At 40.9% G+C, this 72,089-nt stretch overlaps 1 protein-coding gene across 1 annotated transcript; it reads left to right on the forward strand.

Annotated features, from left to right (window-relative positions):
• Window positions 1-14,837: 14,837 nt before the first annotated feature.
• Window positions 14,838-51,307, forward strand: KL (klotho). Its single transcript, XM_030882527.2, has 5 exons — window positions 14,838-15,650; window positions 42,207-42,717; window positions 43,472-43,740; window positions 49,341-50,442; window positions 50,970-51,307. Exons 1-5 carry the CDS (start codon window positions 14,838-14,840, stop codon window positions 51,305-51,307), a joined length of 3,033 nt encoding a protein of 1,010 aa, XP_030738387.1.
• Window positions 51,308-72,089: the final 20,782 nt, after the last annotated feature.

A 72,089-nucleotide genomic window follows, 5' to 3' on the forward strand; every position in this document is an offset into this window, starting at 1 on the left:
ACCTCCTCCAAATCTCTGTTGAAATGCTACCTCCTCAACGAAGCTCAGCCTGACCACCTTGTTTACAACTGCAACCAGTCCCACCAGCTTGGCAGTGCCATTTTCCTTCCTAACTACTTATTTCCCTATAGCATGTATCTCCTCCTAATATACTATGTACTAAACAATTTACTTAATATGCTTTTTGTTTATTTTCTATCTCCTTTCACTAGAATGTACGTCACACGAGAATAGGGATTTTGTTTATTTTGTTCGCTGCTCTATACCAAATGCATAGTACAATGCTTGGCATGTAGTAGGTGTTTTTGTTTCCCATAGCTGCTGTAACAAATTGCCCCAAATTTGGTGGCTTAAAACAACACAAATCAATTATCTTACAGCTCTAATAGTAAAATGTTGGCAAAGTTGTATTCCCTCTGGAGGTTCTAGGGAAAAATATGTTTCGTCGCTTTTTCCACTTCTAAAGGCTGCTGACATTCCTTGACTTATGGCCCTGCTTCAGGACAACCCCTGCTTCCATCCTCACATCGTCTCTGTTTCTGCTCTCTTCCTCCATATTTCCCTTATAAGGACACTTGCGATTACACTGGACTCACCTGGTGTATTAGCTTGGGCTGCCTCATAACCAAATACCTAGACTGGGTAGCTTAAACAACAGAAATGTGTCTTTTATAAGTGTACTAATCCCATCATGAAGGTCTCACCCTCAAGATCTTATCTAAATCTGTTTACCTCCCAAAGGCTCCGTCTCCAAATACTATCGCGTTAGGGGTTAGAGCTTCAGCATATGAATTTTGGGGACACAATTCCGTTCATAGCATGCAGATAATTCAAGATAATCTGTCTCTCTCAAGATCCTTACTCACATCTGCAAAGTCCCTTTTGGATTATAAGTTCCTTCGCCATATTCATAGGAATATGGAATTAGAAGGTACACATCTTTGGGTGCCGTATAACTGCCTATCATTTAGGTGATCAGTAAATATTTGTTGAATGAGTGAATAAACCCTTTGGAATATTAAATAAATTTCAGGTTTTGGTGTGGTTGCTGTACATTTAATTCTAGTTCAGGCCAGACTGACCTCACCTCTGGCATTCTAGTGGTTAATTGTTCCCAGAGGATCTTGGTGGTAGAAGCTCCCCACCCCCAATCTGGTGAGACAGCTCCAGGTCAGCTCCCCTGAACTCTTGCTTCAGCTCTCTTCCCATGGAGCTTCAGTGAGCTCGTCATATAGTGTGAGCTGGTAACATCTCCCACTCCGTTCCTATTTCTGCTTTTCAGGCCTCTCAGGTCTCAAAATACCTTGTAGCCTGTACCACAGTATTGCCCTCTCAGCACTTATCATTAATCTCCTCTAACACCATCCTCAGGTCATGCTTCCTGCAAGGGTGCTGGTAGCCTCTCCCTTCCTCCCACCATGGGGAGCAGGGCTGGGTACCGGTACTTCAGTGACCATAATTTGGAGTTTTTTAGGAATGGATGATTACAAGCTCAATCATACTATAGTTGCTACAGCACCTAAGGGGAGATACAAACATCCATTCGTTTATTCATTCCACCAGTGTTTACTGAGCACTTTGCAAGGCATGAGGGCACCAAGCCCTTGAGAAGTTCACTAGATAAAACGTCACAGGAGCACAGATCAGAGAGACAGACACATGTGCTTCCTCCAAAGCACAAAGAATGCTGCTGCTCTAAGCCAGAGGCTGTGTGGCTCCTGAGGACAGAACTAAGACCCTCTGGTAGAAGGTGCAAAAAGGCAGATTCCATGGAAGGGATCACGTTTGATTTGTCGTGTCTTCCAGGTAGCAATTTCCCTGATACAGAGAATGTTTAGGCAGAAGACTGAGAGGATTAGAGGAGACTCCTACACTGGTGGGAGTTTAAGTCATATGACCCCAAACTTCCTTCAAGTCCAAGATTCTATTTTTTGATTAAGGTAGAGTCTCAGGCTGGGATAAAGTCATATGATTAGGTATATTGGTCACTGTCAGCTGCAAATGACAGAACCCACTCTGGCTGGTTTAAACAGAAAAGGGATTTTTTTTAATTAAAGGATATTAGTCACTCACACAGTGGTTGGGATGCTTTTCAAAACATCGTGGAGGGTGTGCTTCCAGGAACCGGAAACCACTCCCACTCTTGTTGCCGCCAAGCCCTGGGAGCCGGCATCTCTAGGAGGGACTAGATGCCCACTGGGAATGATTGCTGAGACCTGGCTTCCCTCTGCTTCCTTCCTTCCTTCCTTCACTGCCCCTTCTCTGTGATTAGCATGCACTCCTCAAGACTGTTCCTTCTTTTTTGATGTTGCCTTTATCAGAATACATGTTCCATGTTTGGAATTCCCCTTTATATTATATCACATCTTTTTTTCTGGGAGGTAAATGAAGTTGAAAAAGAAAACAATTAGGGAGAAGAAAAGACTCAGGGAGATCAGGCGTCATTTCCATTCACATAGCATCAGTTTTGTTGGCCACTGCACCCACGGGCACTACAAAACTCAGTTAATCCTAATGCGATTATTTAGCTGACGTGTTTCCTTTTTTCTCTCTTCCTTTCCTTTTGCTTTCTCCTCTGGGGTAAGGGATGGAGAGATAGTATTTATAAAGTAAAGACAAAAGGAAGAAAATTCCCTCCTGATTCCATGCCTCAGAGCATAAATATCTTCAACCAGGAGATGTTTTAAAAAATCTAAATTTGTAGCACAATTTATGTAACTTCCCCTGTTGACGGACATGGGGAATTTCCCTATTGCCTGATGTTACAAACATCACTACACTGGGCATGTGTGCACGTATATCTTTATGCATTTGTTGCTACTATTGCTATAAGATAGAGTCCTTGAAGTGGAATTTCTGGATCATATGCCATGGTATGTGTTTTTTTTTTATAGATGATGACAAATTACCCTCCTCCGAAGTTGTAAGATTTACATTCTCATCAGTAGTATATAAATGCACACTTTCCTGTACTCTAACACTAAATGTTAATTTTCCCCCCATTTTTAGATAAAAGATGGTCTCTCTTAAAAATTTTCTTTTGCTCTCAGTTTAGTAGTTCTTGTTTGCTTATGTTTATTGGACATTTTAATTTTTTTCCTTTGTGACTTGCCTGTTCATTTCTGTTGGTGATTTTCACACTGAATGGATTCTCTTTTTTTTAAAAAAAATATTTACAGGAACTCTTTATACATTATAGCTATTAACTCTTTGTGATTATTTTCTTCTAGATTGATTCTGACAAGACACTAATTCTAAATAGTGGCTTTACTCATATAGTTAAATTTGTTGGCCTTTTCCTTTATGTTTTCTGGGTTTTGCTTCATGCTTGGAAAGGCTTTCTTCATCACAAGATTATAAAAATTTTATATATTTCTCCTAAATATTTTTCAGTATTTTAATATATATTTTTTTCATTTTGCTATTTAATCCACTGGGACAGTTTTGTTAATATGGTATGAATTTGGAATCTAACTTTATTTTTTCCCCAAATGAGTGGCCAGTTTCCTCAGGCTTTAAAAAAAATCATTCTTTCCTTAAGTTTCAGCTTTTGTTATATTACTACATATATAGATATATAGAGACATACAGATCTCTCTCTCTCTCTCTCTCCCCCTCTCTCTCTCTCTCTCTCTCTCTCTCTGTATATATATATATCTCCAGAGCTATTTTGTACATTCTAATATGTTTTACTGCTTCTTCACTATTCGTATTCCAGCAATATATTGCTTTGATTATATTAGTATAAACTCTTCCCTTATTCTTCTTTTCACAATTTTCTTGACACAGTTGACATTTATCACAAATGCTGCTGAATATTTTTCTTGTTTATACTGTATCCTATTTTTCTCCTTGTGTGCATCGCCAATTTAAGCATGTTGACTTTGAGATGGAGGCTTGAAATTTTCCAGTTGAAATGCTGGGCAGGCCCTGGAGGTGTGAAGTGAAAGGGCAGGGATGAAGTCACAGTAGAGAGACCCAAATCTGTGAATCACTCTCACAATTGAAGCCAGGAATTAGCTGAGCTCTCAGAAGAAGGGTGTCAGGAGGAAGATGAATGGAGGGCCAAGGACTAGGCGTTAGAGATGGTAAACAAGCGGAAGAGGAGCCAAGCTAGAATCACAGAGTTCATACTGTAGAAGGCAAGCTATAAAGATCAAAATGCTTGGGCCACATTGGAGGCCCCTGCTGAAAAAATAAGACCTTCAGGCTTTCCGTTTAGAGAGAGATGGACAAAATAGTGCAGGTACAACATCAATACCGTTGGGATGAGGATTTGTAGGCAGCTCTGCTGTCACTTGGTCAACAGCTCAGATCCTATAACCAAATTTTATTAGTCAGTCTCAGAGAGTGATGCATTTTGGGTCATTTTTCTGTGCTGGTGATGCATTCAACTAATTAATTCACCTTCTGCTTCAACCAATGCCCCTGATGACTTAGAAAGCCAATTTCAGCCTGTGGCCAGGGGCAGGGTGGCAATCTGTGAGAGTGGGCCAGATGGATGCTAACTGGGCCATCCAAAGCTCTGAACTGCTGACCTTAGTCCCAGTCAACAAAAGAGACTGGCCATATTCAAAGAAGCAGTGAGCTTGGTTTTGTACTATAGGAAGAGTATAGCCCTTGTGTTATCTCAGTGAGAAATAGGTCACAAAATTGTATATTTTAAACACAAGCATATAGACAACCTGAAATACTGCATCAGGTGTTTGAGATAAATGTGGTTTATAAAAATAGTTACTTTTGAAATGCATGCTGTGTAGCTTCAATCCTGCTGCTCAGTGATGTTTCAGTCGTCTTCTGTTGACTATTCAGGAAATTCACCGTAGTAGTTCTTTTCCTATTTTTCATACTCACCCAGCTTGTTCACTCTCAGCAGTTGACTTACAGTTCTATTCTACTAGAAGATATAAAGCATTAGTTTTTAGTTTCGTGTCATTCCCTTGACCCCTCCCATCCCCACCCCATCAGCCTCTCACCTCAAAATTTATTTTTCTATACCTTCATCTCTGCCTCCGAATCTCTCTGTAGCTCTACCCACCTCTCTTTCTCTCTCATCTCAAAAATATATAATCCTTCTTCACTTTGGACCAAAATTCATTGACATGTATGTCCTTTAATTTGCGTACAAGTAAAAAAGTCAAATAATGTTGAAAGGTTTTATTAGAAAATCATCAATCCCCTGGTTTTGCCCCTTTCAAATCTTAGGTGTTTTTTCTTGGCATTTCCCCTCCACATTTTAAAATAATATGCATGTATCACTTTCACCTGAATTATTCATACAATTACCCAGTATGTTATAATCATAATTCTCTATAAGATTTATATTAAACATAAATATGTAATGTTCATTCACGGCTGAGCCAAGTAGTCCAAGTAGTGTACCATAATAACATTTCTTTTATCATACAATTCTTTTTTATTCCTGGAGAAGCAATTTCCTTATTTTTTTCTTTCAGTCTAGTACTGATGCTTGCTTTGTCTCTTCAGCCTGCACTTCTTTTCCCTTTAGGATGTCTTTTAATTTTTTGTTGAAAGCTGGACATAATCTATCAGGTCAAAAGAACTGAGGTAAATAGGTCTTTATTATGATGTTTTATGTTTACTTGGCTAGGAGTTAAGCTGTGTTTACTACTTATTGCAGCTGTGGTATCAGAGGCTAAAATTTTCTCTAGTGTCCTTGGTTTTGTCTCTTCTATTGTCTTTGGGTTTCCCTAGAGACCTCTTCTTAAATAGGGTCTGAGGCTTGCAGTTCTGTTAGCTGTAATCCCCCATTATTATACAGGAGCCCTAGTGATGTGGTGGTGAGGTGTGGGAGAAGGGAATCATTGTGTGGCCCTGTGCTTGAGTCTCAGTCTATTAGTGAACCTGAGTTGGGTATTTCTCTTTCTCTATGTCAAAATCTAGAAGGATTTGGGTGTTTCCTGTCCTCCAGGTTGGTAGTCTATGGTAAAACTATAGGTTGATACAAATGAACTTATTTACAAAACAGAAATAGACTCACAGACATAAAAAATAAACTTATGGCTACCAAAGGTAGAAGGGGGGCAGGGATAAATTGGGAATTTAGGATTAACAGATACATACTACTATATATAAAATAGATAAATGACAAGGACCTACTGTACAGCACAGGGAGCTATGTTCAATATCTTGTAATAACCTATATTGGAAAAGAATCTAGGGAGTTTCCTGGTGGTCTAGTGGTTAGGATTCCGGGCTTTCATTGTGGTGGCCTGCATTCAATCCCTGGTTGGGGAACTAAGATCCCACAAGCCTTGTGGCCAAAAAAAAAAAAAAAAAAAGGAATCTGAAAAAGAATATATACAGCATATGTACATAATACATATGTATGTACATTATGAAACATTGTAAATCAACTATACTTCAATAAAAAAATAAATGAATAAATAAAATAATTTAAAAAAACCCCACAGGTTGATTAGGATCTGATACAACAGTTTCCCTTGAGGCCAGGCCTTTTCAAGGAGAACAGAGAGCTATGGGTGCATTTTAGAATGGTTACTTCTCCCCTTCTCCTGCCAGGAGCATGAGGGGATTTTTCTCCATTTTAGAGTGAGAATCTGGTAGGGCTCATGCAGGTAAAATTGACAGAAGTGAGGGGCCCTTAAAGTTGGGCCCCTCAGAGTTTTTAACTCTCAAGCTTGTCCACACTGAATCTCCAGCAATGTGTCAACTACAGTTTAAAGTTTTCCTACTGGTATTGGCTCCAGCTGTGGGCTTCTGCTCCTGGTACGCTGTGCTCCTCTGTAGTGCCTGTCTGTCTTTCCAGTTTTCAAGGCAGCAGTTTGCCCTGTGACCTCACTTCTTTGATGCATCTAAGAAGAGCCATTGATTTTCAGTTTGTTCAGTTTTTTTCTTGTTGCGAGGATGGAAGTGATGACTTCCAAGCCCTTTACATGTCGTCCAGAAAACTCAAACCCTTTACCTCAGGTCTCTGGCTAAGTCTCTTATTCACTCCTAAAATCCTGTAAAATCTCTCTCAACAAAGTTTATCAGATACCTTCCTGTTCCTTTTGTGTGTGTTTTGTTTGTTTCCTGGAGACATCCCTCCTGAAGCCCTCTGTTCTCCTGCTCCTGTCTGGAATGCTTTGCTCTAAATTGGCTGCATCCTGAGGCTTCCTTTTGCTACAATCCTACAAATTCCCTTTGTATTTTTCCTGCCTTCTATCCTCTGTTTCATGCAATCCATGTTTTCTCTTTTTTTGTTTACTTCCTTATTTTAGTGGAGCATTTATTTTTATAGTTTCAGATGCATGGAAAGCACTTTTTAAAAGATATTTAATGTCTGAATTGTCTATTCTGCTGTCACACATGATTATTAGTTTGGTGGGGTACATAATTCCAGGTTGAATATAATTTTCCCTCAGAATACTGAAGGCATGGCTCCAATGTTCTCTAATTTTCAGTATTTCTTTTGAGTAGTCCAAGGCTATGTTGATTCTTGGGGGGTTTTTTGGTTTTTTTTTGTTTTTCCCTTCTAGAGACTGTAAGATCTTATGGGATTCTAAAGTTCTACAATGATGTGCCTTACTTCGGGTCTTTGATCATTATTGTGCTACTTAGACCTATTTAACTAGAAACTCATGTCCTTCAATTCTGAGACATTTTCTGTTTTCTCCATTCTCTCTCTTGAGCTCCTATAAGTCGGATGTTTGACCTCCTAAATTTTCCTTAACTTTTCTTTCCTATTTTCCAATGCTTTATTTCTTTGTGCTAGTTTCTAAGAGATTTTCTTATTTTCCAGTACGTTTGCCAATTAAAAATTTTTATTTGTCACCACATTTTTCATTTTCAAGAGTTGTTTTTTGGCTCTGTATTGTTCCTGTTTTTATCCTTACCTTCTTCTTATATCATAGATGCAATATTTTCTCTTAATTGAAAATAATAATGATGGTTTTTGTACTCTTCCATGAAGAGGTTCCCTTCATCTATCTGGTGATTCTTGGCTGTGTTCCTTTATATTTAAGACTGAGTCACTAGGAAACTGTCTGGAATCTTTGTGTGCATAGGCGGGGCTTGTGATAGATGGAGTGTTACTACCAGGTGCTCTGAGGGAGTCCTGGAACTGGCCTGGGAAAGAGAGTTGGGGGTCCCCCTGCTAGCTATGCAGAATTTTATTTACTCTTTTACTTTTTAGTCCCATGCCTCACCCATGCTCTTCTCCAGGTATGCTGTTCCCAAGGCTGTAGCCTCTTTGGAGTTATTTCTCCAGAGACAATAAGTTCCCTGTGGAGCTAGGGGATGAGTGGAGCCAGATTGTGCTTAGGATGGAAAACTGGGATCTAACTGCTCCATTTTTCAGGCCTCCAGCTGCCTCTCTCCTTTCAGAGTATCTCAGCTCTTGAGCCTTTCTGGAGCGATGTTAGGTAAGCCATCTTACTTCTCATGCATCTCCTCCCTCAGTTAACTCACCCACCAGTCCTTCATCTTCATTTCCTTTATGTACGCTAACCTCTCTCTGTTTCACTGAAATAGATATGTCTCTCCTTGTTGTACTGGGGGAAGTTGTGAGAAAAAAAAGGGAGTAGAAGCATCTTGAGTCCAGCAGCTCAATGCCCTAAGTCCCTGATGGCCATGCTCCCTGCTGCTAGATATGAGCCTTGTGTCAGGACATGTTTAGTTGGTGTACAGGTCAGTTCCAGGCTAAGGAACCAGTGGTATTACATAGGAGGGTAAGGGGTGGAGTGGGAAATGCCGGATCTGAGCCCTCAGGCTCCCTGCTCCAGGAATGTCAGAAGCACACACAATGCAATCTAGTGTCTCCACGGTCTACTTTAGCTCCAGAGAGCTCCTCAGAGCTGCAGCTTCCTGGGAACACATTTGCTGTTGTCTTGAAGACTACAACAGTGTCCTACTGTAGAGCACAGGGAACTGTATTCACTATCCTGTAACTGAGTCACATTGATGTACAGCAGAAATTAACACATTGTAAATCAACTATACTTCAATAAAATTTTAAAAATACATATTTGTTGGAAAAAAAGACTTCACAGAGCTTTTGTTGCCGTTTTTAGTTTTTTTGCCCACCACCCCTTGCCTTTGCTCCTTCTCCACCATTCCAGCATTCCAGTTGCACGCGCTTGTTTATCTGCTCTTCTTACTATCTCCATGTTTAATATTTTGGGACCTTAAAAGCCCATGATCAGCTGCCTTAGATCACAGCTGGTGCTGTACGCTTACCTCATCTTTCTCCTGAAATTTCCAATTTTCCTTCTCCCTCACCTTTCCTCCTCTGCGTACAAATACGTGCAGAGTTCCTCATCTTGAAAATACTTTCTATGAACTCTGTGAACCCCTCAAGTGACCATCCTTTCTCATTCCCTTCCTCTGGCCAACTTGTCAGAAGAGTATGTACTTTGGGCCTTTATTTTTTCACCTCGCACAGACTCTCATTTAATGCCTTACATTGTAATCTGACTTAAGCCCCATTACAACTTAAAACATCTGTCTCCAAAGTCACCACATGATCTAATTTCTAGATCAGTTGTATTTTCTTACCAAGTTTGATCATCTTTCCTTTTTGAAATGCTCATCTCCTTAGCCTGAAAAACACATTACCCTAGGACTTTTGGCCCTCCCTGTGGGTTCTTTTTTTTTTTCCTTCTCTTTTTAGTCCACCCTATTCACTCCCCACAGATGGAGATGAGGCTCAGCCTCTTGGTTTTTAGTTGTTTCTTTTCGAATGCCCTCATCTTATCCACTATCCTGGCATCAAAATTTCTCATCCAAATCTCCAGTCTGTAACTGCCTTCTGAGCTTCAAAGCTATAACTCCAATTATTTGCTTAATAACCTCGCTTACAAATTTGACTGACACTTCAAATTTAACATAGCACTGAATTCATCTTTTATCAAAAATTAATTACACCTCCTGATGTACTCAGGAATAAGAATGGTGGTGTTGTTTTCACTTTCAACTCAGCTCAAAACATTTAAACCATCATTTACTTTTCCCTCTCACTCACCGCCCCCATATGCAATCAGTCTTCTTTTGTATTGCCTCCCATCTTTTGCTTTTTCTTCTTTGCAATTTTTTTTTACTATGCTAGGCAGAAGCCTTCCTTAACTCATTATCCACTTTACTACAGTTGCTTTCAAAGTGATCTTCTAGGTTCTAGTATCTTCCCCTCAATTTACTGACAGAACAATTGACTGATGAACATTGCCCCTTTTTTAAAATAAGTTGAGGCATCTTTCTCTTTGCCCTTGTAGCTCCACTACTCAAAAACTTTCTGTGGCTCCTGAGTTGGGCTGACCACAAAGGCCTTTACAGTTTTGAAGTCAGCTCTTGGATTGTAAATCAATTTTATTTTTGTTTTGCCAGCAAATAAGCAGAACAAGGATACGAGCAGGTGGGAATGCTGCCTTGTTGCCTTCCTAGTTCTTCATGAAGGTACACCTGATATTTAGTGGCTCTGAAAACCTCTGTGGAATGAGGAACTTGCCAGGTCAGAGAAGCTCAGAGCCCTAGTGTCACTGCCTTTTCAATCTTTTGGGGCTTGTCAGAGGTGTACCAGGGAAAAGTGGGTATGTTGGCAGTTAAACTATTCCACAGTGACATAGCTTTGTGTGCTATTTCCTGTTGTAGCATCAGACCTATCTGAGGTTTTAGTAGAGTGGGCTTGGGCCATTGCCCACCAAAGTACATATATATGCAGGATGTCAAATATGGTATTGTCATGACCACTTTTTCCTGTACTCAGGGCAGACATTACTAATCAATCACAGCCTCTTTTGTAAGCCAGGATGTGGCTCCAGAATCCTCAACAAGGTGCTTCAGCCATCTCTTACTAATGGTTTCATTCATTCATTCCACAAATATGTGTGTAGCAACTACAATGTACAGGCATTATTCTAGGTGTTCCAGATATTGCAAAGAAAAAGCCAGGTGTCTGTTCTCATGAGGCTTACATTCTAGTTGAGGATAAAGGAAATAAGCAAACAGACAAGATAATCTGAGATAGTCATAAGCTCTATGAGAAAAATAAAACAGGACCCTGTAATTGAGAATGACTGGGGGTAACTATTTTGGATGGAGAGGTCAAAGAAGGCTGCTCTCAGAATGTGGCTTTTGGTCTAAGACCTGACTGAGGAGAAGCAGGTGGTTCTGTAAAGAGCATTCCAGAGAGGAGGAACAGCCTTGAGGTTGGGAGCCATTTTGGCTAGTTCCAAGGACAACCAGGAGGTGAGTGTGGCTGAAACAGAGTAAAGAGTGGGAGAGTGATATGAGAGGAAGGCAAGTGTTGTTGGTCTGTTTTTTTAACTGCTGCATTCTCAGTGCCTAAAATAGTGCTTGACACAAAACAAATGTTTGTTTAATGAGTAAATGAAGGGAGAAGCTCCAATGTGATATAATGACAAAACCTATTAAAGACTCCTTATGGTCTGATCCCTACCTACTTTTTCAGTCCACAATTTCCTTGCACAAATAGACTTTTTTTTTTTTTTTTTTACCACAAATACACTGTGAACACTTTTTTCTTCCACATTTTGTTTCCCCATATCCTTGCCTCCCAGGCTCCTTGCAAGTTTTACTCTTTAAACCCCAGATATTGTCATGTCTTTTCTGTGAGACTTTTCCAGTCAACTCAAAATAGGGTAACTTTTGGGGCTTCCCTGGTGGCGCAGTGGTTGAGAGTCCGCCTGCCGATGCAGGGGACGCGGGCTCGTGCCCTGGTCCAGGAGGATCCTGCATACTGCAGAGCGGCTGGGCCCGTGAGCCATGGCCGCTGAGCCTGTGCGTCCGGAGCCTGTGCTCTGCAACGGGAGAGGCCACAACAGTGAGCGGCCCACGTGCTGCAAAAAAAAAAAAAAAAAAAAATAGGGTAACTTCTTCTTCTGAATTCCTCTAATACCTGTCATAGGTGTCATTTGTTAACACTGAATGTAATAAATTAAACAACTTTATTATCAACTTTCTTCATCCTGTTTCTCCCAACCACTACTGTTTTTGAGGAAAGAGGCTGTCGCCTGTGTTTTGAAGTCTTGAGCTCCTCCTGGTTGCTTTGCCCATGGTGGTTGCTGAGAGAGATTGTGTCGATGATATCAGTATCTCCTCAGAGAAGCTAGTGTCTGTGACTGGTGAGTTGAGAGCATGTGGCGTTGATGTTCTGTTTGGGCCCACGTGAATCAGTGAACCCCCTTCTGCTCCCTTCGCAGGGGAGGGCTCCACTGGTCCCAGGAGCACCTGGGAGAAGGGACTGGATGAAGGATGATGGTCACCTTGATGACTACCTTTAGGTTGTTGAAAATCATCACCACGACAAAAGTCAGTAAGATCTCCACTAATCGGTCCTCTGTCAAAAAAAATCTCCTTTCCTTTGATGCATCAATAACTTCACCTTTATATTCAAAGCACAGCAAGTAATTAATCTCTTATATGTGGGAGAACAAAGCATTGAATGAAATCCACATTTTAGATGTTGGAAGGGGCCTGTGAAAGAACCAAAATAAAACTGAACTAATGCAAAGCAGCAGTAGCAATTATTCACACTTCAGGAATCCAGAATTTAATAACCATGAACAGAACCTTGATAGATAAACAGCAAGTTCTGGAAGTAAAGTTTAATTACCATGTAATTTTTACCATTGGGTTACATTATCACCTGGGGACATCCCTGCAAATGCTGAAAGCTATGATGTCCAACTGGAGATACATGTGCTTTATGTCCCCTTCAGAGAGAGAAGAACTTCAAATATGAAGTATTCAGTCACCTTGGTCCTTTTTAATCATTGCTCTAAAAGTCCCTCTCTCTATCTCTCTCACTCTCTTTTTTTTAAAACTGTTGGTTAAATAAAAGTAGCAATAAATACAATCTGCCCTGAGCAAATAGACCATACATCAATAAGTGAACACTTAGCATAAGCCATTTTCCATGAGACCCATGAAGCATTTCTAATTGAAACTTAACAAGCTACAAGAAGCAGACACTCTAATCTGAAGCTCTAGAAGGGAAATGTGATCCTGCATGCAGACATAGAAGCTTTTTAATTTAGCTGGAAGAGAGTGTGACTGTGTGGTTGCGTGGTATAATTTTTTTAATACCTGGAGTGTCATTGTTTGTTATTTCACATTTATTGAAAAATGTAGATGCCACATGTAACAGAATAGCAATGTCTTGTTCCAGCCTGATGGCTTAATCTTACTAACCACATAATATATGCTAGCTGGAGGTGGGACTATTTAATAAAACACTGGAATAAATTTGTTGTGCTTACATTTTAAGGAAATTAATAAAAGTAACCTCATCTGCAAAATTTAAAACTTTATTGATTTTAAGTCTGTATGAAAGAGCAGTGCAGGGATGATCACTAGATGAGAATGGATGTATGGATCCTCTATGAGGATCTTAGTCATTGATCACAGGAGCAGGTGTGCCAGGATTGAGGCACATTGTACTGGAGAGAAAGGCAAAGATATTAGCAGGATCTTACATTTGTCTGGGTTTCCATGTTTGAGTCCTCTGTGTGCACATTTTTTCATTTGAGTGTAACAAGCCTCTAAGGTGGCAGGGCGGACACGGCCATCTCCATTTTATACAATAGAATGGATAAGGATCCTAAGACTTGGAGAGACTTTCCCACCCAAGATCACAAAGGTGGAGCCCAGACCATCCACTCCCCAGTTAGTCACAGATCAGATATACACACACTTAAATGGACACAGTGTCTCCACAATTTCTATCAAAAGGGCTCTTTGGTAACCGGAAAGACGTCATGACTATTTTGTCGTAGAGGGTGCTTGGGCCAAACCCCTCCTTCCTTTTCCGTTCACTGATCAGGGACCCAGAGTCCTCCCACTCCAGCCCAGCTGCGTGCAAGGTCTGCACAGATAAATTACTTGCCAAGCCAGAGCTGAAAGCTAAAACATGTGATTATTCAAAAAACAGATGCAAAGGATAATAGAGGTTAATGACAGCTAGTCAAAGTACAAACCTTGGTGTTTCTCTGTCTCTTTTGGAAGAACAATCGCAACTGTCATTCATCAAGTAATTCTGCACTATTGAATTAAAGAACAAGTACTGGTTTTGAAATGGTTAAAAGATAACAGTAAGAGGGAGAGGAAAGCAAAGTTCCAACTCATCCCATACATCTCCTTTGGCTTCCTCGAAGGCGTCCTGGACTGGGGCCTGCGGGAGCCGCCATTCAGGTTGCGCGCGTCCGGGGACTCTTCACGGGAGCATCTTCCTTAAACACTTCAAGGGGAAGTCCGCCACAAGTCCCTCTCTCCCAACATTCCAAGTTCCGACCTAGCTCTCCCCACCCTGCCCCCCAGTACAATTTCGGCCAATTCCTAATCGCCTCTAGTAATGTCAGTTACTCTTCTCGGCCTCAGAGTGGGAGAGAAGAGAAAGCAGGTGCTTCCCGGCGGGCGGACCCCGCGAGGGCATGCAAAGTTCCCGCGCCGAACTCGGGAAAGTTGGGTGACCGCCTTCCTTCCTCCACGCTCCCCGGCTCTGCGGCTTCTTCCAGGAGCGCGCGTGGATGCCGAATAAAAGGCGGCGCGGAGGGCACTCATGTCGCAGAAACATACCCAGCTGCCTCTGGGAGCAGAGAACAGGTGCATTTTCTCCGACGTCCGGGAGCGGCGCCCGTTGCACCTTGCCCGCGATCGCGCCCCTCGCGCGGACTCCCGCTCGCCCTTTGCGCCCCCGCCCCCCCCCAATTCGGGGCGGGGAGAGGCGCGGGGCCACGTGTAATTATTGCCGGCGGGGCCCGCCGGGGAAGCGGGGGTGGGCGCGCCGGCGGGGGGCGGGCGGCGCGGCGCTGGCATAAAGGGGCGCTGCGCGGCGCCCCGGCGTCCGGCTCCCGCGCAACATGCCCGCCCACGTCCCACCGCGCCGCCCGCGTCTGCGGACGCCACCGCTGCTGCTGCTGCTGTTGGCCCTGGGCGGCCTCCGCCTGCGCGCCGAGCCCGGCGACGGCGCGCAGACCTGGGCCCGCTTCGCGCGCCCTCCGGCCCCGGGTGCCGCGGGGCTCTTCCACGACACCTTCCCCGACGGCTTCCACTGGGCCGTGGGCAGCGCCGCCTACCAGACGGAGGGCGGCTGGCGGCAGCACGGCAAGGGTGCGTCCATCTGGGACACGTTCACCCACCGCCCTCCGGCGCCTCCAGGCGACGCCCCGGTAGCCGGCCTGCCGTCGGGCGCCCCGTCGCTGTCCCCGCCCGCCACCGGGGACGTGGCCAGCGACGGCTACAACAATGTCTTCCGCGACACGGAGGGGCTGCGGGAGCTCGGGGTCACCCACTACCGCTTCTCCATCTCGTGGGCGCGGGTGTTCCCCAATGGCAGCGCCGGCGCCCCCAACCGGGAGGGGCTGCGCTACTACCGGCGTCTGCTGGAGCGGCTGCGGGAGCTGGGCGTGCAGCCCGTGGTCACCCTGTACCACTGGGACCTGCCCCAGCGCCTGCAGGACGCCTATGGCGGCTGGGCCAACCGCGCCCTAGCGGACCACTTCAGGGATTACGCCGAGCTCTGCTTCCGCCACTTCGGCGGCCAGGTCAAGTACTGGATCACCATCGACAATCCCTACGTGGTGGCCTGGCACGGCTACGCCACCGGGCGCCTGGCCCCCGGCGTCCAGGGCAGCCCGCGGCTCGGGTACCTGGTGGCGCACAACCTCCTTCTGGTGAGTTCGAGGGGCCAGGCGGAGGGCCACGCCGGGGAGAGGGCCACTGGAGACGTGAACCTCCGGTTAGATGAGGCTCCATTTGAGCACATCTGTGAGGTTAGCTGGGATTCACACCCGGGGAGGAGGCGGGGGGGGGGGCCGGGGGGCGCTGAGCATCTTGGACTTCCCTGGAAAGCGTGGAGTTGGGAATGGGAGGGAAGCCCCCGCCGTGGGAGTGCCTGTGATTGCCCTTTTGGGCCCATCGTCAAAAAGAAATTGGAATTAGTTTCTCCTGTGAGAAAAGGGAGCTCCTTTCTCTGAGGTTAGAGGAATTCCTAGAGGTAAGATAGGGAGGAGTACGAGCAGCCACGGGGAGCATGAGAAAAGAAACAAGTTTGTTCGGAAGCCACGCAGATAGCGTTACTCTCTACTAGAATTTGTGGAGATGTCGAGAGTTCAGTGTTAATCCAATAAGATCTGTCTTGCTTGTAGCACAAGTTCACGCTGCAGCAAATTTGAAGGTATTAAAATCGCATCTACTGCAGAGCAGAGTTCAAACTGTCTTTGGATGTTCTTTCTGTGGCAGGATTGAACACTACATCCACCAGCCTTACTTAATCAGCAGGGGTATAATGACCCCTCATAAAATCTTAAACAAAGCTAGCCATAAAAGACAGAAACCACTACAGGGTGGTACAGATTGGGTCCTACAACAACTGTATTCGCACGATGCTCTCTCCAATAGGAAGGATTCCTCAGGGATGAGATTATTAGCCTGACACAATTGATTTTAACACCCTTGTGCAAAAGGCTTAATAAATTTTGACAGCAGGAAGAATGAATGTGCCATGATAAAGTTGTTCCCCAAATAATTCTTTCTCCTTTTTCTCCTTTACTTAGTATTGAAGGTTAGGTCTCATCGATTTGAGGGTTCATTTATAATCTCAGTTATTGGTACACTTTGTACAGAATTTTGTATCATGAGAGAATATTTTATGGATATGAGCAAACATTTTAATAAAACTGTTTAAATGTGTAACTTTTGGCACCACATTTTGGTGACTTGTGGGCCTACTGGAAGACCTATTTTTCTTTAAACATCTTTATTGGAGTAGAATTGCTTTACAGTGGTGTGTTAGTTGCTACTGTATAACAAAGTGAATCAGCTCTATGTATACATATATCCCCATATCCCCTCCCTCTTGCGTCTCCCTCCCACCCTCCCTATACCACCCCTCTAGGTGGTCGCAAAGCACTGAGCTGATCTCCCTGTGCTATGCAGCTGCTTCCCATTAGCTAGCTATTATACATTTGGTAGTGTGTATATGTCCATGCCACTCTCTCACTTCGTCCCAGTTTACCCTTCCCCCTCCCCATGTCCTCAAGTCCATTTCTACGTCTGTGTCTTTATTCCTGTCTTGCCCCTAGGTTCTTCAGAACTTTTTTTTTAAAGATGGAAGACCTATTTTTAAATTTAGAATTAAACCACATATTTTGAACAAAGTCAAGATGAAGACCACTTCTACACACTTTAATTGAAGCCATAGATAATTGAGGCAGAACAGTATTGGGTTATTGAGTTGACTTAACTGCTGGAGCTGCTGGTAATGTTGTAATAATGGCTAATTAGATTGTATCTCAGCTCCACAAAACCTGTTTGGTACCACAGGTCATAAAAGAATGTTGGCTTTGTTTGACAAAAAATTTGTGATTTTAGTGATTCCATATTGATACATATTTTTCATTAAGATACTTTAGAGCAGTGGTAATAAACTTTTTCAGTCTGTCAATCCTTTTAAGGAATCAGAAGACCCTAAATAGCACCTGTTCATGGTTGGTGATAGAAAAACTATGGGAAAAACTGGCCGTCTTTTAAAGAAAACGTAAGGAAATTTCAGTTTGTACCAGAAACAAGAGATATGTGGACCGGCTGAAGGACCTAATAGACCATTCCTGCAAAATTACTACTTTAGATTTAAATCACATGAGTTCTATTTTCAGAATGCATGTAATAAACTCTGTGTAAATACAAAAGTTATCAATTGTTATAGCCACTTACATGATCAGTTCATACATAAGATAAGGAACTGGGGCTGTAGGAGCTTTCTGGTACTCTGGTATTTTATTTTATTTTGATTCTAAGCTACTGATTTTTTTTTTTTTGGAGTACAGTTGCTTTACAATATTGTTAGTTAGTTTCTACTATACAGCAAAGTGAATCAGCTATACATATACATATATCCCCTCTTTTTTGGATTTCCTTCTCATTTAGGTCACTGCAGAGCACTGAGTAGAGTTCCCTGTGTTATACTGTAGGTTCTCTTTAGTTATCTATTTTATACATAGTATCAATAGTGTATATATGTCAATCCCGATCTCCCAACTCATCCTACCACCACCCCCTCCCCCTTGGTATCCATATGTTTGTCCTCTATGTCTGTGTCTCTATTTCTGCTTTGTAAATAAGATCTATACCATTTTTTTCAAATTCCACATATATTACTCTGGTATTCTAAATAGTCAACATGCTTTTGGTTCTTGTGCCCACTCTTGGCCTTTTGATTAACTTCCCAGTTATATTTTTGTATCCTTACACAAAAACTTGCCAAACACTAACCATCTTTCCCAGAAATGCAGTGGACTTTGTGTTCATAAGAAATTAGTAACAGGGGGACAGTTGGTTTTGCTGATGCTACAAACATAATTACAGTTGCTGTAAAATATTAATTTTGCTTTCAAATTTCTTTGGTTTGGAATTTAGTCATTCTTGTATCTTATGAAGAAATAAGTTGTCATGATCAAAAATGGTATCTTTCGTTGTTTCATATTGAGATATTTTCATTCTGATTTCAATACTCTTTCTTGGTGTGTGTGTTAGGGGGAGGGGGGAGGGAAGTTTTGATCTTAGTTGAAAAGATAAATTATATTCCCCAGATTTTGGTAATGGAACGTTTTGGTAATAGAACATTTCAGCTAGGGCTTAGATATTACTGGCAGGGGTCACTGGACCCCTAGCTTATTCATCTGCGTTTGGGGATGTAATACTTGTGAAGGATAAATCTGGCCAACACCCCTCCCCTGCCCCATTCTCTGCTTCCACTAATTTACAGGTGGACTAAGGAGACCCCCTGGGGAGACTGGAAATTTGGACACTGCCCCCCCCACCCTACCCCGGAGGACAGGAGGCAGGCCAGACATACTGCAGGATGAATAATGAGGTGGGGAGGCTTTGCTCAGAATGGAGTCTTCGTGGTTTTTTGCGGGTTTCTGGTGCTGAGGTAAACCTTAATAAAAATAGCCTCTGTGTGTGTATGTGTGAGAGAGAGACAGAGACAGACTGACAGCCAGAACTGAAAGGAGGATTTCTCTGCAGAGCCCTAGGAATCCAGACTGCTTTGCTCAGAGTATAACCCAGGAAGAAGACACACCTCCTCTCTGACTTGAAGAGGGACTGCTCTGCCTTCATGGCTCTTGAAAGATGGTTCTTGATGGCCCCAGAAAAACTAGTGTTAAGGCCTGTGGTTGGGAGTCCAGCTCCAGCGGTGCCTCTGAGTCTTTGTTCTGCCCCTGGGTTTCTGACCGAGTTGAAGATAAACATGGGCCTCCCAGGGAGTCTTGCAAATGTCTGTAAAGGGAACCTGTGGGAAAAGACAACTTGTTTCACTTAAGGAGGTGGGGCTGGGAGATGTTACTTGGGGCATTTCGTATAGTGCAGACCTGACTGGTATTGAACATCAGTGCTCCTGTCTCAGCTGATCTATCCACAGTATCTGTCCAGCCACTATTCTCTTTCTTGCTACACTTCCTCAGCTTGGCTTCCAGAACCCAACTGCCTCTCCCTTCTCCTCTCAGCTCACTGGCGGTTCGTTCCCAGTTCCCTTTGCTTATTCCTCTTCATCCTGCCTCTAAATACTGGAGTGCCTTGTGCTCCCTCCTGGGACCTCTTCTTAGATTCGCTCCAAGCGAACTCTTTGAATACTCTATGTCCTGATGACTCCAAATTTTGAGTCTCCAGCCAGAACTTCTGATCTGAGCTCCAGACTTGGAGCACTTGGAGTGCCTTCTCCACTCTGATGTCAAATAGGCATGTCACATTTAACATCCAAAAACAAATTCCTGTTTTCCCCATCTCCATTATGGCAGCTTTGCTCTTTCAGTTGGTTGGGCCCCAAACCTTAACTTCTTCCTTTCTCTTACATGTTATATTCAATCCATCAACCAATCCTATAGCTCTACCTACCTTCAAAATGTATACAGAATCAAAGCACTTCTTTTATCTATAGCTACAGGTCCAAGCCCCTATCAGATTCTGCCTGCATCACTGGAATAGCCTCCTAGCTGATGTCCTTGCTTCTGCACTTGCCCCTTGCAGTTTGCCATGATGGATATTCTCAAGGATATCATTATGTATGAACAAGACAAAGTCCCTCATTTATTAAAATCCCACTTCTTCTTCGAGAACCAGCTCACATGCTCCCTTTGGCTCCACACTCGAATGCCATCTCTTTCTCCTATGGAATCCCACAATGCTTCACTCTGATGCCTCCTACCATACTTCTCCTTTTATTTAATCATTTGCTTCCTTTCACTAGCCAGGTAATTCCTTAAGTGAGGAAACCAGGTTCACTTCATCTATCCTAAAATGCCATCTTGCCCTTGGTAGGTGCTCAGTAAGTGGCTTCTGGCTGTTTAACAGCCTGACTCTGCCTTCATAAACTGATGCTCCTAGGATCTGCTCTCTTTGTCAGTCTTTCTAGCCATGTTCTTATGGGACAGGGGGTACTAAATTCTAATCAGATAGTAAGATCAGTAAATATAATGGGGCAGAATCTGATATTTTTCAGTAAAAATATAAGGTTCATCATTAAATGTATGACTCCATTGTAAAAATTTCCAAACAACTGAAAACTATCTATAGTCACTATGCAACACTATAAAAAAGTTTTCAGAATGGGAGGTGGGGAAATTCTCCTGGCTGGCTTTAGGAGCATTTATTGGAAGTGGCTTGAGTTTTCATTCCCCAAGTAATAGTGGAGGCAATTTATCTACTAGATACATGTTTAAATTATACATGCTATGTACTTTTGTGAAGCACTTTACCAATTTTCCTCTCATTAAAATGTTTTTGGTACATTGCTGGAATAATCAACTGGGTTGAACGTTAATGTATTTTATAGACTACTGAATTCAATGGTGTGTTTAATCAGAAATGGTTAAAATATCTCCTGAAGAGCTTGACTCACTCTTCTTTGAATATCTGATTGAACAGTGTTTTTTGAAGGTCACAGTCAAGTCCAAGAAAAAAATTTACAAATAGGAAAAGAACTAATAAAATAATTTCAAAATCATAACAATGTTTTACAATGTCAGTTATTTCGAGTTGAAGAAAAGAGGGAAAATACAGACTACTAAGCATTCAAATAATGCCAATATACATTTCTTAAGTGCAAAATGAATGAATGCACAACTGTATTACCTGAACGTGTAGTTAGTCATGAATTTGGCACACAGAAGTCCTCTGAGTTATCTTAATTTTTCAAACAATATGATTGCTCCAAGCCAGAATTTTAAAATTAATTTGTACAAAAAGTGCTTTTCTTTCAACGAATGTTATCTTTTTAAGGCATAAAGGAAATTTTAGGTGTAGGAAGAGAATAAAGTACAAAATAAAATTGGGAGGACAAGAAATAAAGAGTGGGTAAGTAAGAATACATACTGTTACTGAATCCTTCAAGATCCACATCTTCTCAGGAAACTGCAAAGTGATACTTGTAATCTGTACTTAAACAGACAGAGCATATAAAAGGTAGATTATGCTTATCTTGATACATTCTGGGTACAAAGATAATCTAAAGGATCAGTATAGCTCTTCTCCCTTCCACCTTGGGATAAACTCTTATTTATCCTTCAAAGACTTGACTCAAACACTCCCATTTTGCGATAACAGGCAGGGAGGATCATTTACTCATTTGCGACTCCTTGAGGTCAGAGACTGCATATCATATTTCTTTTTAAATTTTTAGTGCTTATCTCAGTCCTTGGAGCAGAGGAAATATTCGATACAATTTTTATTGAATGAATAAATATAGATGTAAAATAATTTTACTTCAATATGTCCTTTTTTTCTTTCTTCTAAATTGAACACCTACAGTCTGTTTTCTCACCCAGTATCTGGGAAGGAGTTTTAAAAAGTGAGGAAGAACAGGGGAAAAAATTTCTGCCCAGATAAGTATGTAACCTTTGCACATTTACAAGGCAAAAAATATCCCCATTTTCATCCCATGGACAGGGGAGGAGGGGAACAGGGGAAGGGGGAGAATGTGACCTTGTGAGTGCCTGACCTGGAAGCTGCATCATCTCTTCCACTCACCTCCCATTGGCAGGACTCAGTCACGTGGTGTAAGGAGCGTGGGAATTACTGCAGCTGCGTAGCCATGTGCTTAGCGAATCAGGTGGGAACACGTCATTAAGGACAAGCATTCAGCTCTCCGACACCGTCCACCTCTCAAATATATTGTGAAAATTAAAACAAAATCAGGTATGTCGACATGTTCTGAAAAACGTAAAGAGCTCTACAAAGGTGAGATATGAATTTTTATTGTCAATAATAATAAAAGCAAGAGTGCTTGAGAAGTGATTCTCTTGAGCTGTTTAGGTGAAAGGAATTAGACAAACGCTTTAGAAATTGTTGCCTCACTTAACTTCTTCATTCAGTGGGATAGAGTCTTTGCAATTATTTCAACAGCATTTGACTAAAGATTTTCAAATGAGTTTGGAGATAATTTATTTTACATAAAACATATTACCAAGTACCTTTTCTTGATGTTTAAAGGAAATATACTAAAATTTATGACTGATATAATTTGATATATTGACTTAAAGATAAATATTTAGTGAACTTGCATGGCCCCAGTCTGGATAGATTTTTTTTATTAATAACATTATTGTTTGAAGTATGGATGTCAGAACATCATCCATGAACCAGTATCATTTATAGTTTGATAAAATACTCAAAATAAACTGAAACCAGTACTATACATTAAGTTTAAATATAATGGTGAGAAGATATTATTTGCATGTCTATAAGTGCACTACTATTTGATAATTAGAATGTTAGAATTAGAAGGCACCAGGGAAATCCCAGGTCAGATTTCTTCTCAGGACCAACTCCTTGCAGTGGCCCTGGGGTCCTCTAGCTTCTGCTCGACTATTTGCGGCAAGAGGAACCCAGCTCCTCTCAAGTTGCCCACTCGATTTTATCTTTTATATGGATTGGAAACCTGCCTCTGTATGGGACTCACCCGCGGTTGTCTCTGCCTCCCTAAATCTCAAAGAATAAAACAAACTGCTTTTTGACGAGACAGCTTTTCAAAGATCTGAAAAGGCCACTATGTTCTTCCTAAGTATTTTCTACTTTATTCACACTCATGGCTGCTCCTCCGAGAAGAATTAGAGGGAGCTGGCATTTAGTCAGGGCTCCTTCTTGGGAGACTGCGGTGGGGCAGACAGGAATGTGGTTGAATTCTGAGGAAGCAAATGTGGCTGTTGAGAGGGCTCTTTATCTTCTGACACTTGAGGAAACGGTGGGGAGGGAGAGGGAAGAGTTGACCTTTCTATCTCCCCAGAGGTGGGTCTTTGAGGAACAGAGCAGAACAGGGATGTCTGTGGGAGCTGCCTGTGTCCATCGCCCTTACCAAGGGGCTGCAGACGGTGGAGATGACTGAGGACACCCAAAGTAGGAAGGGCGTTCTGGCTCCGCGTTCTGGGAACCAGCTGTGCAGCGGGGCCAGGTGCAGCAATGCGCAGTTCACGTCATAGGATCGGCGCGTGGAGGGGCCGAAGCTCAGGTGGGAGAGGAGGGGAAGGGCACGGAGCAGGAGAAGTGAGCCCAGACTCTTTGAAGGCTTCTCTTAAGATTTGATGTGCAGACCAAATTTCAGCTGCCCCAGATGTTCAGGGCACATTTCTTATTCTGGACACCGAATCCTGTCCCTGCCGTCCAAGACTGCATTCGCGGTTTTGGCTGTTACCTTCCTGCGGACTCGGATTAGTTTGTGGTCAGCGAAAACCTCTCAGGCTTTTAAATTTTTCCCCATGTGAATTGCTGTTAAGCCAGACTTCCCTTGTCATCTCCTTTTGTCACTTATTTTTGAACTTTTAATCGTATTAAATTTCATCCTCAATGTGTAAAGGTGAGAGGAGGATTACCACAGATGGTGGATGCTTCTTAAAAATTGGAAATAACCTAAATATACTAGGGTGATCTGTTAAAGGAATAGCAGTGCACAGGTATAGTGGAATAAATAGTATTCGGCCATTATAAAGTTAATGTACGGTGATTAAAAAGTTGCACATGGTATGTTATTAAGAGAAAAATGCCATATGATATATTATGCTTCTTATATATCTCTGTTGTGTGAATAAGTGTGAATAAGTAGAGAGCACTCTATAGCTCTTTAGCTGTGCTGAGCTCTCTTCAGCCACTGTCCTTTCCCCCAGCTTCTTTCGTGACATGCCCAAGCCTAGATTTGATATTCCTGCTTTCTGCTCCCATAAAATCCTGTACTGCCCTTCTAATAATACTTCACACATTTTATTGAAATTATTTGTTTGTCTTTCCCCAAAGACCTCAGCTTTGAGATGCTAGGAGTCATGTTTATCTTGCTTTCCATTTATATCCAGAGCATGAATGAAAGAGTGCACTGGCTCCCCCCGCCCCCTCCCCCCCAAATGTGAAAGGGAAAAAGAAAAATGTTAACAGTGGGTTATTTCTGGATAGTGCGATTATGGGTAATTTTTTCTTTCTGATTATCTGGATTTTCTAATTGTTCTATAAGCAAAATGTAATACTTTTGTGATGGAGAAATCGTAAGTGGTGTTTCTGGGAAAAGATGGCTGAGTGAATTTACCCATCTAATTTATTTTCCCTCTTGAAACCCCATTAAACTTTAGTAAAGAAACAGTTAAAGCAAAGAAGGGGGGGCAGCAAGGGGAGGGAAGGAGCAAAGGAGGGAAGGGTGAGGGAGAAAGACCCACAGTGATGGAGAGAGCAGAATAGTAACAGAAATTTGGAAGCTGAGAAGCAGGTGGGAGAGTATTCCTGACTCAGCGGATCTGAGCAAGCTGACTGCTGAATTGGCTGTGGGAGAAACCAAGAACTAATCCTACGATTGCAGAATCTTCCAGAGGCTCAGAGAATAGCAAGAGCAGGTACTATGGAACTGGAGGTGAAGGGAGTGGGTGCTTAAAATGAGAAGAATTGGTTGAAAGCTGTGTAAGAAACAACTAGGTTTCTGGGTCTCTTCCCCCAATCCCGCCTGTTGGGCATATGCTGCTTCTCCACTCAAGGAGAAAACTCGAAGTGAACTTTCTGGAGAGTATAAAATGGAAAGTGTCTGGACTGAGGGACATCAGGCACAACTGAGGGCATGAGCACCACACTGAAAATAAGGACTAAGTGAACATATGCGACAAGTTTGAGACACCCACCCCTTCCCCAGACCCCTCCTCCACCCCGCTCCCAGCTCTCCTCGCCCACCAGGCTCTTGGAATGTTGGCTGTGTGACTTCTACTCTCCAGGGAGGGACTGGAAGTGTCTTCCCCAGGGAGTCTGATGAGCTCATGTGGAAAGACCTAAGATGCTGATCCTAAAGGTTCCACAACAAATGGCAGAGACAGATCACTCCACAGTGAAGCTCAAAATAAACATGCCCCACCCACATGCTCAGACCTTCCAGTCAGGGTTTTTGCTTCTCGTTCTTAAACACAAGTAGACAATCAAGAATCAACAGGATCCGAGGAAAGCCTCTAACTTGAAAGATTGAGACCCACCTAAATAAAGAGGGGAAAAAACTCAACTTTCTGGGGCAAAAACTTGGAGGAAACTGAGAATATATAAGGAGGAAAAAAAGCTAAAAGAAAAACAGAAGACTCAGTCAAAAGATATTACAAACTTCTAGTTATAAAATAAGTCATGGGATGTAATGTACAGCATGGTGATTATAGTTAATACTGTATTTTGTGTTTGAAATTTGCTAAGGGAGTAGATCGTAAACGTTCTCACAAGAAAAAAAAAAATTGTAACTATGTGTGGTGATGAATGTTAACTAGACAGGTTGTTTCACCCGAGTGAAGTGGGCGAGTAGGAGAAGTTGTGGCCCTGGGTGAGCATGTGCCCCAAGTAATTCTCTGTCAGGAGGGATGAGGTATGGTCCTGCCAGATTCTCTGATTTTAAAAGAAGCTAGAAACTCAGAATTTTGAGTGAAATTTCCTGAATTTTAAAGATTATCTCAAAAAAAAAAAATTTAAGCCTGACAAAGGCCAAACAAATCTGTATGGATTTTGAGTTTATAACCCCCGACCTATAGCATCTGGCTCATCTGAAGCCCTGACAGGAGCGTGACTCCACACCCTCCAGTGTGCCTCATCCATCACTATCTCCCTGAGGCTCTAGACAGGGGCTGTGGCCTCCCACTGAAGTGGTGAAATTTCCCCAAATTGAATGGTTGCATATGTTGAAGAATGTGGATTTTTGAGCGTGTTCAGATTGGGTAGTGCCAGGGATTAGATCCTGCAATATTAAATAAATAATGGATATTCACTTAAACTTATTTTATTCGATGACATCAGTAGGTCTTTGTCAGATCATTAGACAATCTACTTAATCGCAAAGAATACTCACACCCTACCATATTCCCAGGCCTGAGACTGGAGGCTTGCTTTCTGGAGTAATTGAAAGACAGGGGAGTGGAACTTTGGGGCTACATAGAGCAAAGACAGGAGTGAGACACGGGGATGAACACAGTGGCTCAACTGGAATTGGACCTACAAACTTTCCATCACCTCCCAGCAGCCTGATAACTCTAAGCAGATAGCATCTGTCTCTCCTGGTAGGGGAAGGGAGGGTATTCGGTGCCTTTGAACAGCACCAAAGTAAGGATCTCACCCACTGACATTGGGGGCTGGTCCCCTAATGAAGTGACTGACTTCCTGGCAAATGAGCATAGCTTGCTGCCTATAAAGTGTCCCCATGCCTATAATTTTGAGTAGATTTTAAACACTTTTCTCTTAAATATGAATGGACAGCCAAGCATCAAAAGGTATTTGAGGAAAAGTGTCCACCATGAAACAGGGAGAATAAAATAAATACACAGAAAAGCAAACCATGAAAAACACATTATGCAGGAAATTAAATACACACAAACTGAAAAAGGAACAAATCAGAGAATATTTAAAAATTCTTGAACATCAACGTGACTGTTGAAATAAGATGTTTAGTAAAAAGATTGAAAGATATAGGAAAAGAAGTGCCCCCAAAGTAGTACAAAATGACAAAGAAATGGAAATATTAAAGAAAGGGGAAAAAGATTTAAAAGATGAAACATAAAAGTCCAACATCAAACTAATAAGAATTCAGAAAGACAATAAGGAAATGGAGAGCAGGAAATTATTAAAGAAAGAATATAAGAAAATCCTTCAGAACTGAGGAACACAAGCCTTTAGCTTTAAAGATCCTTCTGAATTCCTAGCACAATGAATGCACAGTTATGTAGGGATTTAGAAAGCTTACCTTCTGATATGGTACTGGCACAAAAACAGAAATATAGATCAATGGAACAGGCCAGAAAGCCCAGAGATAAACCCACACACATACGGTCACCTTATCTTTGGTAAAGGAGGAAAGAATATACAATGGAGAAAAGGCAGCCTCTTCAATAAGTGGTGCTGGAAAAAATGGACAGCTACATGTAAAAGAATGAAATTAGAACACTCCCTAACACCATACACAAAAATAAACTCAAAATGCATTAAAGACCTAAATGTAAGCAAGATCCTTTTTGACCCACCTCCTAGAGAAATGGAAATAAAAACAACAATAAACAAATGGGACCTAATGAAACTTAAAAGCTTTTGCACAGACCATAAAGAAGACGAAAAGACAACCCTCAGAATGGGAGAAAATATTTGCCAACAAAGCAACTGACAAAGGATTAATCTCCAAAATACACAAGCAGCTCATGCAGCTCAATATCAAAAAAAAACCTAATCCAAAAATGGGCAGAAGACCTAAATAGACATTTCTCCAGAGAAGATATAGAGATGGCCAACAAACACGTGAAAGGATGCTCAACATCACTAATCATTAGAGAAATGCAAATCAAAGCTACAATGAGGTATCACCTCACACCGGTCAGAATGGACATTATCAGAAAATCTACAAGCAATAAATGCAGGAGAGGGTGTGGAGAAAATGGAACATTCTTGCACTGTTGGTGGAAATGTAAATTGATACAGTCACTATGGAGGACAGTATGGAGGTTCCTTAAAAAACTAAAAATAGAACTATCATACGACCCAGCAATCCCACTACCGGGCATATACCCTGAGAAAACCATAATTCAAAAAGAGTCATGTACCACAATGTTCATTTTAGTTCTATTTACAATATCCAGGCCATGGAATCAACCTAAGTGTCCATCGACAGATGAATGGATAAAGAAGATGTGGCACATATATACAATGGAATATTACTCAGCCATAAAAAGAAATTGAGTTATTTGTAGTGAGGTGGATGGATCTAGAGACTATCATACAGAGTGAAGTAAGTCAGAAAAACAAATACCGTATATTAACACATATTCATAGAATCTAAAAAAAAAAAAAGCTTCTGATGAACCTAGGGGCAGAAGAGGAATAAAGACACAGACGTAGAGAATGGACTTGAGGACACGGGGAGCAGGAAGGCTAAGCTGGGACAAAGTGAGAGAGTGGCATGGACATATATACACTACCAAATGTAAAATAGCTAGTGGGAAGCAGCCGCATAGCACAGGGAGATCAGCTCGGTGCTTTGTGACCACCTAGAGGGATGGGATAGGGAGGGTGGGAAGGAGATGCAAGAGGGAAGGGATATGGGTATAGATGTATACATATAGCTGATTCACTTTGTTATACAGCAGAAACTAACACACCATTGTAAAGCAATTATACTCTAATAAAGATGTTAAAAAAAAAATAAATCCTACCTTCTGTGTAATCTTTCCTAAGAAGCTAATGGAAGGCATACACCAACGAAATTACAGAGTAAATAAACGGGGAGAAAACAGATGTAGAAAAGTATAGCTATAATCCATAAGAAATAAAGAAAAATTCTAGGACGAGAGCAGTTCTAGACAGCATCTCATCCAGATGGAACCAGGAGGATGGAAGAATCTAGCAGAGAAGGGAGAGCTCTAAGTAAAAAAGTAGACTCAATAGAATAGAGCGTAGTGAATATGATGGAGAATCACGAAAACATTAAAACACGTAGGAAGTATTACACAAGTTTAATAGTGAGGTGATGATTTATTCAAGGGAAAATAAAAAGCTGTACAAAAAAAGAAATATTATAGTGTCCTATTTGGCTCTCCAGTGAACAATATTTATATGAGAACCTCGATGCGACTATTGGTTAATGATTTGAATAAGAACAGACATTTGGGAGAATGAGGCAAGAAAATTGAGGGGTGTGAGAGAGCTAACTCTTCATTATGTTGAATTATTAAATGTTGGAAGAAGCATATTATTTAGAAATATGGTAGTAATTACTGGAAGAAACAGCTAAAAGTTAACTGTAGTTGTCTGCAGGGAGCAGAAGTGGGAGTTTGAGAAGGCCTGGGGAAGATGCTTACTGTTTTTCATAAGCCTTTGATTTTAAACTACATTAATGAGTTTATTTAATTAAAAATAATTTTGAAAAAGCCTGTACCACTGAATAATGCTTTAAAGTTTCTGAAATGCTTTTGTGTATTTTGGGGGGCCGGTAAAATAGTTGAGAGGCTCAGATTTTAGGGATCTAAACTGCCAAGGGATCAAACTGGGATCAGAACCCAGGTTTTCCATCCATCTTACCACTGGGCGTATACCCTGAGAAAACCATAATTCAAAAAGATATATGCACCCCAATGTTCATTGCAGCACTATTTGCAATAGCCAGGACATGGAAGCAACCTAAGTGTCCATCGACAGATGAATAGATAAAGAAGATGTGGTACATATATATACAAAGGAATATTACTCAGCCATAAAAAGAAATGAAATTGAGTTATTTGTAGTGAGGTGGATAGACCTAGAGACTGTCATACAGAGTGAAGTAAGTCAGAAAGAGAAAAACCAATATTGTATATTAACACATATATGGGGAATGTAGAAAAATAGTGCAGATGAACGTATTTCCAGGGCAGGAATGGACGTAGATGTAGAGAATGGACATGTGGACACAGCGAGGGAAGGGCAGGGTGGGATGAATTGGGAGATTGGGACTGACATACATACACAACTATGTATAAAATAGATAACTAATGAGAACATGCTGTATAGCACAGGGAACTCTACTCAGTGCTCTGTGGTGACCTAAATGGGAAGGAAATCCAAAAAAGGGGATATATGTATACGTATAGCTGATTCACTTCGCTGTACAGCAGAAACTAACACAACATTGTAAAGCAACTCTATTCCAATTAAAAAAAAAAGAGCCCAGCTTTTCTGAACCCTTGGTTGCAGTGCTCACTGCCTTACTGCATGCTGTCTCCAGCCCACAGTTTTCATTTGTGTGTGTGCTGGTGAATGTCTAGACCAAGGGTAGGTTCCCTCCTTGTCACATCGGCGCTCAGAAATGGAGGTGTCACGAGTGTACCTGGGTTGTGATCTCTGCATATTCCCGCATAATAACTTGCCCGTTGTGTAAATATTTGCTTGGTGGAGTAATGATTCCATGATAACTCAAATAATAGTCATGAAAAAGGCACATTTCAATTCAGAGCTCTCATTTTTTTTCTTCTACATGATTCTCATTTCTGAAAAATTAAAGAAACCAAACAATCTTTCATGAGGAGTTACAGCAGAAACCGTGTGTGGATGTTTCCTGGTGTTTATTGCTACTCTGTGAGAAATAAGATGGGGGAACGAAAACCGCGTCATTCACAATTTGATTAAAAAGCTTTTCTTCTTTTTTTTCTTTTCCTTTCATGTTTAAGCCTTGCAGTTTTGAATTTTCCCTTTCTTCATAAAGGAAGACAGGTCAAGCAGCTATGATTCCAGTTCCCCATTCTGGAAACACCCTCACAGCTGTTTAATACATTTGGCCTCAACTCAACCCCCTGTCCCCTCACTCACTGCCTTTCAGCCACAGGAAGGGCTTGCTGTTGTGCCTTGGGGCCCTTTTTTCTGGTTCTTCTCTCTGCCTGGAATGTTCTCCCCACCCCACTGTACCCCCAGATCCACAGCTCCCTCACCTCCTTTAAGCCTATGCTCAAAAGACACGTTCTCAAATGAGGCACATCCTGAACACCCCATTTAAAATGCTTCTCCCAGCACCCCAGACTTAGTGGGAGTAGAGGAACCCCTTCCTGGCTCAAGAAGCACTTTCTGGGGGCCTGGAGAAGAGAGGAGTTCACCGAGTTCATAGGTACTGCAGATGAAATGTGTGAACACGACTTTCTTGGGTTTGGTTTTTAGCTTCAGAATAGAAGACCCTAGAAGAGCAATTAAAAAACCAAACAAAAACAAACACACAGCCTCTGGCATAGTAGTGGCTATTGAAAAGGCAGCCTTCGATTCCTTATGCAACCCCCAGACAGAAGCTCATTCTTTGGATTTAGTAGTTGCTCAACACTGCAGGGCCAAGAGGCTTATGCGTGTTAATTAACACCCTTGATGAACATTTGTAAATGAGTCCCACCAAAGCCCAAACTGACCAGCTTTTTTTGTGATAAAGAATAATCTTCAGGGATTATTTAAGATCACAAAAGGAGACTAAGGAAAAATGTTCCTAGACTTGGAAATGGGGCAGAAGGATTACTGACGTCCTTCTGAGCAGCGTGCCTGGGTTAATCCTATTCTCTGATTCTGACTCTCTGTGGGTGCAGAAGGGAGTGTGTCTTTTTTAGATTCGTTGTTTACTGTGGATCAGGGTATTTTAAGTTCTATAAGGGTAGATGTTAATGGAAATGATTCTTGCCTAATAGGAGCACATACGGATTTTGTCCTACGGAGATGGAAAATGAAAAGATTAAAACTACGGCATATTCAATGAAAGGAAAATAAAGACTCCTGTGAGTGCTACGAAAAGCAATGGCATCTCCTCTCCTTGGCACCCAGGGCTCCCTTATTTTGTTCCCTTATTTTCACACCACTTACCATCTTTTAACATGCTTTTTAGTTCACGTTTGTTATGTTTGTTGTTTTTTTCTTCTCTCCTCCTGCTGAGATGGAAGTTCCATGAGGGCAGAGGTTTTTGTCTGACTTGTTCACTATTGGATCCCTAAGCGCCAGAACTGGGCCAAGCCTATAGTAGGTGCTCAATAAATACTTGCAGAATGAAAATAGCCCTTAACATCGATCACTGACTTTCAAACTTTTCTGACCTTGACCCTGACAGTAAGAAAGGCATCTTATGTGTTGACACATATACAACAGAAGTCTCACAAAACAATACTTACCCTTATGACATGTGGTGCACTCTGAATAGAATTAGTTCTATTTTATTTCCATTTTCAAATTTCTGTGGCTATACATAACTCGATTTCACAGCTAGAATCTGTGGTGTGAAAAACTTTGACTTAAGACCATGTAGAAACTGCTACCACATAAGGCAAATGGGAAAAGGGCGGGGGGGAAGAGGGGCAAGCAGATTACTTTCTATTATAGGCTATTCCATAAAACATATTTCCTATTCCTGTAATCTTATCCTGTCTGACAACGTAGAAGACCTCACACATCCACATGTCACTTTTCCTTTACGCAAAAAGTGTTCTCTCTTGCAAGGGAAATTGAGTTATTTCCAAAGCAAAGAGCTATGAATGAGCCTGGGAACTGAGAAATGATCTTAAAGTCTCAGAGAGAGTCAGTTGGTTGGCATGTGCTATTGATAAGTCAAAGCAGGAGAATTAGGTGAGGAGGCAGAAGTAAACATTTAGAAAGTAAAGGTGACTGTTATGGAAGAAAAACACTTTTCTCAATTTTGTTGAAGTCAGAGAGTAGCCGTTTCATGAGGGTATTACAGAATTACTTTGGCAATTATAGTGATAGATGTTTACTGAAAAGAGCCTGGTTGACTGATGAAACTTAGGGTGCTTTGGCTGATCTTGGGAATACGTCCTTTATCTGAGTCCTTTATCTTCTTGTCGCTTTTTCTCATCTAGCCTGATGTCTCCCTCCATGTTCCTTTCTCAGCTCTTATTTTGTTGCTATTAGAAAAACAGGTGCAAAAACCAGGAATTGGAACCCCTCTGTGTCTCCGATAACGTTGTGATTAATGGACCAGATGGATTCTGGTCACAAGCCAGATATTTTGTTAACAACCTAGCATCAATGATTTGGAAGGATTTTCATAGCAGCATGATTTAGTATTAAATAGAATGATTTAACTGATGTTGATTAGTCCTGTACAGATAAATTAATGAGGCAAGAAACCTAATCTCTGATTTATTGATGTATTTACCAAGAGTGAGTTATGAAATAATTTTTACTTCATTTGAAGGAACTTTTTATTCATAAATGAATGAGTAAGGCCTTTTATGTAACCTACTTTGGAAAAATCCAGACAAAATGATCATAAGTAACAAAACTCCAAAACTACACCATGATTTTAAAAAAATCTACCTTGATCTGTATCTTACCTAGCTGTAAAAGCATTCCTTTGAGTGAGTTCTTATAGAATCTCAAACTTGGTTATATGTGTATTAGGAATTCTATATTTGCAAATGACCAACCCCAACTAAAACTAGGTTAAAGAGGAAAAGGGACTTTATTAGAAGGACACTGGGGTGGGTCACAGAATTGGCGAAGAGCTCCAATGACTTTGGGAATAGGACTTGCAAATCACCATTCCCTTTGAGGAGGGCAGTCTTTCTCTCTCACTACACACATGCGCATGTGAGGGCGCTTTCCAGTAATCATCACCTTTGTCCAGGACCTTAATCATAACTACATTTTGGCAGTAGCGTTCCAACTTGCAGCATCCAGTTGTTCACATTTTAATCCATTCTGCAAGAGATGATTTTGATTGTATGATTTTGATCCTCATTGTCTCAGAAGTTTATGCTCACCTGTTATGATCTGTTCTATCAAATCCAAATAATTTTGCATTCAAAAGTTTTCATATTCTGGTCCCACACTTTCTATTGTAAACTTATATGCCAAAAGCCACAAAGTTTTAAACGCTTTCTCTAATTAGGCTAGTATCATTATTTTTCACAACACTGAATACATTCTTATGCCTGTGCCTTTAATCATAATTTCCATGCTTAGATACTCCACTGCCCTCCCCAGGCACCAGCCACATTCCACTATGAGGATATTTTAAATGCTTGTTGCCCCTATACCACTCACCCCTAATGTGGCCCAGGCTAGAAAAGAGATCCTAGTTGTTTGGCTTAATACATGGATCTTAGAGTTTTGGGGTGAATTCCAGATGATCTGATGAACTACAACTTGGTCAAAAACATTTTGATGGAGAATAATGTAATGAACTGGATCATTTGGTCAAAAATAAATCTCAGTTACTAGACTTTCTGTATTAATAATTTTGTTTTTCTGTGAATCTTTTAAGCATTCCTAACTTTTTTTCCCCCAGAAATTATGAGGCTAAAATGTAAGAAACTGTTCTTCCATGTTTGTGAAATTTTGGAGCAACTGAAATGTGTGACAATAGGAGATTAGTAAATCAATAAGTAATTGTTGGATGGTGTGAGATAGAATTAGCTGGAACAATCCAAGTCATCCATCTTCGTGCAAAACATGAAAACATAGCTAAACAAGCGGGACAGACATCATCAGTTTAGAAAATAATCTAGTAAATAATTTGCAGCAGAAAATTCCCCAAACTTGAAAATTTCAGTTACTTTTATTATTTATTTTATTTTTCTTATTAGAAAAGCAATGCATGCATGCTTAACATAAAAGTTAGAAAATCAGAATAGCAGAACAGCATTAAAAAATGGCCATAGTCCCACTCAATAGAGATGACAACAATTATCCCCTTGGTACAAATTCTTCAAAATCCTGTCTTATGTATATTTATTTTATAGATGTGCATATGATTCCATAAATTAGGTAATACTGCTTATGATTTGACTGTAGCTAACTATAATTTATTAAAGTGATTGATTTGTAGCCAACGATTAATGTGTTCCATTTAACCCCTAATTTGTGAGTTATTTCAACTAATCCCCATTGTTGGCCTTTTAGATTTGTTTCAAGTAATCTAAGAACTATGACTGGCACATAGTAGCTACTCAATAAATGTTTGACTAAAAGAATAAGTAAATGAATAATCTCATGTTGTTGGATGTTCAGATTGTTTCAAGTCAACTCTGTTGTTGATGGAGAGTGTACAGTCTTGATGAAGAGCTGCCAGTTTATGAAGAAGCATGACATCTACCCCAGCTGTATTTGTGCAGAGGGCAATGGGAAAGGGATGTCTACTGTGTCTGGGGAGCCAAACAAGCCTTCACAGGGGAGATGAGAGTGGAGGTGAATTTGGAAGGAGAGAGAATTTTTCAGAGAATAACTGGGGAAAATAGCAGTAAGAGGAAGCAGGATTAATTAGGGACTCCTTCTTGGAAGAGGCAAGTGTAAACAGAAGGCAGGGAGGGATAGAGATGATAGAGGAAAAGTAGAATGTCATTACAGAGTTGATAGGTTGTCATCCAAGGTACGTACAGGCTTGGGTGAGGGGTAATAAGAAGTTGACCTGACAGTAGCAAAAGAGCAGGGTTGGGGAGCGATGAGATATACATTGATAGGAAATTGTTAATTTGTGGGAGGCTGTAAGGCTTGGTGATCGAGCTAGAAATTCTACTTATTTAATTGGCTAAGAAGTACAAAATAAAGTCAAGCAAGCCCAGCTGCTGCCTAAGTCCATGATTTTTCTGATTGGGTATCAGCGAGGGTGGACATAAGGCCCTGGGCATAGGTTGGGGCCTGGGTGATAGAGGCAGGTCCCAGGCAACTTTTGAGGAACTGCACACAGAGATTACTGGTTATTTTTGTAGATAAAAGTCATAGGGGCCTATTTTTTTGAAATTATTTATGTGCTCTATTAGGTGGTTGTTTTGGGGGAGGATGCTTGAAATTCTTTCTGAAGGAACTTTAGTTTACAATCCATGGGGCTGTGCTGATAGAAATAAGAGGAATAATTCGGCCTACAGTCATGAAATTTAGGCTAGTTGGTGTACTTCTGTAACAGCCCAGGGCAGCAGTGACTTTTAAGAAAGTCCCTAGATGTGTAATCATGATACTATTCTTGAACTTGTGGTAAGAGGATGCCAAAGGGGAAAAAAACTTTCCAGTGCTCTCTGAAATTTATCTAGTCCTTCGACCTTTCTCAGAAGAGTGCACCTTTATTTTACAACTAAAACAACATCTTGAGGGCTCTTTTTGGGGAGGGAGTAGACACAAATTAGCCATTTGAATGTTATTCTGTTTTTGGGCTGCATTTCAGTTCTTTTACCATTGGTCTCAGTCCATTTAATTAAGATTATTTGTAGGATTAAATTAATCCTTTAAGAATTATTCCATTTCAAGTTTTTTAAAAATCTAAAGAATGATTTAAAAAAAAGTGACCCATTCACTATCACCTCTGAAATACATTTGAATGTTTAGTACCGTCCATGTCTTTTCCAACTTCAGACTCAGTTACCCAGCTGCCAACCAGGCATCTTCATTGGGATGTCAAACCCATGACCTAAACAGAACTTGATCGCTTCTCTTCCCCAGTCCCTTATTTTTTGCTTTCTCTGTTGTCCTTGATTCTTCCCCTCACAAGTCATATGTAACATCCAATTCATCAGCAAGTTCTACTGATTCCACCTTCAATGATAGCCTAAATCTGGCCCCTTCTCACTATCTCCTTTGGTCCAAACCAACCTCATCTTTTGCCTGGACCATTGCAACAGCTCCCTAACTGGTCTTCTTGCTCCCATCTTGCCCTCCTAGAGTCTGTTCACCACACAACAGCCAGTCATCTTTTAAAAATCATAAATCAAGTGACATTACCACCACACTTGAATAATAGACATAAATGGCCAGTCACAATTCTAAGTGCTTTCCATATATTAACTTATTCAGTCGTCATAAAGATGTGAACATAAAGTGCTATTGTTATCCCTATTTTCCAGATGAGGAAACAGAGGCACAGAGAGTTAGATTATGTGTCCAAAGTCACACAGCTAATAAGAGTACAGATTTAGAACAGTCTGAGTGACTGTTGTGGTTTTAGTTTGTATTTCCCTATTGATATTGGTGTTGAGCACCTTTCCATGTGCTTATTGAGCATTGGTGTGGATGCTCTAGTGAAATGTCTGTTCAAATTTTTTGTTCATGGTGGGGAGGGGGGTGGTTTCTTTTTTATTATCGATTGGTAGGAATAGTGTATTTACTTGGATATAACTCTTCTGTCATTTACATATTTTTAATATTTCCCCTCAGTGTTTTGTCTTTTCTTTTTGTTAACTTTTGATGAGCAGATTTCAATCTTGATGATATCCAGTTTATCAATTTTTTTCTTTTATGATTAATGCTTTCTGTGTTCTAAGAAATCTTTTCCTACTCCAAAATCAAGAGGCTATGTTTTGTTCCACAAGCTTTATAGTTTTAGCTTTTACATTTGGATCTATGAGTTATCTCATATGAATTTTTATGCACAGTGTAAGGTTGAGTTCATTTTTCTCCATATATTTTCACAATTGTTGCAGGAGAATTTGTTGAAAAGTCTTTCCTTTTGCCATATAAGTGCCTTGGTACATTTGTTGGAAATCAGCTGGCCATGGGCTTTAAAAAGTCTCTATTCTTCTCCTTTGATCTATTTGTCTATCCTTATGCCAATATCACACTGTATTGACTATTATGCTTCGACTTTGTTCTTCCTTTTGCAGAGTATTTTAACTGTTCTAGGTGCTTTGAATTATCATATACATTTTAGAATCAATTTATTAATTTCCACAAAAATTGTATTGGGATTTTGGATGGGATGGTGTTGAACCTAGAGATCAACTCAGGGAGAACAGATAATTTAACAGGGTTGAGTCTTACAGTCCATAAAAGTGGTATCCCTCTCACATATACATTATTGATACTATGTATAAAATAGACAAGTGATGGGAATACACTGAACATAGCACAGGGAACTCTACCTAATGCACTTAATGCACTGTGGTAACTTAAATGAGAGGGAAGTCCAAAAGGGAGGGGATATCTGTATATGTCTGGCTGATTCATTTTGTTGTGCGGTGGAGGCTAAAACAACATTGTAAAGCAACATACTCCAATAAAAATTAATAAAAAATGGTATTTCTTTCCATTTATTTAGGTCTTCTTTAATTTCTTTTAGTACTGTTTTGTGTAGTCGGTTTGCACATCTTTTGTGAAATTATTCCTAAGTATTTTATGGTTTCAGTGCTATTGGAAGTGGTATTGTATTTAAAATTTATTTTCCAAATGCTTGTTGCTCATATATTAAAATACAATTGAGTTTTGTATCTTGACAGTGTATTCTGGTAACTTGCTAAATTCACTTATTAATTCTAATTAGGGTTTTTATTTTTTTTTAGATTCCTTAGGGTTTCTATATAGTTAATCGTGTTTTATATGAATGAGTTATTTTCTCTTCTTTCCAATCAACATGACTTCATTTCTTTGATTTGCCTTACTACACTGGCTAGGACCTCCAGTATAGTGTAAATAAAAGTTGTGAGAGTGGTTAAGTTTATTTCTAAGTATTTTATTCTTTTTGTATCTATTATAAATGGAATTATTTTCTTAATTTCCTCTTTGGATTATTCATTGATATTGTATAGAAATACAACTGATTTTTTTTTTTTTTTTTTGCGGTACGCGGGCCGCTCACTGCTGTGGCCTCTCCCTTTGCGGAGCACAGGCTCCAGACGCGCAGGCCCAGCGGCCATGGTTCACGGGCCCAGCCGCTCTGCGGCATGTGGGATCTTCCCAGACCGGGGCACGAACTCGTGTCCCCTGCATCGGCAGGCAGACTCTCAACCACTGCGCCACCAGGGAAGCCCAATACAACTGATTTTTGAATGTTGATATCATATCCTACAATTTGCTGAATTCACTTATTAGCTCTAATAATTTTTTTGTGTGTGTGAATTCTTTAGCACAAAAGAATTATGTAGAATCACGTCATTGGTGAATAGAGATAGTTTTACTACTTTCCGACTTCTTTCCTTTTTTTCCCCCTTGCCTAATTACTCTGGTTAGAACTTGCAATGCACTGTTTCTGTCTTGATCCTGATCTTAGGAAAGTCTTTCACCAGTTGAGTATGATGCTAACTGTGGGTTTTTCAGAAATGCCCCTATCACATCACAGTAGTTCCCTTTTATTCCTGTTTTTTTTTTTAGTGTTTTTGTCATGAAATACGTTTGGATTTTGTCAAATGCCGTTTCTGCATTCACTGAGATGATCGTACGGGGTTTCCCCTTCTTCATTCCATTAATGTGATGTATTGCATTGATTGATTTTCATATGTTGAACCATCCTTGCATTCCTGGGATAAATCCTACTTGATCATGGTATATACTCCTTTTAGCATGCTGCTGGAATTGTTTTGTCAGTATTTTGTGGAGTTTTTTTTGTATCTATACCCATAAGGGCTATTGGTCTGTAGCTTTTTTTTTTTTCTTGTGATGTCCTTATTTTAAAAAAGAGAAATTGAAGCAGAGAAGTCTGCCACTCACAGGTCCTGGAGGAGGTACGTAGCATGCCTTAAGGGACCACATGGGGTGGTTAAGGCAGAGCACAGAGAGAGGGAGAGAGACAGAACCCTGGACTCATGCCTTTAATAGGGTCCATGTGTGAGTGCTTTGGGGTTCCTGGGCCAGATTGGTCAATTCAAACCAGAAGAGGGGTTTTGGTAAGCCCCACAGGGGTCTTTTGTAAGGGGTGCATAAGGCATATACAGTCTGCGAGGCATGGGAGACCTGTTGATCACAGGGGCTATTGGGGAGGTCATCTCAGGAACTTACACTTGTTTGTGATTGTGGGCTGCTATCTAGGCAGGGCATGCGCTTGCATGAGGGGCTAGTGTCAGTTTAAGTTCCCTGTAGGACACACAGTTAAACAAAATGGATGCCAAGGCAGAATACCATGAAGTAGCTAGTTAAACTCTTGACAAATGCTTTACCAGCCATGTGGGGGGTCCCTCAGTCCAGTCAGTCGACACATAAAACTAATCATCACACTTTCCAGTGCTACAAATTTATACTGTACTTCTCTAAAATAATTGACCACTTGAAAAACACTTTCACTTATATCATATTTAATCCTTGCAATGTCCCTGAAGGAGAATAGATGCTGTTCCCATTTGTTCAAAGAAGTACCTGAGGCTCACACTGGTAACAGAGGATTTGGTATCCAAACTTGAGATTCTTCTAATCCAAACTCCAGGTCGTATCACTATATCACAGCGATGCTATGGGCTGAATTCCTCAGCAGGTGGCGTTTCCTTTACCTGCTGTGTTTTTCTTTTTGTTCTGTTGATCCTTTAGGGAGAGAAGGAATAAGCATTCATGGAGACCCTACCATGTGGAAACTCTGTTAGGTGTTTTGTGTAAAGTATCTCATTTAATCCTTATTACAGCCCTGTGAGAGACAGAGGAAAGTTAGTTTTACCTGCCCTGGTTAAGTTATGTGGTCAAAGGCACACAAAAAAGTGATGGAGCAGGAATTTTATCTGATATCAAACGCCACGTGTGCACTTCCCTATAGCCAGGGTCATTCGTTTCCTTGCCAGACCTCCTCTGAGCCATGTCAAAGTACTCAAGGTTAGAAGAGTGGTCTGTGATTGTAGACAGTTCTACTGTATGGCTCTGACTTCAGCTACCTGCAAAACTGACCCATATCAGGAAGTTCTTGGTTGCTGCCACTTCTCCCTGGCCTCCTGACTCCCCCCTCTTAGTGCTTGTCCTGTAGAGGTATGTCTGTTAGGGTTAGGCCATGACTATCCACGGGCTTCAAATCAGCCAAATTAGCGAAGTCCTCTAGGCTAACATCGTGAGTGCTACAGCGTGGATTTCCCCTTCTCTTTTCTGTTTAACTGTTAACTGGTGAGATTTCTTGTCAGTGGGGAAGGGAGAGATAGGGTGGTGAAGGTGAGGAAGATAGAGAAGGGAGGGTACATCACAAATCCAGCAGCATAGCACAATCAAGCCTCAGTTTCTTGAATCACATGGGCAAAGGCCACTATGCTTATGATCAATATTGTATTCTCCATTTCCTTCCTAGCATATAGATAGCTGCTTTAGGTCATGAAAAAACACATTCCGTGAAATGAAACCTAGTAGATGTTTACTAAGAAACTAAAAATGAAAGACATGCACTATTTGATTCCACTGAAATATCTGGCTGAACTCATAAGAATGGTGATGAGGCCATTCTTGGACACCTGCACTGAAATGAACTGAGAGCAGAATATTAAGGAACAAGGAAGAGGAAGTTTGGCATATGAGTGCAAGAGCTTCTTCAGGCCCAGGGAGTGGAATGAAAACTGGCATGATCATTGGGAGAATGTGAGTCAAACAGAGAATTAGAATGGAATTTTCCAAGAGAATATATTAGGAGAGCAAAAGGCTGATAAACAGCTCTTGCATTTGGAGAAAAACAGGGGGAGTAAATCAGGAATTCAAAAGTAAAGAAAAACCTAATTCAAGTAAGGGAGGAAAAAAACACTATTCTTTGTAAATAGAAAGGAGACAAATGAAAATAAGATATCAGAAGTCAGCAAGATTTTATGGGAGTCTGAAGTTGATTTAATGGAAGCAAAGCCCATTTCATTGCTGTAGGAAACACCCAGCTGAGTTGCTGATTCACTGTGGACATCTGATCTCTTCAAAGCTGCATTTAGGTGTTTTTGCTCTTGGCTTGTATCTTGTACCCTGCGGGGGTCGGCAGGAAGCCAGCCATGTCCCAGAGTACTGGGTGGTGGGCCAAGATTAGATGTCGGAGTTGGTTCTTTACCGCGCTGATTCTTCTTAGAGAAGAACAAAGATTGTGAGAACATGTGTTAGAATTTTTGTTATGAGACATGAATACAAAATATTAAATTGACTCCAACAATTTAAGTCGACTTGAAAACTCCCGGTCTCTTAGGATAAAAAAATATAATCCTATTTAGAAATTCCTGGTGTAATCACAGATGCGGGATTGACTCTTTTCGCGAAGGCTATTAATTAAAAACTACATAATCCAAAGTCATTTAAGTAGTAAGATATTATAACAAATTCTTATTTCATTAACTTTTCAAAGTATGAATAATAACTACATATTCAACACAAGAAATTCACATTTTTCCACTGGCTGCTGAAAAACAGTGGAAATGATTCCAGTTATGGTTGCAGCTCACTGTGGGCTGACTTACCTCTGGAATTATTTATTGGTTCCAGGTGACTTTTACATTGTGGGGTTAGTCATTAGGTTAGACTTGATGAGAAACAGATACAACTAGAAATGGGGATTCAAATACATGTTGTATTTCTGCTCACAATCAGAGATAAATTCACCGTGGTTTTTCTCTTTATAGGCTCACGCCAAGATCTGGCATCTCTACAATACTTCTTTCCGCCCCACTCAGGGAGGCCAGGTGTCCATTGCCCTGAGCTCCCACTGGATCAGTCCTCGAAGGATGACTGAACATAGCATCAAAGAATGTCAGAAATCTCTTGACTTTGTCCTAGGCTGGTTTGCCAAACCCGTATTTATTGATGGGGACTATCCTGAGAGCATGAAGAATAACCTTTCATCTCTTCTGCCTGATTTTACTGAATCTGAGAAAAAGTTCATCAAGGGAACAGCCGACTTTTTTGCTCTTTCCTTTGGACCAACCTTGAGTTTTCAACTGTTGGACCCTCAGATGAAGTTCCGTCAGTTGGAATCTCCCAGCCTGAGGCAACTCCTTTCCTGGATTGACCTTGAGTATAACCACCCTCAAATATTTATTGTGGAAAATGGCTGGTTCGTTTCAGGGACCACCAAGAGAGATGATGCCAAATATATGTATTACCTCAAAAAATTCATAATGGAAACCTTAAAAGGTAGGATTATGGGTAAAATCCTAATTTTCTGCCAGAATCCACTGGAAAAACAATCTTTAAGATGATCTTAATAAACTGTGTGAATTTATAGTTTTTAATCAGAATGTAGAAATTCATTTTGTCAATAGTAGGAATGCATTTATGTAACACCTTTCTCATTTGGGACCTTGAGGAACTTGAATTAATTTTTTAAACTCTTTTCATAAATGAGAAACTGGGTTATAATGTTTAAAATTACTAGACTTTCAGAGTTACTACTCTAGATTTTTTAGATTATATTAAAGATTAAGTAAATCCCAAGATATCTAGATCTCTGTACACATTTTTCAGTTCAGATTGCTTGTACTGAATAAAACACTTTTTATTAAAGAAAAAAAGGAATATCAGTATTTTCTGAAGAAAAGAGTAAGTAGTCCATGCCTTTGAAGACTTAATTCATTTACTGCATCAGGCACAAAGATAGGTGCTTAGGATAGAAAGTAGAACAAGATATCTTGGCCCAAAGGGCACCCACTAGAAATAAGGGAAATTCAGATAAAAACATATTGGAGATAAGCCTATCTGTGAAGACATTTAGTAATATTTGTAGAGTTATCTAGGTTCTCTTAGAGCCTTTCATCAGTGAGAAGGGTCATCAGTTTACCAAACAATAAGCATTATACTTACTGAAGTAGTAAAATCCTCAAATGCTCTTGAATCATGAGACGAGTGCCCATCACAGGGTCATGTTGCTCTTGTCCTCTTTCCTTTGCAGCCATCAGGCTGGACGGGGTGGATGTCATCGGGTACACCGCGTGGTCCCTCATGGATGGCTTCGAGTGGCACAGAGGCTACAGCATCAGACGTGGACTCTTCTACGTCGACTTTCTAAGCCAGGATAAGAAGTTGTTGCCGAAGTCTTCAGCCTTGTTCTACCAGAAGCTGATAGAGAAAAATGGCTTCCCTCCTTTACCTGAAAATCAACCCCTAGAAGGGACATTTCCCTGTGACTTTGCTTGGGGAATTGTTGACAACTACATTCAAGTAAGTCAGCTGACAAAACCAATCCGCAGTCTCACCAAGCCCTATCACTAGTAAGTAGTACTTCCTTATTAGGTTGTCATGGCACATTGTCCATTCCTCAGGCCAAACACGGTTCCTTAGTGAGCACGTTAAAGGCACGCTGCACTCTTCTCTCCAAAAATCTTCCTAGCTTCATCTTGCACTTTAAATCAGCTCCAAGGGGAACAGATTAAAAATATATCCATCTTTAAGATCTGATAGGATAGTGAAAGATAAAACAGTCTCTTTTAATACCATGGTTTTCAACCCCTTTTAAAGTAGTTGTTCTTCCATAAACAAGATATAAAACAGAACTCCACATTATCTGAGATCTTGGTGGAGCTGCTGAGATTGAAGCAGGAGCATTAGGCAGAGCCCTCCTGAGGCATAACTGTGGAACCCCCAAGCTTGTGGAAATAGCTCCAGAAAGAAAAACACTTGCTCTATGATTCACTGATCGGAATGCCATTTCTAGCAACAGTTTTTGAATTGCAGTGGTAATGAAGTTCTTCAAAATGGTCAACCAATATTTATTGAGCATCTGCTGTGTAGTTAGCCCTCAATATTATTTTTAATTTTTCCAACTTTAAAAGAATCTGTTTTCTAGAGTTTGATTGAATACTTTAGCGAGCACTTTTTGGATGCTTAGTGTTAATTGCTGGGGGGAGGGGACCTGGTTGAGGGAAGTACACACTAAGATGAGTAAGATACGACCCCTGCTTTCAAAGGAGTCTATTGAGGGAAAATGATGGGTCGCAAATAGTTTGACAGTGTGAACAGAGCATGGTGGTAAGTGAGCAGGGTGGGGAGGGAGTGGAGGTGTTGCTGAACAGAGTCTGTGTGTGCAAATAGAGACCAAGACGGAGACAAAGTTTGGTATCCACAGACAAGCAAAGGGTTTAGCATGTTGGGTGCTTCTAGCCAATTCACTGGTTCTGCTGGGGAGGAAAAATAACTTTTCCTCTACCCTTCTGAGTTCTTAACTGAGACCCCTGTAATAAGAGATAGATTAACATGAGAAGAACAAACAGAAGTTTATTAGTATGTTTACCTCATGTATACATGGGAGATGCTCTGAGAAAAATGAGTAACTCCCCAAGGTGGCTTAGAGTTCAGGCTTAAATACCATCTTAATAGGAAAAGGGGAAAAGTAAATGCTTTTTAGGAAAGATGAATGGGCCCTTAACAGAATAGATGGGAGCTATGATAGTTTGTGACAAAGTTTGCCTGCATGTGATGTTGGCTTTGAATATCCTCTCCTGTGATAAATCTTCCGTGCTTGGTGAAACTCCCACAAAGGGATTTATGACAATCCTTTTGAGTTCCTTTTGGAGGATCTGTCTCTAGGCAGATAAGAGGAGTTCAGAGAAAGCCTTTCCCTTGCATTTGCTATTTTTCAAGTACCTGCAGCTCAAAATAATCAATATACTGAAGGGGCATTTTTGAGGTGGCATGCCCTGAACTTCTACAGTCATATTTGGGGACGGCATATTTTGTTACCTTTCAGTTCGAAAGAGGTGTTTGGAAGAACGCTTGGATCTGAGGGAAGGCCTTCTAGTTGAAATGGGTTGCTGTTGTTTTGGTAAATATGAAATTGAAATCTTTGATTTATGGGAGAATAAATCAACACCTGGTGGTGCAGTGGTTAAGACTCCATGCTCCCAGGGGGCCCAGGTTCGATCCCTGGTCAGGGAACTAGATCCCACATGCATGCCACAACTAAGAGTTCACCTGCCACAACTAAGATCCCATGCAACCAAATAAATAATTAAGAAAAAATTTTTTTTAAATCACCACCATCCTTAATTCTTTTTTTGCCGAGTTGTATTATTCTTACATCTTATTCAGACCTCCAGTTAGTTTTAGGGACAGTCTCAACTTCAGTCCCTTCCTTACATTTAAAAGGCATCCAATGAGGACACAGGGAGTGGGAAGGGTAAGCTGGGACGAAGTGAGAGAGTGGCATGGACATATATACACTACCAAATGTAAAATAGATAGCTAGTGGGAAGCAGCCGCATAGCACAGGGAGATCAGCTCGGTGCTTTGTGACCACCTAGAGGGGTGGGATAGGGAGGGTGGGAGGGAGACGCAAGAGGGAGGGGATATGGGGATATATGTGTATGTATAGCTGATTCACTTTGTGATACAGCAGAAACTAACACACCATTGTAAAGCAATTATACTCCAATAAAGATGTTAAAAAAAAAGAAAAGCATCCAAGGAACGCTGTGTTTGCAAGGATATCTGAGCCCAGTAGCTTGTCTTCCTGGCTCCGGGTTTTCCTCCCTCCTCCATCTCCCCTTCTCCCTCAGCCCACTGCTATTTGGAACCTCCCCATCCTAATTTCTCCTGCAGTGGGATCCACAGTGGGGGTTCAAGTAGGATCTGAAGCGGCAGAGGTGGTGCTAGTGATGGAGGAGGGAAGGAGGAAGGAAGGAAGCGGGGAAGGCCACTTCCTAGTGCATCCTGGTTGGTCCCTGGTCCTTTTTCTACCTCTTGACCTTCTTCTGAGCCTGCTTCTTGCTGGACCCTGGGACCCTAGTCACTGAGGGCTTGTGCTCTGTCCCATCTCTGACAGCAGCCCAGCCAGGGCTGGTAATTCCCAGCTTTGTCTTTTGAGGAGAGAAGGCTCCGCCAGCGTTTCTGTGCAGATGGTATGAACTCAGGGAGCAGTGGGGACATTTGTGGGGAGCCCTTTCACTCCTGCTTTGTTCCCATCCAGGGACTGTGTCTGCCTTGGGAACTGGTCAGTGGTGAGAATGTTTTAAGAGTACATCTTACTTCTTCCAGAGAGAAGAAGAACTCTGATCAGAGGCGACAAGTACGGCAGGCAGCGAAGACGTAGGGAGATAGGGAGAGAATTCCTTTTTCTGCTCCCTAGAGGCAGTTGTTTAGACTTTGATTTAATGCCAGCCACCCATCAGCCCTGGAGCTTTCCCCTCGGGCTGCACAGCTCAGGGCCCCTGCTACCTTCACCTAGCCGAGCCGCCTGGCCCGCTCCCTGCTGACCCAGCCAGACACAGACCCTCTGCGGACCGCAGCTCCTCTAGAAGCTCTCTAGTGGGAAAAGGCTGCAACTGCTCTTTTATTCTTTCTGCTTTTCACCTGGAGCGTTTGTACTACTGTGGCGGCTCTCTTCCCAAGCTAATAACTTCCTAACTGACAAAGTAAAAACAAGTTTTTTGTTAGGACAGTTCTGATGAGTGTATGGGTAAGTTTTAATTTACAAGCAGGTCTCTATACTTTTAATGCATTAGAAGTGAATTTCATTTTTATTTTATTTTTTTTGTCGTTCAATCGATATTTATTAAGTACCTACCACTGTGCTCAGACCAGGGAATAGTGAGACAAATACACTTAGGTGCCTACCTCCGTTCAAATACACAGGCTGGTAAGAAAAACAGCAAGACCCATCATGGTGTTTTTAGCTGGCAATACTTTTTTTTTTTTTTAAACATCTTTATTGGAGTATAATTGCTTTACAATGTTGTGTTAGTTTCTGCTTTATAACAAAGTGAATCAGCTATACATATACATATGTTCCCATATCTCCTCCCTCTTGTGTCTCCCTCCCTCCCTCCCTATCCCACCCCTCTAGGTGGTCACAAAGCACCGAGCTGATCTCCCTGTGCTATGTGGCTGCTTCCCACTAGCTATCTATTTTACGTTTGGTAGTGTATATATGTCCATGCCACTCTCTCACTTCGTCCCAGCTTACCCTTCCCCCTCCCGGTGTCCTCAAGTCCATTCTCAACCATTGAAATTTATCTTTTCACTCCTGGCTAGTGTTTCAAACTCCCAGTATGAATGAGGCATGCATTTCACCTGAAAAGCTTTAAAAATAACATCTCATTAACACCACCTGTCTGAAGTCTGATCTTAGGCTTGTTCACATGGATTGTCACTGTCCTTGGGCCTAATTTCCCAGCCAAGAGGTTTGTTTTCCCATAACCACTAATGCTCATAGCTCATAAATACAAAACCTGCTATGTACTGGGGACGTAGAGCTTTTTTAACATTGGCCACTGTTAGGGAAACATTTCTTCCGTAATATACTGAATACCTATATTATAACCTTCTGAAAGGTTCAACTTTTTCTTTTTTTTTTTATTAAGAAATAAGTCAGTACATCAGTGGAGATTATATAGAATTTTGCCTAAACACCCATTTATAAATGTCCTGTATTTTTAAGAAATAGGGTATAAATAGAAATTATACCCTAGTCTCTCATGTTTGTTTTCAGATGGACTGAATAAAAGCTGTTGTTCTGGAACAATTATGATAGAAAAGTTACGAATTTTGTCAACTCAAGCTCTAAAAATAATCCAAATAATTCCTTCAAGCTATGAACACTTTCACTTCCAAAGAGTATACAAATATTTTCTCTTGCAAAGCTGAGGAAACATGATTTGTGGGTGCATCACAGTGGAAAAATACTTCTGACAGCATTCCCACAGCATTAGAGGAAATGCATGTGTGGGTGATCTACAAGGGACAATTCTCCAGAAAAAGCAATTTCCCTCTGACACGCTGTATTTTATTACTTTCCTTTATAAGCACAGCACTGACCCCTCTAGAGAAACAGAAGCTCATTTGCAACAGGCCTGAAAAATGCAAGGAAACCTCTGCTAGAGATTCAAAACCAGAGTTTGACCCCAGCTTTTATATAGAGGGTCAAACTGAGGAACCAATTCTAACAGGATTATTTCTGAGGAGAAAACTGGCTTTGGTGGCGGGTCCTTGGGATGAACTTTCAGTTTCCATTCCTGCCATGGTTGGCATGTGGAGGAAGGATTTTGTGATTTTGATTTTGCAATTTGTCCACTTTCCTAAATACATGTTTTCATTTTGAAGGCTTGTAAATCAGAGATTGAGAACCATTATTGTCATGATCGTCACAGAAAAATAATTTAGAAATTTTTAAAAAGGTATGTTAAAATATCCCATTATGGGTGGATGACAGAATTGTTTTCCACATTCTCTATCACTTTCTACCATCAGTCAGAATGAGTTTGCTAAATTCTGTTACGGACTCTAATGCCAATAAAAGGCAACCGTTATGCTTATTTTCCACGTCCTTCACCTAGAGCAAACCTCCATTTAGAACGTGATTTTAAGAAGCGCAATTTAATCTTAAATATCGTTTCATTTTCTGACTCTCACTCAGGTTTTAAGCTTTATCATTTTTTTGTCTAGTTTTTTTTAAATTTGAAAGCCTCGTATCATTAGTGATTTCTTACACTAAAAGAAAAACATCCAAAATATTCTGCTTGCTTAACGCAGACCAGAGGTGTGTGAGGATTATTAATGTTTGTCATCTGAAGTGACCCCAGAAATTCAGGGTTTTTTTAACATTAATCCAGAGTTACAGAGAACTATGGGAAAAACAAATGTGCACCCATCAAAGGGAAATATTTTCTTCTCCAAGAACTTCCTCTTTATGAAAAAATAGTTTAAAAATTCAGCTAGAAAGGTTTCTGATTTTACCTATTTCGCTGGCTGGTTTTGTCAAAAGAACTGCGTTGAACGACTTTCCAGGACCGTCCAGGTGAGGCTAACGGTTACTCTCCTCCTGCCAGGTGGACACCACTCTGTCTCAGTTTACCGACCCCAACGTTTACCTGTGGGATGTCCACCACAGTAAAAGGCTTATTAAGGTGGACGGGGTTGTGACCAAGAAGAGGAAATCCTACTGCGTTGACTTCGCCGCCATCCGGCCCCAGATCGCCTTACTCCGGGAAATGCACGTGTCGCATTTCCACTTTTCCCTGGACTGGGCGCTGATCCTGCCGCTGGGGAACCAGTCCCAGGTCAACCGCACGGTCCTGCGCTACTATCGCTGCATGGCCAGTGAGCTCGTGCGCGCCAACATCACGCCGGTGGTGGCCCTGTGGCGCCCCGCGGCCCCGCACCAGGGGCTGCCGCCACCCCTGGCCCGGCACGGCGCCTGGGAGAACCCTCATACCGCCCTGGCTTTTGCAGAGTACGCCAGCCTGTGCTTTCGAGACCTCGGCCACCACATCAAGTTCTGGATCACGATGAACGAGCCGTCCACGCGGAACATGACGTATATCGCGGGGCACCACCTCCTGAAGGCCCACGCGTTGGCCTGGCGCGTGTACGATGAGAAGTTTAGGCGCTCTCAGAAGGGTAGAATATCCATAGCCCTGCAGGCGGATTGGATAGAACCGGCCTGCCCTCTCTCCCCAAAAGACCAAGAAGTGGCCGAGCGGGTTTTGCAATTTGACATTGGCTGGCTGGCCGAGCCCATTTTCGGCTCCGGGGATTATCCACGCGTGATGAGGGACTGGCTGAACCAGAGGAACAATTTCCTCCTGCCTTATTTCACTGACGAGGAAAAAAAGCTAATCCGGGGTTCCTTTGACTTTTTGGCTTTAAGCCATTACACCACCATCCTTGTAGACTGGGAAAAAGAAGATCCAGTAAAATATAATGATTACCTGGCGGTGCAAGAAATGACTGACATCACCTGGCTCAACTCCCCCAGTCAGGTGGCCGTGGTGCCCTGGGGGTTACGCAAGGTACTGAATTGGCTGAAGTCCAAGTACGGAGACCTCCCCATGTATATAATCTCCAACGGCATCGACGATGATCCGCACGCAGCTGAAGACAATCTGAGGGTGTATTACATGAAGAATTACATAAACGAAGCTCTGAAAGGTAAGGAGCCCCCGAAACAGCGGTCTCTTGAGGGTTAAGTCACCTGAGAGCCTGATACCTGATAGAAACTCTCAAACATACACACACTATCACCTGCAGAGAAAGTGCTATCTATTCCTTGACACACTGAAAAAGTCCAAGTGCTGGCTAGTATTTTCCCCAGGGATAAAGGAGTTTGGCTAAAAGAGGAAGATGGAATATCCCTCGCACCTACTCTGGGTGGAATAAACCCTGGACTACCTTGTCCTCCATATAAGATGGCTTCACAGCAGTCTTGACTGCTTCACGTACTTAAAGATTTAACCCAGGTGCATCCTAGTAGGCTTAATTATGTAAAGCCTACTATGTTAAATGTATTTACCTCTTTGTCTTCGGATATAAGAAGCCTTTTCTGATTAAATCTAATTAAATCTGAAGCTTTATTAAATGGTATTGACATTTTTGCTGATATGCCAGGGCTATGTAAAAGCAAAGTGTTGTGTGCAAAATATTTTCATAACTTTTCTCCTGTCCTTTTGTTTTTCTAGCCTATGTATTGGATGGTATCAATCTTTGTGGATACTTTGCTTATTCATTTAATGATCACACAGCTCCGAAGTTTGGCCTGTATCGTTATGCTGCAAATCAGTTTGAGCCCAAACCATCCATGAAACATTACAGGAAAATTATTGACAACAATGGCTTCCCAGGTCCCAAAACCCTGGGAAGATTTTGTCCAGAAGAATTCACCCTGTGTACAGAGTGCAGCTTTTTTCATACCCGAAAGTCTTTACTGGCTTTCATAGCTTTTCTATTTTTTGCTTTTATTATTTCTCTTTCTCTTATTTTTTACTACTCTAAGAGAGGCAGAAGAAGTTACAAATAGTCTTGATATTTTTCTCATTCATTGATTTGAAATAATTGTACACACACAGCAGCTGTTAACCATTTGTACTTCTCAGTGTTGTGAAACTGTAGATTTTATATATCTGACTTCTAGAAGACCTTTTTGTAGCATTTGACAGAGCTTTTGAAATGAGCATAAGTGATTGTAAAATATTGAATAATGTGAATAGTGCCTGGATTTGTTCTTTTTGGCAGGGGGGTGTTAAAAAAATACTGACAGGGGCTGTCATTTCTGCAGCACATTCTATAACAGAAGCATGAGAAATGGGAACCATTCTGTAACATTTTTACAGAAATTGAATGACAAAATTAAGAATATTTTTTGTCTGTGCCCATTGCTATATGCAGTGTTTATCTTGAAGTCATATTGCAAGTATTGGAATCAAAAGTTAAGTCCCAAGTAACCATATCTTAACTGCCATGATATGCCTAATGGTCTCTGCTGAGCCAAGTTTCCCTTGAAAAAGAAGATGGCAGAATATAGAACAGATGACAAAGGGCCCTCGGCTGGAATGTTCCTTTTAAAGCAGTGTTTCTATCAAATACTGTTATATTAATTTACATATCTGGTTAATGATAGGCTTAGCAGAACAAATGACAGAACTTTATATTTTATGTAAGTATAAAATATATTTTTTTATATTTCGAGGCACTCTCTAAACCCCAGGTCCTTGAGGGCTTTGTGTCCCTGTCGAGGGCCTGCACACATGGACTTTCACTAAATGTGTGCAGAAAAATATGCATGAATTATGCAATATTAGGCCCTTAAAGAAGCATAAACCGACTGTGAAATGCATTATACTGCAGTGGCTGGAGGGGGAGGAAAGGAGGAAAAAGGACTTGTTATGAGCAACATTGTGATTAATTTTATTATAAACTCTTTTATTTAGAGCAGACCTTGGAATGAATGAGGTGACCTTTTCTGAGAGAATAAGAACGAAATAATAACTTATTTTATGAGGAGTGACTCCACTTTCTGTTCTTTAGAATATGCCAAAATTTCTTTGAATTGAGTCTTAAAAATTCTTAGTAGGTTCAAAAGCATTTGGTCTAATAACGCTGGAAGATTTGTTTCTGTAATTGCTGAGGTCCATTTTATATTTTTGCTGCTAATTCTGTGGAGCTAGCTTTGAATGAGTTTTGCTTCGAACTTTTATACAGAAACATGCTATGGATTTTTAGAAAGGGCTAATTAGATCTTATCCTTTAAAGCCCCTTAAATAAGTCTTGCTGATTTTCAGACAGGGAAGTCTGTTGCACTGGAGTTGGGGATTATCCTAATGTTTGTTTTATAGATAAGCCAAAATTATATCAGGCAAGATAAATCAATATCATGTCTGGCATAACTAATCTTGCTGACACAGGGTTCTAGTGAATAAAAAAAAAAAACTGTACTGTATCATGTATCATCTTTAGAGGTGGTATGATTTTCTTCCATGAAAGATAAGCTTTTGGTGGTACTCTTAAAAATTAGACTTATTGTTAAAATTGCAAACTAGAGAATAATAGTTTATTTTATGTATATATTTTTCTGATTATAATAGTAATATATGCTCATTGTAAAAACTTAAAAACACAGAAACTGTATATAAAGAAAAAAATAACCTGTAATTTCACCACCTTGAGGTAGCCACTATTAACATAGTGTATGTATTTTATTTTACATAGAGTCAGATCATATTGTAAATAGTTATGTGTCTTTATTAATTTTCATTGTGTGCATTTCCTTTGTCAGTCTTCAAAGGCATAATTTTTGATAGCTGTAGAGTAATTCCACTATATGAATTTATCACAACTTATTTAATGATTCCTATTTGTTGGACTAGTTTCTTATTGTTAATTACCATTAAATAATGGATTTTATTTAAAAATAATTTTCTTGCTACAGCATTTAATTTCCTTGAGTGTGGAGAGAAGCAGTTCTGTCCCTTGATAAAGAATTGTAATAAATCTGGCTGAAACTTTTTCTTACATCACCAAATAACTAGATAAATTTCTTAATTATTTTGTTCTTTTGGGTTGATTAAACCACCTAGAATATGATCTGAGTGGTGAAGAAAGGGATCCGAAAGCAGGAGTGAAGTTCGAGGCTGGAAGACGGTAGGGGTGGGGAGGGTGCTCCAAGCTAATCCCTATGGTTGAGCTGAGAGGGAGTTTCAGACACTGAAAGAGACAGGAGACGCCAAAGAACCAATGAGAAATGACACTTCAGCATCATTCAGCAAAGTTATCAGGTGAGCATCACGCTAACTTTGAGTCCCCGTAGACCTTAGGGGGAGGTCAGTGGCTCACCCCAAGCGGGAAGGGGGAGTGGGCGGGGCGCCGCTCAGGTGACGCTGGGAACCCGGAGGCAGCAGAAGGTGCTAGAAGGGCCTTCTGGTCCATCGGGGATGGAATCCTCATTTCTTAACTGGCTTCTCAGGGCATTACTTCTTCCATTGATGCTTTACTTTCATGAATTCTGAGTTTTTCACCATGTTACATATATGTTTTAAAATATAGAGACCATTCCCTTGGAAGTCCTACATCTCAATACCTTTCGGGGCCAGCTGTGCAGCGGCATTAAGTGGTAAGCCGTGGTCCCCAAGGCCTCTGGGCTAATTTCTGCCATATTTCTGTTTGCTCTACATTCCAGGTTCCTTCCTTTGAACCTGGGGTTGGAGAGTAAGAGGGGGAGGAGAGGTGTGGTGGGTCATGCACTTATGCCCCATTCATTTTGCTTTAGTTTGGAAGGATGGTTTTTCATATTCATTTAAGGATATTTTTCATTTTATCTTTGGACTTCCACAGATAGTAATTAGAATCTACTAATGCCTCGGAAACATTTCTTTTTATTATTTATTATAATGCCATCCAACAGAGATATAATGCTAGCCACATATTTTAAATTTTCTAGTAGTCACATTAAAAAAATAAAAGGCATAGAAAATAAAGCTTGATACTATACAGTATTTTATTTTCCCCAACATATCCAAAGTATTATAATTTCAATATGCAGTCAATATAAAAATGATTGAGAGTTTTACATACTTTTTTGGGCTACTAAGTCTTAGAAATCTGGTGTGTGTTTTACACAAAGCGCACATCTTGTGCTCAATTTGGACTGTATACTGTAAGTAGCTACATGTGGGCAATGGCTACTCCATTGGATAGTAAAGGTCTATAAAGAGAGACGTGCTCTGCTACATAAATTAGCTGCATTATTAAGCTATCCAAAGTATTTAATGAATTACAAGAATAAACATTTTTTTTTCAACAATCTTCTGAGGTCTAAAATCCGAAGAAATTATTGGCATGTAAATTTACCATTAAACTAAAACTACTGATTAAAACAAATATTTTAAAGACTTTTGTGGATGGAAGAATTCTGCAATTCTGAACATCGTAATTCAGGTGCTGGAATTAAACTGATTTTCTTTTTACATAGTCTATAATCCAGTCTTTTCTCTAATTCAACTTGCCCCTTTCTGAATTAATAGAGCAATTACTATATTGTTCTATAGCATCTCCATTTAATATTTATTTATTTATTTATTTCCATTTTAACATCTTTATTGGAGTATAATTGCTTTACAATGGTATGTTAGTTTCAGCTTCACAACAAAATGAATCAGTTATATATATATACATATGTTCCCATATCTCTTCCCGCTTGCGTCTCCCTCCCTCCCACCCTCCCTATCCCACCCCTCCAGGCGGTCACAAAGCACCGAGCTGATCTCCCTGTGCTATGCGGCTGCTTCCCAATAGCTATCTACCTTACGTTTGGTAGTGTATATATGTCCATGCCACTCTCGCTTTGTCACCGTTTACCCTTCCCCCTCCCCATAGCCTCAAGTCCATCCTCTAGTAAGTCTGTGTCTTTATTCCTGTTTCACCCCTAGGTTTTTCATGACATTTTTTTTTTCTTAAATTCCATATATATGTGTTAGCATACGGTATTTGTCTCTCTCTTTCTGACTTACTTCACTCTGTATGACAGACTCTAGGTCTATCCACCTCATTACAAATAGCTTAATTTTGTTTCTTTTTATGGCTGAGTAATATTCCATTGTATATATGTGCCACATCTTCTTTATCCATTCATCCGATGATGGACACTTAGGTTGTTTCCATCTCTGGGCTATTGTAAATAGAGCTGCAATGAACATTTTGGTACATGACTCTTTTTGAATTATGGTTTTCTCAGGGTATATGCCCAGTAGTGGGATTGCTGGGTCATATGGTAGTTCTATTTGTAGTTTTTTAAGGAACCTCCATACTGTTCTCCACAGTGGCTGTATCAATTTACATTCCCACCAACAGTGTAAGAGGGTTCCCTTTTCTCCACACCCTCTCCAGCATTTATTGTTTCTAGATTTTTTGATGATGGCCATTCTGACTGGTGTGAGATGATATCTCATTGTAGTTTTGATTTGCATTTCTCTAATGATTAGTGATGTTGAGCATTCTTTCATGTGTTTGTTGGCACTCTGTATATCTTCTTTGGAGAAATGTATATTTCAGTCTTCTGCCCATTTTTGGATTGGGTTGTTTTTTTTTTGTTATTAAGCTGCATGAGCTGCTTATAAATTTTGGAGATTAATCCTTTGTCAGTTGCTTCATTTGCAAATATTTTCTCCCATTCTGAGGCTTGTCTTTTGGTCTTCTTTATGGTTTCCTTTGCTGCACAAAAGCTTTTAAGTTTCATTAGGTCCCATTTGTTTACTTTTGTTTTTATTTCCATTTCTCTAGGAGGTGGGTCAAAAAGGACCTTGCTGTGATTTATGTCATAGAGTGTCCTGCCTATGTTTTCCTCTAAGAGTTTGATAGTTTCTGGCCTTACATTTAGGTCTTTAATCCATTTTGAGCTTATTTTTGTGTATGGTGTTAGGGAGTGATCTAATCTCATACTTTTACATGTAGCTGTCCAGTTTTCCCAGCACCACTTATTGAATAGGCTGTCCTTTCTCCACTGTACATTCCTGCCTCCTTTGTCAAAGATAAGGTGACCATATGTGCGTGGGTTTATCTCTGGGCTTTCTATCCTGTTCCATTGATCTATATTTCTGTTTTTGTGCCAGTACCATACTGTCTTGATTACTGTAGCTTTGTAGTATAGTCTGAAGTCAGGAAGCCTGATTCCTCCAGCTCCGTTTTTCGTTCTCAAGATTGCTTTGGCTATTCGGGGTCTTTTGTGTTTCCATACAAATTGTGAACTGTATTGTTCTAGTTCTGTGAAAAATGCCAGTGGTAGTTTGATAGGGATTGCATTGAATCTGTAGATTGCTTTGGGTAGTAGAGTCATTTTCACAATGTTGATTCTTCCAATCCAAGAACATGGTATATCTCTCCATCTATTTGTATCATCTTTAATTTCTTTCATCAGTGTCTTATAATTTTCTGCATACAGGTCTTTTGTCTCCTTAGGTAGGTTTATTCCTAGATATTTTATTCTTTTTGTTGTAATGGTAAATGGGAGTGTTTTCTTGATTTCACTTATAGATTTTTCATCCTTAGTGTATAGGAATGCAAGAGATTTCTGTGCATTAATTTTGTATCCTGCTACTTTACCAAGTTCATTGATTAGCTCTAGTAGTTTTCTGGTAGCATCTTTAGGATTCTCTATGTATAGTATCATGTCATCTGCAAACAGTGACATCTTTACTTCTTCTTTTCCAATTTGGATTCCTTTTATTTCCTTTTCTTCTCTGATTGCTGTGGCTAAAACTTCCAAAACTATGTTGAATAAGAGTGGTGAGAGTGGGCAACCTTGTCTTGTTCCTGATCTTAGTGGAAATGCTTTCAGTTTTTCACCATTGAGGACGATGTTGGCTGTGGGTTTGTCATATATGGCCTTTATTATGGTGAGGAAAGTTCCCTCTATGCCTACTTTCTGCAGGGTTTTTATCATAAATGGGTGTTGAATTTTGTCAAAAGCTTTCTCTGCATCTATTGAGATGATCATATGGTTTTTCTCCTTCAATTTGTTAATATGGTGTATCACGTTGATTGATTTGCGTATATTGAAGAATCCTTGCATTCCTGGAATAAACCCCACTTGATCATGGTGTATGATCCTTTTGATGTGCTGTTGGATTCTGTTTGCTAGTATTTTGTTGAGGATTTTTGCATCTATGTTCATCAGTGATATTGGCCTGTAGTTTTCTTTCTTTGTGACATCCTTGTCTGGTTTTCAGGGTGATGGTGGCTTCGTAGAATGAGTTTGGGAGTGTTTCTCCCTCTGCTATATTTTGGAAGAGTCTGAGAAGGATAGGTGATAGCTCTTCTCTAAATGTTTGATAGAATTTGCCTGTGAAGCCATCTGGTCCTGGGCTTTTGCTTGTTGGAAGATTTTTAATCACAGTTTCAATTTCAGTGCTTGTGATTGGTCTGTTCATATTTTCTATTTCTTCTTGATTCAGTCTTGGCAGGTTGTGCCTTTCTAAGAATTTGTCCATTTCTTCCAGGTTGTCCATTTTATTGGCATAGAGTTGCTTGTAGTAATCTCTCATGATCTTTTGTATTTCTGTAGTGTCAGTTGTTACTTCTCCTTTTTCATTTCTAATTCTGTTGATTTGAATCTTCTCCCTTTTTTTCTTGATGAGTCTGGCTAATGGTTTATCAATTTTGTTTATCCTTTCAAAGAACCAGCTTTTAGTTTTATTGATCTTTGCTATCGTTTCCTTCATTTCTTTTTCATTTATTTCTGATCTGATTTTTATGATTTCTTTCCTTCTGCTAACTTTGGGGGTTTTTTGTTCTTCTTTCTCTAATTGCTTTAGGTGCAAGGTTAGGTTGTTTATTCGAGATGTTTCCTGCTTCTTAAGGTAGGATTGTATTGCTATAAACTTCCCTCTTAGAACTGCTTTTGCTGCATCCCATAGATTTTGAGTCGTCGTGTCTCCATTGTCATTTGTTTCTAGGTATTTTTTGATTTCCTCTTTGATTTCTCCAGTGATCACTTCGTTATTAAGTAGTGTATTGTTTAGCCTCCATGTGTTTGTATTTTTTACAGATCTTTTCCTGTAATTGATATCTAGTCTCATAGCGTTGTGGTCGGGAAAGATACTTGATACGATTTCAATTTTCTTAAATTTACCAAGGCTTGATTTGTGACCCAAGATATGATCTATCCTGGAGAATGTTCCATGAGCACTTGAGAAAAATGTGTATTCTGTTGTTTTTGGATGGAATGTCCTATAAATATCAATTAATTCCATCTCGTTTAATGTATCATTTAAAGCTTGTGTTTCCTTATTTATTTTCATTTTGGATGATCTGTCCATTGGTGAAAGTGGGGTGTTAAAGTCCCCTACTATGAATGTGTTACTGTTGATTTCCCCTTTTATGGCTGTCAGTATTTGCCTTATGTATTGAGGTGCTCCTATGTTGGGTGCCTAAATATTTACAATTGTTATATCTTCTTCTTGGATCGATCCCTTGATCATTATGTAGTGTCCTTCTTTGTCTCTTCTAATAGTCTTTGTTTTAAAGTCTATTTTGTCTGATATGAGAATTGCTACTCCAGCTTTCTTTTGATTTCCATTTGCATGAAATACCTTTTTCCATCCCCTTACTTTCAGTCTGTATGTGTCTCTAGGTCTGAAGTGGGTCTCTTGTAGACAGCAAATATATGCGTCTTGTTTTTGTATCCATTCAGCCAATCTGTGTCTTTTGGTGGGAGCATTTAGTCCATTTACATTTAAGGTAATTATCAATATGTGTGCTCCCATTCCCATTTTCTTAATTGTTTTGGGTTCGTTATTGTAGGTCTTTTCCTTCTTTTGTGTTTCTTTCCTAGAGAAGTTCCTTTAGCAGTTGTTGTAGAGCTGGTTTGGTGGTGCTGAACTCTCTCAGCTTTTGCTTGTCTGTAAAGGTTTTAATTTCTCCATCAAATCTGAATGAGATCCTTGCTGGGTAGAGTAACCTTGGTTGCAGGTTTTTCTCCTTCAACACTTTCAATATGTCCTGCCACTCCCTTCTGGCTTGCAGAGTTTCTGCTGAAAGATCAGCTGTTAACCTTATGGGGATTCCCTTGTGTGTTATTTGTTGTTTTTCCCTTGTTGCTTTTAATATGTTTTCTTTGTATTTAATTTTTGACAGTTTGATTAATATGTGTCTTGGTGTATTTCTCCTTGGATTTATCCTGTATGGGACTCTCTGTGCTTCCTCGACTTGATTAACTATTTCCTTTCCCATATTAGGGAAGTTTTCAACTATAATCTCTTCAAATATTTTCTCAGTCCCTTTCTTTTTCTCTTCTTCTTCTGGAACCCCTATAATTTGAATGTTGGTGCGTTTAATGTTGTCCCAGAGGTCTCTGAGACTGTCCTCAGTTCTTTTCATTCTTTTTTCTTTATTCTGCTCTGCAGTAGTTATTTCCACTATTTTATCTTCCAGGTCACTTATCCGTTCTTCTGCCTCAGTTATTCTGCTATTGATCCCATCTAGAGTATTTTTCATATCATTTATTGTGTTGTTCATCATTGTTTGTTTCATCTTTAGTTCTTCTAGGTCCTTGTTAACTGATTCTTGCATTTTGTCTATTCTATTTCCAAGATTTTGGATCATCTTTACTATCATTATTCTGAATTCTTTTTCAGGTAGACTGCCTATTTCCTCTTCATTTGTTAGGTCTGGTGGGTTTTTATCTTGCTCCTTCATCTGCTGTGTGTTTTTCTGTCTTCTCATTTTGCTTATCTTACTGTGTTTGGGGTCTCCTTTTTGCAGGCTGAAGGTTCGTAGTTCCTGTTGTTTTTTGTGTCTGTCCCCAGTGGCTAAGGTTGGTTCAGTGGGTTGTGTAAGCTTCCTGGTGGAGGGTACTAGTGCCTGTGTTCTGGTGGATGAGGCTGGATATTGTCTTTCTGGTGGGCAGGTCCATGTCTGGTGGTGTGTTTTGGGGTGTCTGTAGACTTATTATGATTTTGGGCAGCCTCTCTGCTAATGGGTGGGGTTGTTTTCCTGTCTTGCTAGTTGTTTGGCATAGGATGTCCAGCACTGTAGCTTGCTGGTCGTTGAGTGAAGCTGGGTGCTGGCGTTGAGATGGAGATCTCTGGGAGATTTTCGCTGTTTGATATTATGTGCAGCTGGGAGGCCTCTTGTGGACCAGTGTCCTGAAGTTGGCTCTCCCACCTCAGAGGCACAGCACTGACTCCTCCTGCAGCACCAAGAGCCTTTCATCCACAGGGCTCCTTAATTTGGGATGATTCGTTGTCTTATTCAGGTATTCCACAGGTGCAGGTACATCAAGTTGATTGTGGAGCTTTAATCCGCTGCTTCTGAGGCTGCTGGGAGAGATTTCCCTTTCTCTTCTTTGTTCTCACAACTCCCAGGGGCTCAGCTTTGGATTTGGCCCCGCCTGTGCGTGTAGGTCGCCGGAGGGCGTCTGTTCTTTGCTCAGACAGGACGGGGTTACAGGAGCCGCTGATTCGGAGGCTCTGGCTCACTCAGGCCGGGGGGTAGGGAGGGTCACGGAGTGTGGGGCGGGCCTGCGGCGGCAGAGGCCGACGTGACGTTGCTAGCCTGAGGCACGCCGTGCGTTCTCCCGGGGGAGTTGTCCCTGGATCCCGGGACCCCGGCAGTGGCGGGCTGCACAGGCTCCCCGGAAGGGGGTGTGGATAGTGACCTGTGCCCGCACACAGGCTTCTTGGTGGCGGCAGCAGCGGCCCTAGCGTCTCATGTCTGTCTCTGGGCTCCGCACTTTCAGCCGCGGCTCGCGCCCGTCTCTGGAGCTCTCTCAAGCAGCGTTCCTAATCCCCTCTCCTCGTGCACCAGGAAACAAAGAGGTAAGAAAAAGTCTCTTGCCTCTTCGGCAGGTCCAGACTTTTCCCCGGACTCCCTCCCGGCTAGCCGCGGTGCATTAACGCCCTGCAGGCTGTGTTCACGCCGCCAACCTCAGTCCTCTCCCGGCGCTCCGACAGAAGCCGGAGCCTCAGCTCCCAGCCCCGCCCGCCCCGGCGGGTGAGCAGACAAGCCTCTTGGCTGGTGAGTGTCGGTCGGCCCGATCCTCTGTGCGGGAATCTCGCCGCTTTGCCCTCCGCACCCCTGTTGCTGTGCTCTCCTCCGCGGCTCCCAAGCTCCCCCACTCCGCCACCCGAAGTCTCCGCCCGCGAAGGGGCTCCTAGTGTGTGGACACTTTTCCTCCTTCACAGCTCTCTCCCGCTGGTGCAGGACCCGTCCCTATCCTTTTGTCTCTGTTTAGTTTTTTCTTTTGCCCTAACCAGGTACGTGGGGGGTTCCTTGCCTTTTGGGAGGTCTGAGGTCTTCTGCCAGCGTTCAGTAGGTGCTCCGTAGGAATTGTTCCACGTGTAGATGTATTTCTGGTGTATCTGTGGGGAGGAAGGTGATCTCTGCGTCTTACTCTTCCGCCATCTTCCCGGAAGTCTATCTCCATTTAATATTTAATATTGAACAACGCTGCTAAAAATTTCAGCCTGGGAAGGAAAATATTAATTTGGATGACCAATCTTGACAGGTGGGCCTGGTTCTAGAGGGGAAAACAGAAGCCATGGCTGTTTTGTTTTGTTTTGAGTATTTAGCGCAGTGTCCCATGCAAAATATTGTTTAATAAAGGTCAATTAGTTCAATAAATGTGGGAAGGAGTGATGGAGTTAATGAATGAACAGAATTAGCTCACCGACACCATCTTTGTCCAGAGACTGATTTAATAGGGACCATCTGTCAAGAATCAGAAACTGCTATATATTAGATGCCGCACAGCTCAATTCTTTGTATTCAGAGGAGGGAATGATGACTTACATGTAAGAACCTTTGATAACCTGTCTTTCTAGGTTGCAAGGCAGTAAACTGCTGTCCTGTCCTCATCTGTAGACTACTCACTAGGTGAGAGTATTATTAACTCTTTTCCTCATTATTCACCATGTCCTTCAACTAGTCAGTAATCCTTTTGTTTGCAAGACTTGTTATTGGGTTAAGTTCTTTATCTGCAAATAAAAACAGGGAACTCATCTAGAAGGAATCCCTTTACGTCATCTCCAGATACTTATAATTTCCTAGAACATGTAGCTTTCTACTTAGACCTATTACCTTTTTCAATTTTCATAACTATTAAATACTGTTAGAATTTTGTCTGTCATAGTGCATTTCCTGGACCGTTTTTGTTTCATACATTTGTGGTAAATACCCATTGTTTGATATCCAAGAGAAAGAGGTCAAGAAAAACCACAAGGAACCTTGAGTAAAGTGCAAATGCCAATAACTACTGTGACAGGATGCCTAAAATATGGTGAAATCCCATTTCACGACATGATTGCTACACACCAGCAAAGACTTGCTGACTGATATTCAGCCCCTTTTTTGATCCAATAGGTTAAAGAAGAAAAACATTTCAACCTACATATTAATGGAATCAGAAAGGCTTAGGGAAAAGAGTCAGCAAGACCCATGTTCAGAATTTGCTGAGCCTCAGTTTCCTCATCTGTGAAACGGGAGTAACATAGTAAGTATTCAATAAATAAAGCACCTATCCTAGAAGTATTTTTTTCCAAACTGATTTCACTTACTCTTAACGTGCATGTGATTTCTTGTTAATCAGATTTTTGGAGCTCAGTAACATAAAACCAGGGCCTATTACAGTCAAATAATTCACCCAGAAGCCCTTTAGTTATTTTATTTGTGGCTTTGAATATACATCTTCATAGAATGTCCTTGGTAAAAACCAAACAAACAAACAAGCAAAAAATCAACACCCACATATACTTAATCATATCAATACTAGAGTATTTTCTTGGATTCTAATTTTACAAATGTTGGATTGATAGAATCCTGAAGATAATTTGGCAGGAGGTGTTTCTATATCAGTGTGTTGTACCATCTGCTCTTTTAAAATAATCTAATGACACAGGCAAAACACTGAGATTTGTGTATTTGTTACTGGTAAATAACTGAAGGCCCATTAACTAAATTTTTATGTGATTCAAAAATCTTTGGTAGAGTTTCTGATTTTGGTAGAATCTTCAATATGCTTATTTATGGTAAAACTAATTAATTTTAAATGAGCTTATTTATATGATATAAATTATTTGCAACTGAAACATTGCCCCTTAATAAACTGCTGGAATAAGCTGACATGTTTTTCTTTTTTGAAGTCTCAATTGATTAGTTTGTAAAATTCGTTTTTTTCCAATATTGTAGCAGTTGTCTAATTATGGCCGTAAGCATAAATGTTGCCTAAGGCATTTCAGCCTGTTTTGATCTCCAAATGCATGAGAATCAAAGCTTTAGCTAATTTAGTTCTAAGTTATTAGACCGCAAGTTCTATAGTGTTTCAAGGCCATGCTGTTGCATTTAAGACATGAAGGCTTTATAACTTTTTTTTTCCTCTTTAAATTATGGGTATTATGAGTCTCTGGTAAGTAGCCCAGAGGCTTCAAGATAAAACATTTCAATGAACAGGGACAGTAGTGGTAAGCCACGGAGCAGTGAAATGGAGATATAATTAGAGCTAAAGATTGACGGGTCAGGTGAAAATATTCCATTAGTAAAGGACAACACGATAAAGAATGAACCAGATTTTCTTCCAAATTCGTACCATTCTAAAATGTCCTTATTTTTTTTTGTGCCTGTCATGAATCTATCAAGCCAGCAAAACAAACACAGTGGGGGTTACTGGGCGATCAGACTGACAAGATCAGAGCAGCAAGCTTCCCTCAGTGCGGGGGCCTCAGTGGCAGTGGTTCATAGACACAAAGGGCTGAGATGAGGGAAGCCTGGAAGCACGTGAAAGCCTTGCAGTTCTGAGGAGAGCCCGTGGTGGGGCAGGGCCTCAGGATTGAGGTGTGCGATTTCAAAATGCAGATGACCAGGCCTTTTCCTTTAGTCCCCACTCTCTGAAGTGCCCTTGGGGAGAGGGCTGCAGCACCTGAGGTTTGGCAAGGGGGCTCCCCTGAGACGTTCTGACAGGTGTTCATTGACAGCCATGGCGTTACATGGAAGAGTGTGGTCAAGGCCGGGTTCAGTGGGTGCAAGAAGGTGAGGAAGATCGAAGGACAAGGGGACAGAACCAGAACCTGGAATGTCAGAATTCAAGATGAAGCTTTTTCGGTTTGTATCAGGAGGGTTGTGTGGAGAAGCAACGCCATTGGAGGTGATGATGTTTAGCGAATGTTAGTCCAGGGTACGGAGAAGGGCATTTACAAGGAGGCTGGAAAGTCTGGGAACGATTCAGGGCTTACGAGAGTGGGCCCAGTGGAGGAGGGAAGGGATGCAAAACATAGATGAAAATTGTGAGAGAGGCATTAAGGTGTGTCCAGAAAGCCAGAACATTCTAAGATGAACAGGAGCAGGTGAATGAAAGGCTCTGGGGAGCAAGGATTATGCCAGCTCCTCAACGTGGGAACAGAGGCCTCAGTTGTGGAAGGAAAGGGCTCTACCATAGTGTAGGCAGCCCCAAACCAGACTGGGATTTTCAGATTCCTAGGTCTGCTCTCAAATTTGCTTTATAACCTGGAGTAAGTCACCAAGGCTGCGGAGTCTTATTGTTCTTGTCTGTAGAGAGACGGGGTTAATCAAGACCAGTAGGTTTCAACCTTGGTTACACATTAGAATCATGTGGGAGCTTTTAAAAATCCCCAGACTGATTAAATCAGATTCTCTTAGGGTGGGATCCAGGCAGTGGTATGTTTTAAAGCTCCCAGGTGATTACCATGGGAAGCTAAAACTGTGAACCAGAAATCTCTGAGCTTGCGGATATCTTAATAGAAACCTCCAAAAAACAAAAACAGAACAAAACAACAGCATCTCTCCAACTTCATTTTTATTTTTATATTTTTTTAATAGTAAGGAGGACCTTATTAAAGACAAATGGCTAGGGGTCATGACTATTACAATAGGGGATTGAGGTTGGACTACATAAAGAGGCCAGGGTGTCATAGCCATCAAGCAAAGCGAGGAGGGTCAGGAATTTTGGAATTATCAGATCAGGAATTTAAAACAACTATGATTAATATGCTAAGGACTCTAGTAGAGAAAGAAGCAGCACACAAGGACAGATGGGCAATGTAAGCAGAGAGATAGAACTCCTAAGAAGGAACCAAAAAGAAATGCTAGAGATCAAAAGCACTGTAACAGAAATGAAGAGTGCCTCTGATGGGCTATAAGCCCATCTACACGTCTACTTATAAAAGTAGACTGGACACGGTTAAGGAAAGAATCTAAAAAGATGATACAAATGATGCTTGCTCTGTCTCTTCAAATTATGTTTTTTTAATTTAATTTTTATTTTATATTGGGGTATAGTTGATTTACAATGTTGTGTTAGTTTCAGGTGTACAGCAGAATGGTTCAGTTATACATATACATATATCCATTCTTTTTCAGATTCTTTTCCTGTATAGGTTATTACAGAATATTGAGTAGAGTCTCCTATGCTATGCAGTAGGTCATTGTTGATTATCTATTCTATATATAGTAGTGTGTATATGCTAATCCCAAACTATATCCATCCCTCAAACAACCATAGAGGAGCCTCCTCTCCAACACCTGTTAAGCCAGTTAGTAAGAATCCCAAACTCCTAATTTATCCCTCCCCCCGCTTCCCCTTTGGTAACCATACTTTTGTTTTCAAAGTCTGTGAGTCTGTTTTGTAAATAAGTTCATTTGTATCATCTTTTTAGATTCCGCATATAAGTGATATCATATGATATCTGTCTTTCTCTGTCTGACTTAGTTCACTTAGTATGATCATCTTTAGGTCCATACGCGTTGCTGAAAATGGCATTATTACATTCTTTTTATGGCTGAGTAATATTCCATTGTATATATGTACCGTATCTTCTTTATCCATTCCTCTTTCAATGGACATTTAGGTTGCTTCCATGTCTTGGCTATTGCAAATAGTGCTGAAGTGAACATTGGGGTGCATGTATCTTTTCAAATTATTTTAACTTTAATTAGGTCCCATTTGTTTGTTTTTATTTTCATTACTGTAGGAGGTGGATCCAAAAAGATATTGCTGCAATTGATGTCAAAGAGTCTTCTGCCTGTGTTTTCCTCTAAGAGTTTTATAGTACCCAGTGTTACATTTAGGTCTTTAATGCATTTTGAGTTTATTTTTGTATGTGGTGTTAGAGAATGTTCTAATTTCATTCTTTTACATGTAGCTGTCCAGTTTTCCCAGCACCACTTATTGAAGAGACTGTCTTTTCTCCATTGTATATTCTTGCCTCCTTTGTCATAGAGTAATTGACCATAGATGTGTGGGTTTATTTCTGGGCTTCCTATCCTAGTCCATTGATCTATATTTCTGTTTTTGTGCCAGTAACATACTGTATTGATTACTGTAACTTTGTAGTGTAGTTTGAAGTCAAGGAGCCTGATTCCTTCAGCTCTGTTTTTCTTTCTCAGGCTTGCTTTGGATATTTGGGGTCTTTTGTGTTTCCATACAAATTAAAAAAAAAATTGTTCTAGTTCTGTGAAAAATGCCACTGGTAATTTGATAGGCATTGCACTGAATCTGTAGATTGCTTGGGCAATATGCTTATTTTGACAATATTGATTCTTCCAATCCAAGAACATGGTATATCTTTCCATATGTTTGTGTCATCTCTGATTTCTTTCATTAACATGTTGTAGTTTTCAGAGTACAGGTCTTTTGCCTCCTTAGGGAGGTTATTGATAATTCCAAAATTCCAAAATCCCTTCCATGTCTGGTCCTGATGCTTGCTCTGTCTTTTCAAATTATGTTTTTTGCCTTTTGGTAGATCTTCTAATTTTTTCTTGGTAACTGGACATGGTGTACTGGGTAAAAGGAACTGCTGTAACTAGGTCTTTAGTAATGTGAGGGTGAGGTGTGGGGGAACAGGAATCATTCTCTAGCCTATGGTTAGGTCTCAGTCTTTCAGTGAGTCTGTGCCTTTGGTCTGTGAACTTCATAGCATTCCTCAGTTTTTTCTTCTATCTTAGGTGGGACAGGATGGATAGCATGAGATGGTGTTGGGTATTTCCATTCTCCCATGTGGAAAGCTAGAGCTGAGTGGAGTTGGGTGTTTCCCTTCCCCCAGGTCAGATAGGCTCTGATAATATCGCAGTAAGTTAGGCTCTGTTCAACTAGTTTCTCCTGAGGGCAGGTTTTTTAAGAACAGAGTGCTCTGGCATATTTCAAAATAGTTTCTTTTCTCTGATGACTGGGTTCCCCTGGAGTTTTTAACACTGCGCCTCTGGCAATTCATGAATTACATTTGAGGTTTTCCTCCCTGGCACTGATTCCTGAGCTGGTTTCCATTCATGAGTCTCTACTTGGGTAAGCCCCAACTCCCTATGTTTGTCTGTCTCTCCAGTTGGGGGCAGCAGTTTGCCCTGTGTCCTACCCTCTCTTATGGATCCAAGAAGAATTGTTGCTTTTTCAGTCTGTTCAGCTTTTTACTCATTGTTAGGATGGAGTGATGACTTCCTGCCTATCACTGCTAAATAGAGAAAGAAAGGGAAGAGTCAATGAAATGCTGTAGTGCTTATAAAGCAAACTGGGGGGCTGCTTTCAACCCAACTGCAATACGGTTGCAAAATATACTCTCTAACAGCTCAGCAGTCTCTCCAGCTCTGTCAGTGAAGCACAAATCTATGAAGTCCACCAAGGATCATAACTGTTTATATGATGGGCTTTTGAACAGTTGGATCTGGTACTCTTAAACATCAACCTAAAAGGCTGGACAACATCATCATGATTCACCATCATGATTTTATTAAAGTGAAGTGGAAACAGTATATATTTGATGCATGTAAAGATGACTTGCACTGTTGTTTTTGAAAGTCATTAAGAATATCGTGTTGGGCTTCCTTGGTGGCGCAGTGGTTGAGAGTCCGCCTGCCAATGCAGGGGACACGGGTTCGTGCCCCAGTCCGGGAAGATCCCACATGCGGAGCGGCTGGGCCCGTGAGCCGTGGCCGCTGAGCCTGCACGTCCGGAGCCTGTGCTCCGCAACGGGAGAGGCCACAACAGTGAGAGGCCCGCGTACCACAAAAAAAAGAAAAGAAAAAAAAGAAGAATATCGTGGTAACACAGGAATTTGTAATTTTGTTCACAACATTTTGTATTATGAATGACAAGTGAGTGTTTTATTTCTGGATACAATTACACATTGATGAAATCATCATAAAACGACTTTGCAAACAGTGTTCTCAGTGCATTCATGCTGGATGTCTCTTGTTGGATGTCTCTCTAGCCTTCAACCAGATATATCTGAAGAGGAATATTCATTATCTTTTCCTTCAAAGGAGCCCTTCCTTCTGTTTCCTTAATTTTCTTCAGTCAGCCCTTGGAGACATTCAGGCATGAAATTCTACGGGGATTTTTCGTTCTGATATTTCTAGCATCCGTGCTTCATTTGGATACTTGCTGCTGTTGTCTTCTTTGAACCTTTCACTTTGATTTTTCCAGTAATCCTTAAATGGTTTCCTGGCGTGTGTCCATTCTGTACATCAAGTGCCATTTTGATTTGATCGCTTCTCTCTTCAAATACTTTTAATGTGTGTCCCTACTCCCCACAATCAGCTGACATTTGCTCTCAAGTCTCCCTTCTCATGTCCTCTGGCCTGTTCACCCTCAACCTCACTGAACGTTAGAATCAGCAACTACTGCCTCTTACCGGGACTTGTGTGATTGTCTAATCGCTTCCATTAGATTATAAAGTGCTCTGAGGAAGGGACCTCATCTTATTTGTCTTGTTATTCCCTAGAATGTATATTAATTGCTTAAGAAACATTTCTTGTGTGAATAAATGCTTAATGAAACGCATTATAGATGCGTTCTTTAAAAAGAGTTCACTCTTTTTTTCCAGTTACCGAGGCTCAGTTGAACTCATTACCTGGAGTTTTGCTAGTCAGACTTCTCTTTAGCAATGTTTATGATGATAATTGGTGTTCATTGTGATTACCCGAGGGCGGTACAAAATCTTGAAGTATCTTCTCAGTTATTTAAAAGAAGATCATATTAAGATGTTTGTTTCTAGTTAACAGATTCTTTGTATGTATCATCATGGATTATCCATTTGAAAATAAGTAAAATACAATTAAAAATCACAATAGTATCACACTGAACACTAATCTTCCTTTGATTATTAGTGCATTCAAGAAATAATTAGCACACACTTAATATGTACATGTTAGTAGAATAATTAAGCAGGATGTTCTATTTTAGTTTATGTATATTGGAAATGCCTTGTGCATCAATTGTGCTAGCTAATGGTTTACTGTAATTGGCACACAGCGTGATATCTAATCAATTTTTTCAGTAAACAGAGGATGGCTCTTTGAAATAGTATATTTTAGACAGCAATTACTAAAGTTTACCTATGAAGCAAAATTCTATAAATCAAATCCAGTTCTTGGATATTCCTTTTAGGGTATCTTAGAGCAGCTTGGCGTCCCGATTTAGCGGCGTCTTTGGTCTCTGCTTCTGGACTTTGAGCAATGGTATGTCAGCAGCACTTTTCCCCGCGTCTGCTCAGTGCGGGGCAGATGCAATTGTAAGAATGCAGATTCTACTAGATGCTTTAAGCTGGGGTTCTCATGCCTGGTTGTGCATTGGAATCACCTGGGGAGTTTTAAAACCCACTGATGCCTGGCCCCATTTTCAGGGGTTCCAGCTTAATTGGTCTGGGATGTTGCCCTGCATCTCTTACCTTGCCCCAGTGCCCACTGGGTGGGCCTTCCAGCCTCTCCCAGGTGACCCTGGCCCCTGGGGTCCAGAAACACCCTCTCCTTTATCCTGTAGCTCAGAGGAGCCCGTGGATGCCCGCTGTTGCTACTCGCTAGCTTTCTTCTCCATCCCGTTGGCTTCTCAGCTCTTCCAAGGCCCCTGGAACCAACTCTTTGCATGACATTCCCTCTCTGTAAAATTTCCAAGTGCTTCTTTTCCTTGTGCAGGTTTTTATGGGACCTTGACTAAGACAGCTGGCAGTGAAGACAGGGAAGGTGAATTACTCACAGTATGGGGCAACCTTAAACAGCCAGCACTAGTGCTGGCTGGGAGGGCAGAAGAGGCCATCAAGTGGAGGGGGAGGGTGGGAAGGATGCAGGCATGGTGGCCATTTCCAGAGGCCACTCATTCAGCTGTAGAGAAACCTGCAGATAGTCTATAACACAAATCTCATGGGAGAATCTAATGAAATATTTTAATTTCATCTTTTTGATGATTTCATTTCCTTGTAATAGGTCACACTTTTATAAAGTCCATCAGGGAGGAAATTAATTTTTTTACTTTATGCCTATCTATTGGTAAATAGGGTTGATTAATCAAACCTGATTACCCTTTTAGTACATACTGGTAAAGCTGAAAACACTTAATTGTGAATTTCTTTTTAAATTCAGAATTCCTTTTTACCAAACCCTGCTGTTGGCTTATGCTTCAAATTCATGACCAAACATCAGGTGTTGGAAAAGCCTCATCCCAGTTAAAAAAAAAAAACCCAACTTCAGAAAATGTCTGTTCTTTGTCTTGTGTGGGTAAGAGGAGATGCTCTGTTCTATATTACTTATGAGTGTTGTCACGTTGGAGCTCTGCTGACAGCTGCCATGTAACCCAGAGAAGCAACAATCCCAGACATCAGATAAAAGCCATGTGTGTTTGTTGGTTGTATACATGGACACTCAAAGCCTGCTTTCAAGTAAGCACAGGAAGGATCCCATACAGACTCATGCTCACACAGCCACACATCCCCTCCACACACTCAGCGGATCCTGCGGCAGCTTCGCCCGGCCATACTTTCTGAATGGTCTTACTGAACTGGATTCTGTTTCTGCTCCCTTGTGGACTCCTTCAGAAAGCAGTAGTGAACATCCTCTATATTTTACCGAAAAAATTTGCTAGTCAAAGCTAGCACTTTTGTTCTCTTAGGGACATCACTGCCATCAGCTAAGAGACTGAGCCTCACTTATCTAGAATTGAACAGTAATAATAAACATTTGTCACGCCCTATCTTGAAAGGTATGCCGTTATTCCTGTTTTATAAATCAGAAGACTGAGACTTACAGAGGTTAATGACATGCCAAAGGCTCACGGCAGGAAAGTGGAGGATTTGAACAGGCAGGATTGTTCCAGAACCTGCACTCTGAATTATGGTATGGACTGAATTTATGGCCATCATGTTTTAAATGGCTGGATGAATCCAGAACTTCCCTATGCCTGAGCTAATTAGTCTTGGGAAAATTAGGGGCTCAGAAAGAGCCAGCAACTAATTTAAGTCATTAGTGACTATTTAGTTAGGATCACGTTGGTTTCCTAGAAAAGGTACCAACTGATTTACAAGGAGAGAGAGAATTGCCGGCTTAGAGAGCTTCAGAAAACCTCTAGAAGGAGAGACTGTAAATGGCAGATTTATAAGACAAATTACTTACTAGATTGGCAAAAAAAGTGTGTTAAACGCTCCAATCCAAACCACTAGTGGGTACAAAACCAGAAATCACCATTGCTATGTGTCTGGATTCCCCGGCAGGGCCTGTGTTGAGAAAGGCCCTGTGCTTGGTTTAATGTTCTTCTACGACTGTTTTGAAATTCTTAAAATAATTTTGTCTTTGAACTTGTGTTTTGTGAGGAGGCTGATGGGCCAGTGTGATACTTACACGGGCAGCGGAGATGCAACAGGCAGCAATGGGCAATTCTACAAGTTGGAGGAATGTCAGAGGAAACGATAAGATAACACTGTATAAATCGACATTCAAAGTGTACTTCAGACATACGCAACACATTTGTACAGAGAGTGAAATCTTTTCGAAAAATTATTCCTTGACAATCAGCAGTTCTAGATGTAATAAAATTTATATTTCGA

The sequence above is a fragment of the Globicephala melas genome, chromosome 18, assembly GCF_963455315.2.
Source record: "Globicephala melas chromosome 18, mGloMel1.2, whole genome shotgun sequence".
Classification (NCBI taxonomy): Eukaryota; Metazoa; Chordata; class Mammalia; order Artiodactyla; family Delphinidae; genus Globicephala; species Globicephala melas.

Excerpts from the sequence above, each read along its gene's own strand:
- KL (XM_030882527.2), top strand. The coding sequence starts at position 14,838 with ATGCCCGCCCACGTCCCACCGCGCCGCCCGCGTCTGCGGACGCCACCG. Across the intron at positions 15,651-42,206 it reads TGGCGCACAACCTCCTTCTG|GCTCACGCCAAGATCTGGCA; the intron begins GTGAGTTCGAGG and ends TTCTCTTTATAG. Across the intron at positions 43,741-49,340 it reads TTGTTGACAACTACATTCAA|GTGGACACCACTCTGTCTCA; the intron begins GTAAGTCAGCTG and ends TCCTCCTGCCAG.